At 33.2% G+C, this 72,089-nt stretch overlaps 2 protein-coding genes across 5 annotated transcripts; one reads left to right on the top strand and one right to left on the bottom strand.

Moving 5' to 3' along the window:
• Window positions 1-17,558: 17,558 nt before the first annotated feature.
• On the bottom strand, window positions 17,559-51,891 carry LOC132302708 (protein PHYLLO, chloroplastic). Of its 4 annotated transcripts, XM_059799632.1 has the most exons (28): window positions 51,659-51,891; window positions 51,372-51,563; window positions 50,960-51,174; window positions 48,890-49,007; window positions 48,518-48,634; window positions 47,573-47,674; window positions 46,722-46,781; window positions 46,508-46,576; window positions 43,308-43,412; window positions 43,044-43,238; window positions 42,494-42,592; window positions 38,784-39,350; window positions 36,050-36,274; window positions 33,087-33,386; window positions 30,750-30,817; window positions 29,062-29,220; window positions 26,859-26,984; window positions 26,626-26,757; window positions 26,415-26,532; window positions 24,590-24,745; window positions 24,179-24,421; window positions 23,823-23,990; window positions 23,418-23,561; window positions 22,335-22,808; window positions 20,804-21,103; window positions 20,529-20,686; window positions 20,329-20,436; window positions 17,559-18,218 (listed from the first exon to the last, which is right to left on the bottom strand). In XM_059799632.1, exons 1-28 carry the CDS (start codon window positions 51,836-51,838, stop codon window positions 17,942-17,944), a joined length of 5,175 nt encoding a protein of 1,724 aa, XP_059655615.1. In that variant the 5' UTR covers window positions 51,839-51,891; the 3' UTR covers window positions 17,559-17,941. The 4 variants fall into 4 exon arrangements, with proteins under 4 accessions (XP_059655615.1, XP_059655618.1, XP_059655617.1 ...); XM_059799635.1 differs by lacking the exons at window positions 50,960-51,174; window positions 51,372-51,563; window positions 51,659-51,891 and adding an exon at window positions 49,485-49,635; XM_059799633.1 differs by lacking the exons at window positions 17,559-18,218; window positions 20,329-20,436; window positions 20,529-20,686 and having other exon boundaries at window positions 20,905-21,057.
• Window positions 51,892-64,047: 12,156 nt separating this feature from the next.
• Window positions 64,048-64,901, top strand: LOC132305582 (basic leucine zipper 43-like). Its single transcript, XM_059803203.1, has one exon. The coding sequence runs from the start codon at window positions 64,127-64,129 to the stop codon at window positions 64,709-64,711; it is 585 nt and encodes a 194-aa protein (XP_059659186.1). The 5' UTR covers window positions 64,048-64,126; the 3' UTR covers window positions 64,712-64,901.
• The last annotated feature ends 7,188 nt before the right edge of the window (window positions 64,902-72,089 follow it).

Genomic DNA, 72,089 nt, shown 5'->3' with positions numbered 1-72,089 from the left:
TCCGTGAGGAACACTTTTTTAGGGCCTTGTCCCTTGTTTTTTCTCTTTTATGTGCAAAGATCTTTCAAAAATTTTGCATAGGGCAGAATTTGCCTAATTGCATCTAAGAGATGAAGATTTATGTTTACTTATTTAAACACCTCCATCATGTCACGGATTTTTCCTTCTTGCCTCCCAAAAGGTGAAGTCTCTCTCAAATCATATGAAAATAGAGATTTTGGCTCATAAGACTTTGTAACTTGAGACGATGAAAAAGCTTGAGAATTCTTATTAGAACCAATTTCATCCAAGGAAGTAAGAGTAGGATTAGAAACGGGACGGGTGCTAACCTTGGATTGCACCGGTTCACTATCTTCACTTGGTTTTTCATCCCTATTGTCAATTTGCTTGCCACTTCTCAAAGTAGTGATGGCTTGCACTTGTTATTAGGAAGGACACCCTGATGTAAAGTTTGCTTTCATAAAGTATTGGGCTTTTGGGTTTCTTTCGGGTTGACTAGGTAATTTACCAATCTCTCTTACATTCAATGCATTAACTATCATCCCGATTTGAGATTCAACCTTTGATATCGATTGAGAATGAGAATGGAACAAATTAGTGTTCATTTCCAAACTACCTAAAGCCACCAAAACCTTATCTTCAAATGTAGAATCACTAGGAAGTGCATGAGATTGATGAAAACCATTTTGAGATTTATAGACTTAAGGATGTGAAAAGTGGTTCATTCTTTGATGGTGAGAAGAAGATGAAACAAATCTTTGAGGACCTTCATTTCTTTTATGTGGTGGAACATATTGATTTTGAAAATTTTGAACTTGAAAGGAACTTGAATTTTCATCCCACCTCGGGACATAGACATTTGAATGAGGATGAGCAAATGTAGCATTGACTTGTTCAAAGTGTTCATCAAATACATGTCTATGGGGACAATTGGAAGTAGAATATAAAACACTAGAACATATCATGCAATGCTCACAAAAATGATAAGAGTGATGAAAATGGGCGATTTTTGACTTAATAAGAATTTATCAAGTTTTTGAGAAAGAGCTTTGACCTCGACTACAATTTCCATTGAACTTTCAATTTGACTGATTTTCAAATTTTCCCTTTTTTTTCATTAGAATCATGCTCCAACCAAGAAGTGTGATATTTATGCAAAGAATTTTCACTCATTTTTTCAAAAAGATGCCAAACATCATCTTCATGTTTTCCAAAAGATAAACCTCCACATGATGTATCAACTATGTCCTTATAAGTATCAGATAAGCTTTCATAGAAATATTGAACCACTTGCCATTTTGGAATGCCATGGTGTGGACATTTCCTTAGCAAGTTATTCAATCTTTCCCAAGCCTCATGCAAAAGTTCTCCTTCCCCGTGACAAAATTTTCTAATGGCGGTTCTCATTGAATTAGTCAAACTTATGGTGTAAAATTTTTTTAAAAATTCATTTTTCATTTGTATCTAAGAAGTTATTGAATTCACCCCTAAGTTATTGAACCAATGTTTCACTTTATTTTGAAGAGTGAAGGGGAAAAGAAGTAACCTAAGGACTTCCTCCGGAACATTCATGTATTTTACGGTGGAGCATATCTCAAGAAATTCCTCAAGAGGTTTATATGGTTCCTCATCATTTAAGCCATAGAAAAGTGGACACATTTGAATAGTCTAGAGCTTAATTTCATATTGATCGGCCCCAAAGTTAGGAAGCATGATACAAGTCGGTGCATGGTATTCATGGAGATTGTAATGATCACGAATGATCATTGGAGGAATTGGAGCTTTAATTCCGGGAGGAAATTGGTTGTGAGGGAGATGTTCCATGAAATGCGGGTCTAAGTGACCGAGATTACCCACTAGATTTTCCATTAGAATGCCTAAGATGAAGGATAAGGAAAGACCGCATGACACCGCAAGTAAAACACCAACTTAAATAATAAAATCAAGCACTTCTCCTCTGCAACAAATCAATCAACAAACCTCCACATACGATGATTCCATGCTCCCATGCTTTGAACAATATGCAAGAAAAATTAAATTGCCTCCACGCGGGCTCACGATTTATCTATGAAAGTAAAGACTTACCTCCACGCGGGCTCACGATTTAACTATAGATAGAGTTTAGAAAAGCTCATAAAAGGTCCTTAAGCAACTTCAAATGATTTTTCAATTTTTTCTTTCTTTGTCTTGCTTTGCTTTGTAATTTTTTTTATTATTTTTGAACTTTTTATGCTCTTGCTTAGCTTTGCTTGGCTTCTTTTGCTTCTTTGCTCTAGAGTCTTTTTGCTTCACCCCTTTTTACTCAACTCACCTAGTCAATGAAGAACAAACACAATAAGTAACCAAAATTAAATAAAAATGAAAATAAGATCAAAAGAGTACTAATTCCTAATTAATTTCCAAATACGACGGTGTCAATCCCCGGCAACGACGCCAAAACTTAGTGTCAACTCGAACCAAAGCATGCAAAAGTGTGTAGTGTGGCCAAATTTAAATTTAGAAAATGCCACTAACACTTCTAACTAAAAATATAGCTAAAGTGAGTAGGGATTGTCCCAAGGGAAAGGATGTATATTTGTGATGGAAACTAATGTCGGATTAGTAGGTCGAGTGATCAAAGATTGATTGGTGATTGATTAAATAAACTATAATGTAATTAAAGATTAATGCAAGTAAAAAGAGCAATCTAGAAAGTAGGGAAAATATATAGGAGAGAGGTTTTGGGGCTTAAAGTCACCACTAAGCTTCACTTCATCAAACACTAGCAATTGTACATTAATGGGGAAATTTAAATTGTAACTTGTGTGTATGTGACATCAATTGAAACTAAGCATGGATGGCAAATAAGTATAGATTGTCTAGCCAATTTTAATTAATAGCACAAGCTATCAAATGAGACCAATATCCATTCAATTAAACCATAATTAATGCATACACAAATATCTAGAGACAAGCACTCTTTGCATTCATAAGTATGAAAAATCAAGAAACAAGAATGGATTGCTCACCTACCTAAGAAATTAAAGCAATTAAACTACAACTAGGCTAGAGACATGAAATTAAACTAATTAAACTAGAGATGTGATACAATCCATCAAGAAAAAAGTGTGAACCATCAAATAAATCACAAAAGTGTTCCATTAAGCACCATGCCTTGACCATCACTAGATTAACATCATCAACACTCATAGACATGCATCAACTTCATTAAATCTAGAGATAAAAACATGAACATTAATTCTAGCATACATAGATATATGACTAGAGCCAAATGATCAATTGAAAGCATTAATTCATACAAATCAAGTAGAAATCATAAGATCTATATTTATTCATGATCAAAACATATATTACAACTAAAATCCCCAAAACTACACAAAAGCTAGGTTTGAGAAGCAAGCCTAAGGGCTATCTCTAGCCCCAAGAGAAGGATTTAACCACTCATTGTAGTGGGCATGGAACCCTCAAGGGCTAACTTGGAGGTTGGCATCATCATCTTCATCCTTGCTTTCTTCTCCAAAACCCTAGTTCTAGAGAGAGGAAAATTTCTATAATTGGTAATATCTCTATCTATCTTCTATGATACAATAATTGTTCAATAAATCAATTACATACTCCTTTAAGTAAGGACCAAGTCAGAATTACAGCCTCCAATTGGAGGAAATTCACAACTACACAAGTTAGGTAGAAATCGGCGCGCTCGGGGAATTAGACTGCTCGCTGCCAGCAACATTTTCGATCGATCGAGAATGTTCGATCGATCAAACACTTAGCTTCGATCGATCGAAGCTGACGTGGTTCGAAAATATCTTCTTTGGCCTTATCCGATTGGCTGAGCTGGCACCGCCTCATTTCGATCGATCGGGATTCCTCTTCGATCAATCGGGATTCCCCTTCGATCAATCGAGATTCCCCTTCGATCCATCGAAGTTCCACCGATTCATTTTTCTTGACTTCTTTCCAACTTTGCTCCTTAACTCCAAAACTGTGCTAAATGGCTCTTGTTAGCCTGTTTGAACTTTATTAACCTGAAATAGACAAAAACACAAATAAGTATCTAAAACATAAAAGTAAGATAGATGAATGGACTAAAATACCCTAGCTTAGGTGCTAAAATGCGTCACATTTGAGTACTCATCAATGATTGTTTTTTTTTTTTTTTACATGTGGTCATTTTTATCATTTTCAACGCTTTAAAACACGTTTCATTTTTTTTTACCAAAACGGTCATTTTCAGCATCTCAATATTTTATAACCATATTGGATTAATATCAACCTGATCATTCCATGATCTGATATTCTGTCTTATATATTGCTAAGTGTCAATGAGACTACCAAACTAGAATCTTTTGGTACCAGTCTCATACCTTCCTGTTGTTTTGGTGATATAGGATGTTAGTCCTCTGGGAGAGTTATTCCATAACTAAGAGATCGAAAATCTCCCTTAGAATCTTGCACAACAAAACTTAACAAGACTCTATACCATGAGAGAGTTATCATTCTTTTGCTATAATTCGCAAAAACTTGATCTCAGTTAGACTCTCCCAAAATCTTAATATTGAATTAATTGAACAACTTCGCCTTCACCGCTGATAATACTTACATTATCAATCATAGAGATTTAAGAAGATTATCACTTGATCCTTAATCTTCTAGTACACTCATGGTCCATTTCCTTTTTGATCAAAACTTGATCAAAAACCATTGTTCCATCAACAAAATGCTTACTAAAGTTCTTGAACTTATGCAACTAGCAAACAAGATGCTCTTAACTCTTTTCCATAATCAATGGGGGTTGATTTTAGATGTTATTATCTAGATGATTATACCATCTTAACATCTATCTACTATATCTCATAATTAAAGGAGAACTAATGGATAAAAGAATCCGAATACACTATAACAAATTGGCTAGGTGAGAATCACCAACTTTGAATGAAACATTTTTACATTTCTATCTATTCTTCTTTTCATTTTTGTAGACATTTTTGCATTAACTGATTTGAACCATGCAGATAACTCTACAAGATCCAGACCAATTTAGACTAAAAATTCTAACATTGATTACATAGGCTTTTTTCAATAAACCACATCTATCTTATAAACTCAAATTTGAGTCATAGACAACTTGATCTTCTTTTATGCTAAACTCAAATTCAAGTTATAGATGACTCACTCTCATCTGAGTCATATATGACTCAACTAGATGGAGATCTTTAAACTCAACCCTACCGAATTACGTTTGATTTGATTCCCACATCCTAGGATACGTAGGTAGCTTAGGCAACCCTAAGTTCAATAAGGTTCCCCTCCACTTCCACCATTCCTCAATCGGGACCATCTTCCCTCCACATCATCATCTTTTCATCATTTCCACCATCATACCATGTAAAGCTTTAGCATGAACCTCATCTTCACAATAAAATCATTTAATGGAAATGAAATTGAACATAAAGAATCGGTAATCGTATTTGGTACGGGCGTCTTGGGTGCCTAACCCCTTCCCCAAGCGTAACCAAACCCCCGAATCAAATCTGTAAGTTAAATAAACCAAACGGTAATAATCAGGGCTCCACATTCATCATTTCTTCATTTTAGGGGACCTAGCACACCAGAACTCAATGTTAGGTAGCAACTCCAAAAATATCTGAATGGCCCTATTACACACCACATTTCAATTTCACGGCCATAGCCTCGTCGCAATTTTAAAGTTCATGAGTTGTTTCTTCACACGACTGTTAGCCTCCATATGGGGGATAAGCTCGAGCGAGGTAAGAGAAAAATCTGGGCACGATAGCTGGCGACTCTGCTGGGGATAATGCCTTAAGCTGGAGTGAGTTTAAGCCATAAAAATTCTTTGTATTATCTTCTATTCCATTCCTTGTTTAACATGATTGTATCTCATTCATAAATATGGTTTTCAACATCTATTTCACGGTATAGCATTTACATTATGACTCTTATTACTGGTGTTTATCACCATTTTGCATGTGTTAGCTAAAAAATAAATGCTTTAAGAAAAATTCTCAAAAAAAAAAAAAAAAAAAAAAAAAAAAGAAAAAAAACACAACATTTCAATCTCTTTACATTCATGCTTTATAGATGTCATCATTTATACATTTATGTACAAAGCATGTTTGCCCCTCCTTCGTTTCACACACCTTACTTCATGTTGCACTACATACCTTTTTATTTTTCTTTTAACTCGGGAGATTGTAAAACAGGCGCCTAAAGTAAAAGTGTACGGGTGGGCCAAAAAAAACGCTATATGAAGATGAAGAATTCTCCTCCAGCCATTAGCCAAAAATGGATCCACTTTTCACTTCCTTGGGAAGAAGGGAAAGCAGTCGAAGGATTTAAGGCATTAGGAACTGAACCTTTTAGGATTACATTAGTCAGCCAAAGCGTCATCATGCATAGCCATTACATATCACAGAAGGAGAGGGATATTTTGTCCCTTTAATCCTAACCTATGTGTGTGTCCATATCTTATCCAAACATGTATTTCTTGTATGTGTCATGCATAAGAGATAAACCCTAGCAAAGACGACTCCCAAAGTAGTCTCACTTAGGAAAATTTACTGAGTCTAAGAGTCACCCTGACTCTAAGATGCCACTTCATGTAAACATAATGTCCAAGTCCCCATTGTACAAAAGGGATAAACCTTAAAATCCTTAAGGGACATTTTCCCATGTGTCTTGGTCTTTTCCCTTAACCGAGGCAATTTGCTCGAGAATTGTCCATTACCACCCCTAACTGGGGTTGTTTGTTAAACCACCAGAGTCCAAGAGTCGCCCATAGTCGGGGCACATTCCTAGACTCTACCCATCCAATGTCACCCTTAACCGGGGTACTTTCCCAAACTGTCATCCATCGTCCCCCTAATCGAAGTAGATCCTGGACCTCAGACCATATAATGTCACCCCCAGTCGGGGAACATTCTCAAACTCTATCTATCCACAGTCGCCCCTAACCAGGGCACTTACTAGACCTTTGGTTATCCATTGTCTTCCCTAATCGAGGTAGTTTGTCAAGCCCTAAGGTATCTGCCACAGTCGCCCCTAACCAGGGCACTTCCCAAACCTCCGACTATTCATTATCCCCCCAATTTGCATTTATAAAAATATACTAAATTCAAGAGAGATTATTTTCACTCATGTATTGACAAAAAAAAAAAAAAAACATGATTATCACTTTCTCATAAAAACCTAAAAATAAAAAAATAAACTTAATCATAATCTAAAAGATATGGTCAAATTTAAACAAGATATTCAATAAAGCATAGTCCATGGCCATATGATATCCTTAGGACCTAGTTAGGGGAGTCTGCAGCCATAGACCTAAGAGGAAGAAATCCTATAACATCAATAAGCACATACTTAACCAAGTCATCTTTCTTGATTCACACAGTTTTCATTTTCAACTTTTAAAAAGAATTTATAACTCCAATCTTTTTCTTATTAGGATAACTCTTAGCATGATCACATAATTTTTCTTCCTAGCATGAACCCTATTTCTAGCATAAGAACAATGAGCACAAAAATTAGAAAAAGTTTATCTTCTCTTCTGATAGCAATAATATTGGCTATGTCCACTCTTACCACAAAAAGTGCAAAACAACACAAAAGACACATACGACATATGAGCTTACAAAGAATTAACAGCCTTAGATTTATTTTTAGGCACATTAAAGTTATTGAGTTTCACAAAGACAGTTTTACCCTTATTTCTAGATGAAACCTGATTAAAACCTAAGCTAGTTTTATCATTTACATCATTGCCAGCATTAATCATCTTATCAAGTTCAATCTTCCCAAAAGTAAAAGTAATCAAATTTTCTTATGATTTTTTTAATTCAGTCTCAAGAAACCTTAATCTAGCTACAAGTGATTCTTTTGCAAAATTAACTTGACTTACCTCACCTTCTAGAAATTTTACCTTTCCTTGAAAATCATTGATGTTATTTATGCATTTTTCAATCTCCTTTTGATTCTGTCACTTTCCTTATTTAAAACATCTCTTTGATTTTCAACTTCTTCCAACTCTTTAGCTTGCTTATTGAAGTCTTTTCTATGTTGAAGAGATTTAACATACAATTCATTGAAGGTTTTGTCATAATTCTCATTTATTACCTTTGTATAGCAATCCTCATCATCTGATTTGCTATGTCCTCATCGCTTGAATCCGAGTCATCTATATCAGACAAACATGATTTTTTAGAAGTATCATTATTCATAATAGCAACAAAAGAAAAGTACTTATCATTATCATGAGAATTATCATTATTGGAATGAGAAGCTTCATTATCCTCAGAAACTGAAACTTTCATTACTTTTCCCTTATTTTTTTATCTTTGAACTCTTTCTTAGCGACAAAACTATTTTTAGGGCTTGAACAAACTGTTGATGTATGACCTCTACCACCATATATCCAATAAGAAAATTTAGTTTCTTTAGATTCTTCTTGTTTCCTTTTATCTTGTCTTTATCTTCCTCTAGATGAAGACTCTCTATTCCTAAACCTTAACTCTCTACTTTTCTTATTTGCATTGATCTTTTCAGTATTGATCAAATTTCTAAACCTCTTAGTGATGAAAGCAATCTCTTCATTAGACTCGCTATCTTACTTAACCAAAACTTGGAAGACTCATACTTTGAAGGTTTTAGGGCTAAGTCTTTAGGTTCTTGGGAAATTTCATAATACTTCATCTCATAGTTCTTGAAATAACTAACTATCTCATCAACTTTCGACTTTTCAACATCATGGGTAGCTTACAAAATTTCAACCTTGATTCTAAACCTATTAGGTCAAGACCTAAGAATTTTCTTATTTATCTTTTTTATCTTTTACTTTCTTCCCTAGGTTTCGAAGGCCAGACACAATATTGTTGAGTTTTAAGTAAAACTCGTAAAAAGTCTCATCCTCTTTCATTATAATATTTTCGAATTGCAGCACAAGAATCTCAATCTTAAAGGATTTAACTTCATTGGTACCCTCACGAGTGAGCTCAAGAATATCCCAAGCATCCTTAGTTGTGGAGCAATGAAAAATTCTACTCAACTCAATTTGAACTATAGCTTTAAAAATAGAGGACAAGGCTTTAGTGTTCCTTTCCTCAGCATTAGTTTCAGCTTGAGTGGATGTAGTAGACTCTTCCTTTTCAGTGCTAACACCTTGTAATGCGACTGTAGATTTTTTATAACCTTTTTCAATTACAGTCCAAACATTCGTACCTTGAGTCATAAGAAAAGCACGTTTGGTTTCCAAAAAACATAGTTATATCCATCACACAAAGGAGTACGTTGAATTGATCCACATTCCCTAATAGTGCTATTCATAACAAATTTTCAAATTAAATGCAAGTAAAGTAAATAGTACAGTAAGAGTGACACTAGGTATTTAGCGAGGAAACCTAGTTGGAGAAATCCTCCAACAATCGAAAAAATCTCGAAGATTATCATGCGGTCTTGAGTGAAATGATCCACTATATTTGAAGCAAAGTACAATGGACTTTGACTCAGGATCACACCCTTTCGCTCTTCCAAGAACCAATTATTGACCGTCTTCGGCTTTGTGACTCCCCCATCCAACAGCTCTTGACTTCAGGCTTACTCCCTTGACTCCTGTACAATGATTGTTGGTAGATCAAACAACACTCCGCGAATGCTTTGACCCCTTCAAAGTGTGATTGCTTCCACCATTTCTTCAAATAGGATTTTATTGATGATAAATAGAAGCTCTACTTTTTATAATGATATAAATGGATCTTTAATGATTCGGACTCCGATCAGATAGAGAACATCATCCTAAATCACTCTTGTACATAGTATGCATGCTCTCAATATGAAAAATAAACACTCAAAAAATTCTCACAAATTGGCTCTCTCAAATTTGTTATAATTTTATTCCAAAAGCCTTAGAAAATCATAGGTGAGAAAATGTGTTTATATAGATTTTTGAAGACCTAAAATAACATGGAAAACAAGTTTAATTCGTGCACAATTCTCTCACAAAAATCTAATTAAAAAAGGTAGCCTAATTGGAGTAGGGAAAAATTTTCAATTTTGTTACGGGGTGGCACAACCTGTTTTGTTTAGCGCAACTGGTTCCACTTTGGCAAATTCTAATCTTTCAAAAAAAAGCATCGGGACCAGTTGCGTAAAGCGCAACTGGTTTCATTTTGGTAGTGCAGTTTTGTAAAATAGAATTTTGAAATTTTTTAATAGTACCTTACTCCAAAACTCACCAAAGATGAAAATAAAGTGTCCTCACACACTTACCTTATCTATATTCTCATCGAATTAGAGTATGCTAACATGATCTCCAATACTTCAATTCTGCTTCCGAACTCAAGACTCAAAAATTAAACTAAAAGTAAAACTCAAGCAAACTTGTTTTGACACCGAATATTACCAATTACAAAGTTATATATCACAAAACGTACCATAGAAAGTAGAAAAAAGTTTGAAAAAAAAACATGAACTACAAAAAAAAAATTGCATAAAACCCCCTTATGCTAATTTTTGGAGCATGTCAAACCTCCATGTTTCAAAAATCAAGTAAATGGCTTCAAATTGAAGCTGTCCGGAGACCACTTTCAGTGGGTACAATTACTAATTCACCTCCACTAATTGATTTATTAAAAAAAGTTAAATAATTAAAATCAAATACGCAAAATACCAAGAGTGCCCTTGTTACCTTAATTTACCCACTATATGATAGAGTATAACTATATGTATGTATATATATATACTAGGCAAAGGCACGTACAATGCACGTGTTGAATATTTTTGTAGATAATGTGATAGAAATTTATAGAAAATAAAACGGTCAATTTGTGGTAGATTTTATAAAAATTATTTTATTTTTTTAATTATATTTTCTTTTATTAAAAAACTCATAATAAATAGATAAATAGGTAATATGTGTTAGAATTTTATAGAAACTCTTTTAAAAACTCTTTTTATGTCAATTAATAAATATTTTTTTTATATTAATAATTCTTGTCTAATTAGATTTCAATAAATAAAGAAATAGGTAATTTGTGTTAAAATTTTATAGAAACTCTTTTAAACCCTCTTTTTATATCAATTAATAAATAATTTTTTATATTAACAATAGTTGCCTAATTAGATTTCCTTTTATTAAAAAAAAACTCAAAAAAATAGATAAATATGTAATTTGTGGTAGAGTTTTTCTAGTTTAATTAGATTTTCTTTTATTAAAAAACTTATAATAAATAAATAAATAAGTAATTTGTCTTAGAGTTTAATAGACACTCTTTTAAAAACTATTTTTATATCAATTAATAAATATTTTAATATTAATAATTCTTGTCTAATTAGATTTCTTTTTATTAAAAAACTCATAATAAATAGGTAAATATGTAATTTGTGTTAGAGTTTTATAGAAACTCTTTCAAAACCTCTTTTTAGATCAATTAATAAATAATTTTTTATATTAATAATATTTGTCCAATTAGATTTCCTTTTATTAAAAACTCTTAATAATATATAAATAGGTAATTTGTATTAGAATTTTATAGAAACTCTTTAAACATTATATCTTTGTCTAGTGTGATAGAGTTTTATTGAAAATAAAATATGTAATTTGTGATAAAGTTTTATAAAAATTATTTTACTTTATTTAAATATATCATTGTTTAATTAGATTTAATTTTATTTAGAAACTCATAATAAAAGTTAATTTGTGGTAGAGTTTTAGAAAAATTATTTTATTTTATATATAAATTAATAAATATTTTTTATATTAACAAGTATTGTCTAATTAGATTTTCCATTATTAAAAAATTCATAATAATAAATAGATAAATAGGTTAATTTAAATTTTATTAGATAGATTTTAGAGTTTGGTAGAGTTTTTTTTTTTTTTTTTTTTTTTTTTTATAAAAACTCTTTTCATATCAATTAATAAATATTTTTTATATAAATAGATACTTAAATACTGAAATTCTTTGCACACTTAATAATAGTATTGATAAAAACTCTTTTTATATCAATTAATAAATATTTTTTTATATAAATAAATAAATACTGAAACACTTTAGATTTTCTTTTATTATTATGAATTTTTTAATAATAAACACTTTGGCAGAGCTTTCGTATTATACTCTGAAAAATAGATTTTGTTTTATTAAAAAATTCATAATAATAAATAGATAAATAGGTTAATTTTAATTTTAATTTTATTAGATAGATTTTAGAGTTTTAAAGATAGGTTTTTATTTGTTTATAAAAACTCTTTACATATCATTTAATAAATATTTTTTATATAAATAAATAAATACTAAATTACTGAAACTCCTTGCACGTTTAATAAAATTTGTTTATATAAATAAATAAATAAATATTAAAACTATTTAGCATAACTTCTATATTCTATATTTTATATATAGATAAATAAATACTGAAACTCTTTGGCAGAGCTTTTGTAATTCATGGTCTATGCCCTTCTGAATTCCTCTCTTTATATCAATTAATAAATATTTTATAATAAATAAATAAATATGTGTGTTAGAGTTTAATATAATTTCTTTTAAAAACTCATTTTATATCAATTAATAAATATTTTTTATTTTGATAATTATAGTCTAATTAGATTTCTTTTTTATTAAAAAAACTCATAATAAATAGATAAATAGGTGATTTGTGTTAGAGTTTTATAAAAACTCTTTGAAAACCTCTTTTTATATTAATTAATAAATAATTTTCTATAATCATAATATTTGTCTAATTAGATTTCATTTTATGAAAAACTCATAATAAAAGCTAATTTAAAAAATTTGATAATAATAAATAGATAAATAGGTTAATTTTTTTTTTTTTTTGTAAAAACTCTTTTCATATCATTTAATAAATATTTTTTAATATAAATAAATAAATACTGAAACTCTTTACACATCTAATAATAGTATCGATAAAAACTCTTTTTATATCAATTAATAAATATTTTTTAATAATAGTATAGATAAAAACTCTTTTTATATCAATTAATAAATAAATACTGAAACTCTTTGACAAGGTTTCGATATTTTACTCTGGAATTGAACTATTTTTTATATCAATTAATAAATATTTTTTATATATAAATACATAAATACTGAAACTCTTTGACAGAGCTTCTGTATTTTACTTTGGAATTCAACTCTTTTTTTATATCAATTAATAAATATTTTTTTATATAAATAAATAAATACTAAAACTCTTTGGTGGAGTTTTGTTTTTTATTCTGGATTTCTAAAACAAATAATTTTAAAGGAGGCATTATATAAAAAATTCCATATCTGTCGGCTGGGTTACATATTCATTGCAACAGGAAGATTAGGAGCTTTGGCGAAAGAGGGATTTGATCTATTCTAATTCAGAGTTCACGAGTTTAAAATAAAAAAAATAATTTATGATAAAATTACATTCATCTGATCCTGCTTAAATTTCGCAATAAACACGAAATTTACCTTTTGTCTAGAGGCCCCTACCCAAAATTCAGATTTGCCCTTGCCACAAGGCCCCTACCAAAGAGATTAGATTGGCAGACAACAGCAAACAAGTCTTCGTGTAACCATTATTGGTGATGGTGTAATAATTAATGGTAAGCTTTTGCAGGTTAGTTGGGCACGTGTGGGCCCACGAAAACCTATGGGTCCCTTTCCAGAAGCTAACAAGAGGGACCACTTTAAGCAAGTGGGTTCATGGTGGTCATGCCCTTGGTGGCCAATCAGATTTTCTTTTATTAAAAAATTTATAATAAATAAATAAATAAGTAATTTGTGTTAGAGTTTGATATAAACTCTTTTAAAAACTCTTTTTATATCACTTAATAAATATTTTTTATTTTAATAATTCTTGTCTAATTAGATTTACTTTTATTAAAAACTCATAATAAATAAATAGATAAATAGGTAATATGTGTTAAGAGTTTTTTAAAAACTCTTTTAAAACCTCTTTTTGTATCAGTTAATAAATAATTTTTTATATTAATAATACTTGTCTAATTAGGTTTCCTTTTATTAAAAACCTCATAATAAATAGATAAATAGGTAATTTGTGTTAGAGTTTTATAGAAACTCTTTAACTATATCTTTGTTGATAGAGTTTTATTGAAAATCAAATAGGGAATTTGTAATAGAGTTTTATAGAAATTATTTTATTTTCTTTAAATATATACTTGTCTAATTAGATTTAATTTTATTAAGAAACTCATAATAAAAGCTAATTTGTGGTAGAGTTTTATAAAAATTATTTTATTTTATATATCAATTAATAAATATTTTTTATATTAATAATTCTTGTCTAATTAGATTTTCTTATATTAAAATATTGATAATAATAAATAGATAAATAGGTTAATTTAAATTTTATTATGTAGATTTTAGTGTTTTATGGAGTTTTTTTCAAAAAAAAAAAAAAAAAAACTCGTTTCATATCATTTAATAAATATTTTTTTATATAACTAAATAAATACTAAAACTCTTTACACTCTTTTTATATCATTTAATAAATATTTTTTTATATAAATAAATAAATACTGAAACTCTTTACATATCTAATAATAATATAGATAAAAACTCTTTTTATATCAATTAATAAATATGTTTTTTTATAAATAAATAAATATTGAAATACTGAAACTCTTTGACAAAGCTTCTGTATTTTACTCTGGAATTCAACTCTTTTTATATCAATTAATAAATATTTTTTTATATAAATAAATAAATACTGGGAGAGTTTCTGTATTTTACTCTGAAATTCTGAATTTCTAGAATTCTCAATTTCTGTACCTCTTCTCCTCCCCCCATGCCTCTATTTATAGGCTTCTTGGATGAATAAGATGATGACATGTGTCATTTTCTGATAATGACATAATCATAACTGGGTCGAGGCGGTTATATTGTGATATAAAAAATAACTAAAAATAAGAGTTTTATATAGAATGTGACTGATTTTATTAGGTAATTTTTAGAGTTTTATAAAAACTATAATTATCCATAAAAAAATAACTAAAAATAAGAGTTTTATATAGAATGTGATTGATTTTATTAGGTAATTATTGATAGGGTTTTATTGAAAATCAAATATGTAATTTGTACTAGAGTTTTATAAAAATTATTTTATTTTCTTTAAATATATACTTGTCTAATTAGATTTAATTTTATTAAGAAACTCATAATAAAAGCTAATTTGTGGTAGAGTTTTATAAAAATTATTTTATTTTATATATCAATTAATAAATATTTTTTATATTAATAATTCTTGTCTAATTATATTTTGTTATATTAAAAAATTGATAATAATAAATAGATAAATATATTCATTTAAATTTTATTATGTAGATTTTAGTGTTTTATAAAAAAAAAAACTCTTTTCATATCATTTAATAAATATTTTTTTATATAAATAAATAAATATTGAAACTCTTTACACATCTAATAATAGAAAAAACTCTTTTTATATCAATTAATAAATATTTTTTTATATAAATAAATACTGAAACTCTTTGGGAGATCTTCTATATTTTACTCTGAAATTCTGAATTTTTCTAGAATTCTCAATTTCTGTACTCCTTCTCCTTCCTCCATGCCTCTATTTATAAGTTTCTTTGATGAATAAGATGATGACATGTGTCATTTTATGATAATGACATAATCATAATTGGGCAGGGCGGTTATATTGTGATATAAAAAATAATTAAAAATAAATGTTTTATATAGAATGTAATTGATTTTATTAGGAAATTTTTAGAGTTTTATAAAAACTATAATTATCCATAAAAAATAACTAAAAATAAGAGTTTTATATAGAATGTGATCGATTTTATTAGGTAATTTTTATAGAAATTATTTTTACAAAAACTATTTTTATATCAATTAATAAATATTATTTTATATAAATAAATAAATACTGAAATACTGAAACACTTTGCACATTTAATAATTGTATAGATAAAGTCATTGTAGGAAATGCTCGTCCATATCCGATGGGTAAACACGTCATGTAGAGGCATGGAGGATGTGCAATTTACTTATCTTTCATATACATTTAGCAAGCAGTATGTATCACAAATATTCATATTTTTGGTTTGTGACTTTCAAGTTCTCTGTCTACCGTATATGCAAAGAAACACATGAAACTATTGTTGTATAAACAATTCTTTTGAAACTTTTTTCAAACATTTTTGACAAAACTGTTTTGATCATATAACAGACTCAGTACTTTGTTTCCCATTATTCAACCACGAAATGAAAATAATCTCAAATTGGAATTGCATATATATATATATATATATATATATATATATATATATATATATATATATATATATATATATATATTGTATGCTAACAAAATTAACGCAGGAAGAACTACTTACCTCAAGAGTACTCCAACAAATAATGAACGCGAGTCTTTGAATGCTCCATCAACCATATATGTAGCAACAATGTAATTAGGCCAAAGACCAGAAAGTCTGCATCAGTGGTTTAATTCCAAAGTTTTATGTCGATGTGTGCCACTTATATATATCATTCACGGCCAAGACAACAAAGCGATTCAATGAATTAAAGCTGATTTAAATACTAAACCTTTGATGACTATATATATATATATATATGTGTGTGTGTGTGTGTGTGTGTGCAGCTTCGGTGGTTGCTTCAGACAGGTGATTCCATTATATATGTAAAATTAAGTTTAAATGTGACTTCCATAAATAAATAGTCATTGACGCGTGATTGACTTAAAATCATGATGATCAAATTAACTTCAATTTACAATTCCTGTGGTGGCCCACTAGCCCTTCTTCTTGGAAAATTCTCTGGTATCTCCAAAAAATTGAACATAAGTAGGGACTGAGGTGTAGTGGTATTGTCCGAATGGTAAAAAGGTGAGATCTAAAGTGCTCCCACCTATTGATCTTAGGTTTAATTTCTCCCTTCTCCAACTAACTACTAATCATTGAATTGAACATGAGACTTCTCCAACTAACTACTAATCATTGAATTGAACATGAGACCTGTAGGGACTGCCAAATGATAAAAAAGTCAGGCCTAAAGTACTCTCACCTATTAATCTTAGGTTGCTCGGTAATGGGCTATATCTCCACACAAGGGACGTCCGAGAATTGCTAGGCATTGTCGGTAGCAATACCCATGTGGTTAGACTTACCCTCCACTTATGGATTTCGGCATTAATTTCATGCCCATCTTGACTTTAGTTCGATGTCTCATATTGTTCAGCCATAATATACAATACACCACGTTTTGGAATTTGTGTGTTTGTGTGCCTAGAAAAGGATGTTTGTGATTCACTTTGTTTTGCCTTTGCAGAACATGGCTTTATTAGATGGCCAAAAACCAAGTATTACTCCGAAAATGCTCATTTGAAGGGTTGTGATAAATATGATACATCTGGGCAATTTCTTCAGCTGGCTTTGACCTACTAATATCCGAAAAACTGCAACTTTGAAACCTATGAATTAATACAAATGGGCACTAGGTAAGAAACACTCCAACTAGCCGCTACTGTTATGATGTAGCAATTCAATCTTTGCTAGAAAAAGAAACCTGGATTCCATAAACTTGGTTCGGATATTAGTCCGTGGGTAACAAGGTTTCTAATCGTCAATTCACACTGAAATATTTCAACATTGGCATCATAATGCCTAGTACAATATTGAAATCTGAGGAATTGTGGAAATTACAATGTGAGGTACATCATAAATGAGCAAAACCAAGACCTTGTAACAGCTTGTCCGGGTGTTAGACCGTACTTTTCTCCATCACATAAAATTTTCTGCTTCATTATGGATGAAGGAAACATCAGCTGCTAACATGATGGTAATGCATTTGATAAAAGGCTGTTGCCGGTTACGTGAATCGCATCAGCTGCATGTAGTGTGTATTACATGCTTCTTCTCAAATGAGAAAATCTAACATATTTCTGGGTTAGGGGTTAAACTCCGTACTCTACTCAAAAATTGTCTGACTGCACTGATAACAGGAAGAGGATTCTCTATATGGGCAGCGTGCCCACAGTGAGGGATTTCAACTATTTCACAGATCTTATTCTCCGGACCATCTCTGCTCCTCGTACCAACGCTGATCTCACAGAACATTTCTTGAGCAATCCTTTTAAACTTTTTGTCTCTCTCTCCAACGATGAGCAGGAGGGGTAGTTTGCAGTGCTTCAAGTCTTCCCACAATGACCTATCATTGTAAAGGTTAAAAAATAATAATAATAATAAAATAAAAATAAAAAATAAAAAACGAAGAAGAAGAAGAAGAGAAGGATCAATTAAAGTCAATTTTAGTAACTAGGGGGGATTTTTTGAAATTTTGAAGACATGTTCGTGACACAGACGAATTACTGAAATACACATTGACAACTCGTTAAAGCAGCCTTAGGGAGTGTTTAGGATCTAGAAGGCTCACGATGCACCAATAGTACAATTTTCGCTTGATACAATATTATGTTGTGGTACCATAAAGAAGGTTATGCAGAATGTAAATGAACGTTTCATTATTACAACCTCCAGAAATTTCTAATACTTTCGCTCCAGTGTCAGGGAATCCATTTATTGGCAACAACCAAATATGAACACCTTCTCAATTTCCAATACTAACATGCATGTGGACAGTTAGTTAGTTGAACAGCGATGGGTGGCCACAAAAAAGAGTTTCAATTCAACACAGACATATTGCGACAACCACAAAATCAAGTTCTGGACATAGGAAGGGATGGAAGTCTGAGAATACATTGTGCGCGCGTGTTATAGCAACTTATGTATATAAATAAAAGTGTAGAACTGTAAAGAGAAATAACAATGAAAAAAAAAAGAGACTGTAATTTTGCAATAGGTTCTGATTCTTCTGGAACAAAGGCATAATACACTTCCCATGTGCTCAAACTTATAATTAGTGGTGTATGGGTTCTGCGTCAATAACAAGCAAACAGCCAATTCTTGATAGGAAAATACTGAAGAGTGTCTTGCATAATGTCACTTTTATATTAAATTCTTGATACATGCAAATTGTAGGACTAGCAATATTTACCAAGAGCTTTGATAGTTGAATATCTGGAATCGTAATAAATAAAATAAAATAAAATGAATACTAGACTTCAATTTTATGATGCTGCATCTACACAGGAATCTAGAAGGGCTTCTGCCACAACTTTAATTTGACAACTCTAGGTCAGTCCAGCCCAAACCCAAGTGAACAACATATAAAGAATGCCAAAGAATGCACATCTGACCTGGTGAGCCTCGTATAAAAAATATTGATAAAAGAATTTCAAAACTCTTAACCAGTTATTAAGTACTGTGAGAGAACACGTGTAAGAGAAGGGGATGAAGTGTATTTCAAGCACATATCTTTCCTACTATTGCCTTGATAAGAAATTCGTGAGCTCTACGAAAAACTACGAACTAACATGGGACATTTATACATGTAGGAAACAAGAGAGATGGGCTGGGAACAGATACAACAAGAATAGGAGTTGACTTCGTATTTCTAATAGGTTGTGGTCCAATGTGATGAGTTAATAGTATTGTTATAAAGATGTTCAAACACAACGAATATTAAAGAAACTAAAATACAAGACGAAGCTTGAAAAGTACTCAAGGCTACGTAAAAGCCACATATATACACAATATAAATAAAGGTGTGCATGGACAAAAAATATATGCATAGATTCTTTCTTCTAGGTATATAATATAATACGAGTGAATGAGCCTCTTGAAATAGAATAATGGTTTTATTTTGCCCACAAACATCTTGTGTTTAGGACATTATAACAAATTAGCAACCAGTCACATTTTCCCTACATGCATCAATGAATAAAGCCAACAACATGGTGAACCAATTTTCAGAATTTCAACCTGTATCCAACCCGCTGAATCTTGTGGTGTGATGTACTGATGTGTGCACAGAGAAACTCTATTTCACGATGAAAATTACAAGGGGGGGAATAAAAACAACTCCAAGGGGTGGAATTGTTGGCCAAGTGCCCAAACTGACAAGGCAGAGGTCTTGGGTTCAATTCTCCTCCTTAAGGCTAGCCTCACAGGGGTTTCCTTGGATTAAATTGGTGTGTCGCATTGGAGCATGACATGGTCCATAGCCGAAGGACGGACAGAGTCCCACCCAAAAGGTAGGGACACACTCTAAACACAAGGATACCAACAACAATAACAATTGTAAAAATGAAAAAGTAAAATTCTCTCTCCCCTCCATCCACAAAGTGGATTTAACAAACAAACATCTGATTTTTACTTGAACAAGAAAATAGTAAAAATGAATAAGTAGATAAACTCACGGCTGCCTCCCAATACTTAAATCAGACAAGGATTTCGCAAGAGTGTTCACGTCATCATGCTGCAAGCGGCTTGCAACTATTTGTTTAAAATGGGGATGGCTTCTTAAGCTGCAAAAATGATGATTATTAATATAAGTTCACAAATATTAAGTATAACAAAAGCAAGAATGGAAAAGATTGATGGAAAGATCAACAAGTACCTATTCCATAGATCTCCTGCATACCAGGTGTCTAAGAAGAGTTCTAAACCATAGGCAATGAGGGAGCATGCTCTGGAATCGTCTTTAGCCCTACGGAATTTTCTTGCTCCTACATCCTTTAATCCAGGGCTTCCAGATATCATGACAGCTCCTTCAACCTTACATGACAATTATAAAATTTCCATTAATTATTGATAACAAATAAAGCTCAAGCTCAAAAAAAAAAAAAGAGAAAGAGAAAGAAAGAAAGATATTAAAACACTCGATAAATATACCTTATCACTGCATCTTAAAGCCATGTACAGTATGATCCTTGCTCCCATTGAGTATCCAACCAGCGTAACTCTTCCCGGAGTGATGCAATGAATCATCTTGCATAATATATCTGAAACTACCTCAATTGACAAACTTGGTTCTTGTACTGATTCCTTACCAGCATGATTTTGCATCTCTGATTTTCCGTGGCCAGGAAGGTCAATCGCAATGCATCTTGCGTATCCTGAGATGGCCTTCATGATGGGAATCCAGTCTTCGCCAGTTCCAAGAAACCCATGAAGAAACACAATTACATTATTCTGCAGAACCGCAGTCATGGAAGAGCAAGATTATAACAAAGGAGCATAAATTCAAGTAGCTCGATTTTTCAGTCATTCAAAGAAATAGGCATTGGCAGAACCAGAAATTTAATTTAGTAGGGGAAAATGTCAAGGTATATATATAATTTTTACCAAAATAAAATTATGAAAACTTATACATGTATTGATTCTATTGATACTATTTTTATCCAATAAATTTATGATTGTTCTTGACTAATTTTCATATTTTGAATGTTACACGATAATTTCTTTTGAAATATGAAATACTCTCAGTAAAACCATTGTAGTTTTAATTTTTTGAAAAACCAATTCACAAAAAAAAAAAAAAAAAAAAATCCTATTGATGTTAACAAAATGCTTATCCTTTTATTTGTACCCAAAAATGAAAGAACACTTATACGATTTCCTCTTCTCATTTCCGTCTTTGAGAAAGAGTAAGTGGCTAAAAGGGAGATATTGATGAGTAATGCGGATAAATTAAAGTATACGTGAGTTGTGAGTAAGTGATGTGCAAAGAGGCTTTACGAGAGAAAAATAACAATAAAACGAAGGACTGCAGGAACATGACTAAAGGCCTTTTCTTTTTTCTTTCGAGAAATTTTGAAGTGGGGGCATTTTTACAATTTTGAAAAATTATGAACATAAGTAAAATATAACAAAAGTTGAGTGGGGGCAATTGCCCCACACGACCCTATGTGGCTCCGCCACTGGCAATGGGCACTGAAAATTCGAGCTTACTTCAACAAGCAAACGGAACCGTACAGAAGTTTTTCAACTGCATTTGCTACATATAGAAAATGTAGACACATATATATAAGTGGAGACTCATATGATGCTCCGTGTCTCAAAATCAAGATGCCACATGTAAATTGGCTTACTCAAACAATTAGACTAATGGAATGTTTTACTTTCTTTTCATAAAGAACAAACAGGAAAATATATATATATACATACACATATAAATATATGAACAGATGCATGGAAAAAATTTAAGAGCAATTATACATTGTTGCTGATAAAAATTTACTGATTAATAAAAAAATATAAATAAGTTAAAAAATTCAACGACAATACCAAAAATCAGAAGTATGTACCTACTGCCATTCAATAATAGAATAATCGGGGATGGTTTGGCAAATTGGATGGTGGGGAACTTCTATAAACACAAAATAATAGAAGTTTGTGTATATTGAACAATTTTATCACTTACATCAATACTTGGTCCAATCTCTTGCACATTGACAGAAAAGGAGAAACCATTGGAAGCAACTTTTAACTGGTATTTATGAACTTGTTCTCCAGTAACAGTTCGAAGGATGGCATTTGCATTGCGGTTCAGTTGAAATTTCCTCAAGAGTTTATCAGCATCAAGAACAGATGCTTCAACGAAGCCACCATGGGGACTACGACTAATATTTAGAGGTTCAGTGGTTAAGTCTTCCTTAAGCCACCTGTAAGTTCCAAGACCATGTGCTATAGGTGGATAGGAACCCTGTTCCTTATTCATGATCCTACATATATCAGTGTTCTGGAGCTCAAGAAAAGTTGAGAATTGAATATAAGTTGACAAACTTAGCCCACTTTCAAATGCAGCACTGACAACAGCCATCTTCCCCTGCTGCTGGGCCCATCGTGCAATTAGTGCAGCATTTTCAAAGCCACCGACAACACTTGGTTTGATAACCTGAAAGGAACAATTTAACCAACCAGTTAGGTTAATTCCAACTAATTATTAGCAGAAGACCTTAAAGCTCTATTAACAAATTCAAAAGAATGAAACAATGATGTCACAAGACAAAGTTGAGCTTGAGATTAAAGCCACAGAAGCTTAATTTTTCAGCAAAAATAACAATATCGGTAATAATATTAATAGTAATAAGAACAATTGAAATTCTAGGCATCCCATAACGACAAAACTACAGACTGCTATCATACTATAAGGGAGTTAAGTTATAATGGGTTGAATTGTTGTACTATCAAATTCTATCTTGTCCTGATATGCAAGAAACAAAGCCCATAGTTAGCACTCTAGTCTCCACAACAAGTGAATAATCTAAAAGAAATCTCCAACGAGAAGACTGATGGGAAACTTTTGCTTGCATTTCTGGCCATGTATTTGGGCTAATTTCTGGTCTAGAAAATGTTTTAGATGGGGCTCAAACCCTACAAATTGGTACTAAAAAGCATACCTACCCAACAAGATCTGTACTACAAGAAGAATTGTTAATCACCAGACCAAACCACACATTATGTTCCCTGATAAAATAAAAAATGGAAGTGCACTTCTACTTACAACAGCAACTATTCCAGAGTGTGTGAACTTTGCAAGCATTTCATACGGGTTTTCTTGAATGTTGTCAATAGTTTCGTCCAGTGCTACAGGTAAGCCAGTATCTTCACAGAAGTTAATTATATCATCTTCAACCTCAACAGGTTCCTGAAATAACAGAGTTATATGAGACAGTAACTTAATGAGAAATCCATGAAAATTATTGACTACTGTTTAAATAAAAAAACAGTTAAGGAACATTAACCTCAATTAACAGGACAACAAAAATGAACAGCTCATCTAGCATTATGTAACTTTCCACCGAAATAATTCCAATAATCACTAAACAGTTCGTATCAGAAGAATCTGTAAACAATTAAACATTACAAGAGGTAGAATAGGAATATCCATCAATTTCCATGAGTATACCTCAATATACTGCAGGTCACAGTTTCTAACAGAAGAGCCAAATTGAATAGCTTCTTCATACGTCCACTTCTGATTTGCATCCACGCGGAGTTTAATATGGTGACCTACCTTCTTTCTTACTTCTTGTATAACCATAGCATCTTCAATGGGATCTTCACGGCGTGCTACCTGTTAATACAAAATTTGTTAGTTAGCCACCTAAGATTTCATAAATCTGTGCCTTTTGGATCATTGTTTGAACTAATTGTGTGAACCAGAATTAATTACATTACGTATTTTCAGATATAATACTGACTTGTAAAACTACAGAGGAGAGAATTATTTCCAAAAATATGATCTAGGATAAATGTTCTCACTTTTAGCTTTAGTGTAGTAAACCCTTCTTCAACAAGTTTGGCGGCAACAAAGGCTACCTCACTGGGAGACCCATTTGAATCAATAAGGGCACAAATCTGAACATTTAATGATCTTTCAGAAACTTCTTCTTTAACTGACAGGGGATGAAGTACATCCAATAAACTGGAACCGCAGCTTGCTGCTATGGCATTGAGGATGGCCATTTCTAGACCACATCTGACACTAGGGAAGATTGAACCTGGCTATATTTCAAAGAATTAACTTAACATTTTAAATTTTCACTCCATTACAAGCAAAATTGAGAAGATACAAGAAGTACCAAATTTTTCCTTTTCCTCATTTTTTACTGGGTAATGTAAAAGCTAGGTATATTGATATCATATTTGAGGATTGAAGATGCATGGACCTACCAAGATTCCTAAGCTATTCCATAACCATGAAGAAAATGAACTCTTTAGCTGAGTAAGTGAGTAACTAATCTTAGCTCCGTCAATTATATGAATAAAAAAACGAAGTTGCTGTTCAACATCAAACAGAGTCTCTTTCTGGATCTCAAGAGGTGCAACCTGTTCAAGATATGGAAAGAACAATTTTATCAATTATTTATATATACAAAAAAGAAAAGAATGTAGAAGAAAGATAAACATAATGTAATGATCAGAAAAGAAACTAAGGAAACAACGGGAAGGAAGTGACAAGAAATACAAAAGAATATGGGAAGCAAAAAGCAGTGGTTGACAAATTATTTTGACAAACACCATATGAATTGTTTGGTAGTGCACAAGTAATATATAATATTTTCTTCCTTCCAGGTAGGAGAGAATTCAAATGGCATGCCTTCTATTACCAGTTACCACACTGATGTATATGAAAATCCCTCCTTCCATCTCTCTCATTTAAATGAGGAAGTTCAGTGTGCAAAGGACTATAGTCACATGTCATCCCAAAAGACGAAGCATTTGCCTGTTATGAAACTAGGGAAATCCACTATTCTAACAAAAGTAAAACTCACAAGTCACATTGGAAAAGAACCCTGTGAATCACAATATACAAGCCACCTTCAACTGAATAAGTGGCTGACAATCATATTGACAAATGACTACGGAAAGAAATTTGTTATAATAAAATTTCATAATCAAGTCAGTGTTCTCAGCATGTACTCCAAATGATGAATAAAAACACCATCTGGCTCTGCAACTGCCTATTTCAAAGGCTTTTCATTCTTGTCTGACCTCATTATTGTACAAGGAGCTCTATACTAGAATGAGAGAATAAAACCTTTAGAATGCAGAGCTAGGGGTTTAAATAAGAGCATTCAATGGGAGTACTATTAGAAACCTTTAGAATGCAGAGCCTTGGTAATCTCAGAAGATCAATATATCTATAGAAACAATGGTAGTACTCTTAGAATAAATAAGAGCATTTCAACACATAAAGTACAACATTTCTTCTGTTATACTTAAATGTCACATTAAAATTGCATTGAATTGAGCACCATAATCTCTCATTAGGGTTTCCAATTCAAAACACAAAAGGATATTAACTTTTGAACTCCCACATCAATGGAGATCAAAATATTTTAATCATAACAAAAAATATATACTATTTTCTTTTTCTTGTGAGATACAGCCCAAAATCATATCAAGTGTGTTCCTGCAGATCCTGAACTGATTGCATATCATGAGCTTATCTTGCTTCTTATATCATGCCAAAAAACTTCTAGTCATATGACTCAACAATGTAAGATACTTTTTTTTTATATATAGGTGACACTGTAAGACACACTTGAAAAGGCTTAAGATACAAGATAAGACTTTAAATTGGGCTAAAAATCCTCTTGATCCATCAGTAGACAACTGAATTTAATAAAAACCATGAAAGCCAAATCATTGATAGATTTATGGCATGTAAATTGTGTGTAATCTACTTATTTTACAATGCAAGGTGAAAACTCCAAACTCGGATTACTTGGATTTTTCCATCAGAATATATGATACAACTCACTCAACAAATTCTATGATTACACTCTAATTAAAGGCATTACAATTTGAAACTTAATGGTAAACAGATGCATATCAACAAAACAGAAAATCACTAGACATCGATTTTGCTGGTTATTACAATCTACAAGTAGAGAACCTCCATTTTCTTTTCTTTTTTTTTCCTCTCAGCAACAAAGAATACAAGTAAATTGGGGGGGGGGGGGGGGGGGGGGGTCATCAATCCTGTACTAACCTCACCAAACCCAACATTTCCATCTTCAAGAATCAGAGTTATAATGAAACCTTCTTTATAGAACCCCGTAGAGTCACAATTGACAGAAGTAGAAGTGGGTGGAGCACAGAGTTGAATTCTGTCGCAACAACAATTTGAATATTAAATATTTCTTGAATCTAGCAATATGATTATGAGATCTATAAAACATAACCCATGATACTAAACTTACCTATAAAAAGAGTACTCCATCTTACAAATTTTGCAAAAAGGGAACCCATATAGGATAGAATCTGCAGTTGAAAGCCTTGAAAGGATGCTCAGAGCATGATCTGCTGCTTGACATGCAAATTTTCTCAAATAACTGAGAATTGGGAGACGAGGTGTTACCATGTTAGTGAACAAGGTAGGTGAAAAGATGTTAACCTAGAAGTGATGTTTCAAGAAGCAACTGAAACTGACTACCTGTGGAAGGTGGCATTGGCTTCAATGCAGCTCTCAACTTCTATGACACAATCAACTTCTTCCTGTTGAGATGTGAATAAAGCATGATGGAGTTCCTTTTTTGTCTGTGCATGTACATGCCTCACACTGTACATTAAGAATTTTTTTAATCAAAGAAGAAACTATCAATTCAATATGGTAGCAAACGGTGAGAAAATGAGAATGATGAACTATGTATATAAATTCACTAACTCCACTTGCTTAGTTGACAATTTTGCAAATCAACTTGCCATTCCCGGAATTATTAGAGCAAAACTAAGAGAATAAAATACCAGGCTATGACTAACAACGTTGATGAATATGTTAGATTGTTTGCTTTCAACAAATCAACTTCAATCCAGATTAAAAATGGTACAATCAAGACTGTTCATGTTAATGAAACAATGAAGTCTTTCCATTTTTTTTTTCTGAGTTAATTTTCTGAAAGAACTCCCCTTTCTTTTTTTGCTTCTTTTTTAGTGCTGTTTGTTATTTCTTTAATTCTAATAAAAGAAATACAATGCAACGTTTGAAACAACTAGTCCTAGAAGAGAACATTTAACTTGAGCATTCATTGGCATTTCTTGACTTAAACAGAACTATTCCTCCCTGATGGGTGCTAATTTAATAAATTCATGGAGCAAGCAAGATGCCTCTGATGAATTAGCACGCTTAGGTATCCAAATCATAAAAATCTTATTGGGTTTAAGAACATTTATAATAAATTAATATACTAGGTACAGTACTGAGACAAGTATGAAAGTGTTCCCCTCATTCATAAAATGTCATCAAAACTAATAACAAATAATCTCCTGAAGTAGATATCATCTTCAAAATCAAATCCTACAAAAAATATGACTGACAATAGAAGGACTTTGACAAAACCTCTGCAAGGCCCAAAGAATCTGATGTCAACTAAGCATTGAAAATATAAGAAGTGGGAATGAGGTTCTTAGAATGGTGGCATCTCATATTCTCATTACACTGACAAGGTCGTAAAATCCACAATCATTCTAATTGAAACTACGCTACTAACCTTATGATGCTAATGTGAAATTGAATAAATAACATAAGAAAATTGTAATCACAAATTGGATCTGCATGAGCTATTTGTTGCTTAATTTAAAATTTGTTCTCTACAATGCTAAATAAATTTGAAAAGTTGAGTGAAAGAACTAGATATCTAAGAGAGAAATAGAAACTAATTCTCATACAGACGGAAATGTCTTGTAAAAATGACAAATTACAGCATCCATTATCAAAAAATTCCATGTGTAGCAAAAATGTTGTGAGTGATAAGAAATTAAGGACCAGAAACAAAAATGGGATACTTCCACTGTGGCTTGTGCTGAAATTTCCAAGGAATTCAATTAACATTAATACCACACACCATAATGAAGTTAACAATGCATCCTTAGCATTAGGAAAAATGGCTCTAAGGAATAATAACAAAATAGAACATTATAACAGGAGAATACTTCTGCAGTCTCGACTCCCAATGCAATGTCACCAAACAGATTTTTTAAGTAAAGTGCATTATGGCCCAGGTTTTTCTTTATCTAGATTTGGAAAATATTCAATCTTCGTTAGTTGAGTATGTGGCTAGAATACGAAATAGAAAAAACAGAAATCGGAATCAATAAGCAACCAGTCCTGTTTATTGCATATTCTAGAGGAGCCAGCCAATTAGAATGTTTAGAGATGATATATAAATAGAGGAGCCAGCCAATTAGCATGTCTCTCTCATTTCCTCATTCCTTCTGTTTATGCACCACGTACTCTTAGCCTTAAAAGTTTAAACGAAATTGTCTTGAACAAATTCTAAACTAATTTGTAAATATAATTTTAACTAAAATAAACTATTATTTCCTATACTTGGCAGTTTACATAAGGGATCATGGCCTGATAAATAACTCATAGGTCTCAGTCTAGATATGATATCGTAGTCCAAAAATGGAAAGTTTTTACACCATGTCAACTTCTATGGGTTTACATGAGATTGCATTCATTTCACTATTGAATATAAATATTTTATAGTAGTAGTGCATAACTAATATTGGAAAGCAAGAAGCTTAGCGGAAAAATATGAACAGTAACATTATACTTTAACTGATGACTAATGATTATTAAGCTGAAAAGAACCAAATATATTATAGATATAATAAACACATGTTCAGAATCTTACCCATGTGCTCCACATAAGTTCTGGACTGAAACAGTATGAGACGTGTAGAAATACTGATTCAATATTCTTTGTTCAATTCTATCTGCAATGGGAAGGAGACTGAAGATTGCACCACCATGATTGTTTATCACAATTATTGTCATTGGTTTCCGCAATATCCTTCAAACAAAACACATTATATAAAACAGTTGAAGAGAAGGTGTGTCATGCACCTTCTGTTATTGAACGAATGTACAGAACACTGCAAAACAGTCTTCATGTAAATTATAGAAATCAGAAATGGAAATCATGCGGCTAATATTATAATTGACTACCTATACCATGTATGACAAGGAAGCTAAGAATTTACAGTAATTATGCATGATTGAAATCATGCTAATCCGGCTATGAAAAGAATCTCAAAAAGAATGCAAAACAATTCAAGAACTACAATTTTTCTCTGTACTCTTTCTTTTCCTTTTACTATTTTTTTGGTGGTGGTGGGATGGGTTGTTGTGGGGGGGTGGGTGTGGGGGGGAGGGACCAACAGAATGTCTGAGTTCAAGGTTGTTATTTAGATTTTTTTAATTTTATTTTTTTCCCTTAATCATTTGGTTAAATTATGAAGATTATTAAGTATACCTACAATCAATTTGGTTATTTCATATACAAAAAACTTCTCTTCGTACAAGAGGGAAATAAGTTCAAAATAAAAATGGTATACAATAAAATGATATACTTTTGCTTGAAAAGTGAAAAATGTTTTTAAAAGAAAGGGCAAGGTCAAGCAGTAGAAAATAAAGAAAATGGCCAATGGCCCTGATCACAAAATGTTAGCTAAAATAAGAGGCCCACTGAATATTTAACAACAAACAACATAAAAGGCCTAAAGCCAGTGCTAGTGTCCTGTGAGGTGCTGGGAGGGGAATCAGGCCTCAGCATTATTTTGCATAAAGTGGCCCCTTTCACACTCGAATCCACGTTCTTACACTTAACAAACCAAACTTTTACCATTACACCAAACAAAAACCCCTTCACAACAAAGAGTATATGTACCAAAACTATTACTTGTTTTTTGAATGCATTTTTGCTAGATCTACGTGGATGTGGTTTGCAGCTGTTTTCAATTGGAATTGGACTATCAGTTCTCTTGCTGAGTTGCTGCAATGGAGTGAACAAAAATCTGAATCATCTAAAGTATTTGCTATGTTGTTCGCTACATCCATTTGCAGTTTGGAGAGAAAGAAATCTCAGAATGCACCAAGATTATAGGAGAGAGGCTGAGGAGGTTTCTAGGACTGGTTTTTGAGATTATGGGTATGGTTTCCATTAATTCTCTTGAAAATCTTTGCCATCACATTTCTTAAGGTTGTTTTGTCTTAGTTTAAGACTCATTTTTTGTCTTGTATTTCTTTGTTTCCAAGTGTATTGGAAAGGGTCTTTTTCAGTATTCTTTTCCTAGTTATAATCAGTGGGGGTATGCCTCCACTTTTCCATTGTACTGAAGGCTTATTTTTGTTAATGGAAATCATCACATTTATGAAAAATAAAAAATAAAATAAATAAATAAGGTTCTGTTTGCCAAGGCTATGTCTTTGTGCCTCAATGCATCAGTCCATGTAAGTATGCATATGAAGTTTCAAACTAAAAATATACCCACAGAAGCAATATAATGACCAAAAATGACAAAAAACAGACGGGATTTATACCTTTGTTTCAGAAGTGCCAATCCATTCGTATCATGTAAGAAAGAAACATCTCCAATCACACAAAGTACCTAAACAAAATCATAAAAGTACAAACCAGTGCAATGTCATCAAAAACTATGAACATTATTACGAAACATCAACTCTCTAAAGGAAAACAGCAGTCAGTTTAAAATTGGAAGAAATTCATTCATTGTTCTCAATAGAAGAAAGCTGATTACTCCAAATAGATATGAAAACCACATTGTCAAAAACTCTAACAGAAAATCAGATGAAATTTACAAGCCACAAACAAGTTACCAAATGTACATTAAGGAGAGTTATGGATTCCAAATTCAATATCAGTAATTTACTAATAAAGAAGTTCTTTTATGTCAATTCCACATTTCACTTCCATCACAAAATCAATGGCAACCTACCATCCATACAATCCATACTGTATATTTTGATCAATACTGCAATCCTATTGAACTCCTATGATGACATCTCTCTACTTCAGTTGTGACTCAAGCAGTTCTAGTGATTTTCTCCTTTTTCACAAAATAAAAATAGACCCAATTACTATAAGCTATTATGTTCACATCCTTGTCACAAAACATTAAGTGCAGTTCTAGTTAACTTAATATTCATTTTGAGGGAACTACTACCATATAAATTATTAAATCCTACTAAAACTAAAACAATTGATCAGATAAAAAAACTTTCAATATTTTCTTTCACTAAAATCAAAGATTGAGACTTGTTCCTTAGATAACATAAACTGAAGCCTTGAAAGTTTGAACCATGCTTAGTGTTGAAAGGGATTGGTTCTAATGGATATTTAAACTGAAAGATTGCTTAAAGATTAGTTCAATTTTCAATTCTGTGACCTATTTGGCTATATTCCTTTGATGGTTTATTGATAGCAAAGAATAGACTTAATCAAATTCAGAGGAGTTTTCTGAATTGGATGTAAAATAAGTTAAGTTTCACTGATGGAACATACAGCAGATTTTTGATGAAGCGGTTGGAAGAAACAAATAGTGAAAGCATGTTAAATGATGAAGAGGAGTACAGACATGTGGATCCAGAAACTTATGGTTGGTCCCTTCACACTTACCCAGCAGACTAAATTTCTCTCTAACCTGAGGACATTAATATATGACCATCCGAGAGAGCACGAAAAGGTTACGCAGCCCTTTAGTAAATTAGTCATGTTACAATTACTTTTGCGTTAGTTACTCAGTTTATTATTTATTTATTTTTGATAAGTAAAAAATGGAATAGTAATATTAGGGTCTTAGTCTTTCTAAAAGTCATGTGTTGAGATAGTGCTCTTTACTCCTATATAAATATTGCTAAAACCCATTGTACGAGCACCCTCCTCTCATTTTGTTATGAAGAGATCTTATTCAGTTCTACGGAAACCCTATAACTCTTTATATTTCCGTTTCCCATTCAAATGATAGTGCTCTACAGATGGTCCTACTTTATGTGCCAAGAAGTTATCAAAGTTAAAGCCTGTTTAAACAACATCATTGTCTTAATGTCCAAAAAAGTAAAAAAAAGAAATAAACTAGATTTATAGAGACCTATATCAGGAAATTCGGAAATATGTTCACCAACAACTTTTAGTAATATAACTTCAAACAAGAGATCTAAGTTAGATTTAAAATCAATTTGAAATAATAATAATAACTACTTGAAACTTATGATCAAAGTGGAATACCCACGTATCGAGAATCTTTGTTAAGATCTAAGGTTAGATATTGTAGATTTTGTTGTCTTGGAGGTCAAATATATAGTTATGCAGTCTTTCTGTAGCAGCTCAATGGCTCAATCCCAAAAGTAATACTACGGTATTAGAAAAAAAAAAATGGAAAACCAGCTTAAATGAGCTTAAATAATTACATATGTATATAACTGTCAGTTCTAATAGGACCGTCACCTTTTTCCTATACTGACTCAAGATCAAAACCGTTACATAATGACCAGTAAGTTACAGAACAGCCACTTGTATCAATGTCACATAGACATAGTTTACTGTCAACAAAGTACTCCAGTATTAAGTAAAGAGCCCTGGTGTCTGAGATAAGATGCAGGAGATATGGCCAATCATATTTCTAGTGTTTGATGCGATAAGAATTACAGAAGATTAACCATGTTATGCTGATTTCCTACATGTATCTTAAACACCAGGTATTAAATTTACCGGGCAAAAACCAATTCTTCTACTAATAAAGTACTAAACCTTTTTTTTTTTTCACAGAGAAGCATGATAAAGTCAGACTTTTAGAAACAAGAGAACCAGCAACTAACAATAAAAACTAACATAAAACAGTTAATCTAATAAGTACTCACTCGTTTGTTGCATCCTACTGAAAAACCAACAGCTGTGCTCAGCAAACCATCAATACCACTAGCTCCCCTATTCCCAGCCACCAGCATCCCTTTACATGGTAACTGTGAGCTTAACATTGTGGCACTACTAGGAGTAGATTTTGACCAGTTACATCCATACATGTCCGCATCACGTATTGCCATGCTGTTCCCAACAAAAATAGCAGTCTCAGAGCAAAGTGCTTCTGGAACTATATGCGCAACATAAGGTTCAGTCAAGGAGTATTGTGAATGAATTAGAAATGATATCTCCCAGGCAACCTACAAAATAGGAAAAGAGAAGTTACAAAAGAATGCTAAGAGAGAAAGTGCACAATATATGAATTGAAACCCTTTTTTTCTTGGAAGGTCAATTCAAACCCTTTACTCAAGAAAAATATCCAAAAATCAATATGGGTCTGAAACCGTCATAATAACAACCTGGAATTTAACTTTATTTTAAAAACACCCAATTAAATAAACCAACACAAAATGCAAGAGACGCCCTCTACTTAATAAATCTGATAGGGATCACGATGGGCCCAGACCCACGTGCCACAGTAGACTTGCACCTATGCCAACATAGGTGCAAGAGACAGATCTAGGGTTATCTTCTTTATCTTAGGGGTATTTCAAAAGAGACAGATTTAGGGTTATCTTCCTTGTCTTGGGGGTATTTCATGTCTTCTTTGTTTAATGGATTGGAATTAGATTAGTTTTCCATTTTATTTGTAGTAGTTATCTATATTTTTAGAATTATTTATTATTTATTTTGAGTTTTCCTATATATATTAGGCATCTGTGTAATGAGTTTATCATTGATATAATGGAATTGATAAACTACAAACACGTTTAACAATTCTATATTCTGCTTTCTTTCTTCTTCCCTATTTTCACCTATTCTTCTTTTTCTTCTTCTCTTCTCTTCTTTTCTTTAAATTTTTCTTCTCTTCTTCTCTTCTTCTCTCCTACATCAATTGGTATGAAAAATCATCTTTTCAACAATGGAGACAATTATGCTTCTTGTACTGGAATAAAGAAAAAAAATAAATAATAATGGAGCTCCTTCACGTTCTTCTAACTAGTGTCAAAAGACAAAATGTTGAGGCAAGATCAAGTGTTGAGGCGGAGTAAATAAGGTTGCTATAAAAGTTGCTAGTAATCTGGTGTTTCATGAGGGGACGAACATATTGAGGCAGATTTACATTATTGTGAGGGACTTAGTGATGAATAAAAAGATAGTCAATTCTATGTTCAATTAAGAGCTCAATTGAGAGAGATTATTACAAAGGCAATGCTTCTCTTCCTTTTTTCTCTTTTACAGCCATAATGCTCCCAATTGAGATGAACTGAACTTTAGATTTTCCAACAAGTGAGATCCACAATATGCGGCTAATAATCTTAGGACATCCATTTGTTCTAGACTCGTTAAAATATGTTAGCCAGTAAGTTTGCTAGCAATGAATAACAAGAATTATGACATGTGGAGATGCTTTTTAAGTTATATACTTATATGTGTCAACTGTCAAGTAGTTCACTCGCGAACCATAATGCTTTATAGGCTGCATGCACAGAAGTGATTCGTATTGTAGATAATAATTATAGGGTAAACACTGACCTCTCCTGAGGTTTGGACAAATTACATATGGAAAGAGCATTTGGCCTTCTATTACTTTGACCTCCCCTAAAAGTGTGAAATGCCTTTCATACCCTTATCGAATTTAATAATAGCTTAATAAAATAAAAATTTGTCAAACCAAAAGACTCTATTACCCTTTTATTTATTTATTTTCCCGTCTTGTAAAACACTATATCTTCTTCTTTTTTTTCCTAGTTGGGACTCACACACGCTGCCTCCACTGAGATTCGAATCCCTGACCTCCCTTTGGGAAGTAGGAGCCTTGTACCGCTAGGCCACAGGCCTGTTGGTTAAAAATAAAAAACACTATATTACCTACCTAATTTTTTATTTTTTTTATAAAAATAAAAAATAAAGAAAGAAACCTAATCAAACCCTAAGAAGAAACCTAATCAAATGCCATTAACCAAAAAAGAAATTTTGATTTTGCAAAATTCAATAATATAAAATTGGTATGAAAATTGATACTTTGCATTTCAATGGCATTTCATGGTATTTTTGTCATTTCATGTCAAAATATAAGGTTATTGAGGTCTTTTAATACAAGCAAAAGGCAACTTAGTCATTTTTGAATTTTTTATATCAACACGAGTGTCGTTGAGCACACACACCAAATCTCAAGAGAGGTCAAAGTAAAAAAGGTCAAACACTCTACCTGTGTGTAATTTGCCCAAACCTCAAGGGACTTCAGTGTAATTTACCCATAATTATATAATGACCACAACCAACTCATTAGTAGTTATATAAATATATTAATTTTAGGTAAGTGTTCTATGTGAAGATGTTTATCAACTAATGTTATTTTTTGATAAATAATAATGAATTAAAAAAGGCGTTCAAAAGGGGAAAGCGGTTTGTCTACTAATGTTGGAATTGATGAAGTGATCTTCTAGAGGTATCTGTAGCATCTACTCGAAATTATGTGAATCCACTTGATATCAACAGCATCGAACCTACTCAGTTTCTAATTGAGACCAAACAAAAAGGAAAAACTAAAATAAATAAAAAGACTTATTCCAGTCTTACAGCATCAACCAAATTTGATACCAGTCAAATTAGGATTTTCATTGTTTATTGGAGCTTTTTATAGCTGCACATTGAATGTTTGATCAGGCTTGGGTTGGCCTCAATCAAACAAACCAGACTTTGTGTTGGAACTCCGTCAAAATCTCCCCCAGATTTACCAAAATGGAAAATCAGGTTCATGTTAACATAGAGAAAAAATGAGGCTGGGTGGAAGAAGAGCATAGAATCATCAAAATAACAGTAGATACTAGGGAAAGCATCATATATGGAGAAGATATACCATCATATCCAAAGCTCGTAGAACATTACTCCATCTGCTGTCGATAGGTGGTATTACAGCTTTAAGTAAACAGTCAGTAAACTGAGTGATGGTACTCTGGATCCTATGAGTTACGATGTGTGAAGGATCATGACGATTTGGATGCTTGTCAACCATTATATATGAGAATGGAAAGCATTCTTCCAGCATCTGAGAAATTCGCTTGCTTGTTATCCTGCTCCCAATCTATTATAATGCAACATTTGAAGGTTATTGATAACATTTAAAGTATATATTACAAGACCAGCCAATTAAAAGGTGAACTAGATAGCAAGTCAAATGTTCTGGTTCAGTTACAAAGATTGCATTCCTAATCATATATAAAACCTAACCTTGAGACAGATGATTGGAAGAATTGAACCTTCCACGTCCTATATATAATTAACCGTCTAACGAATGGGGCTCCACCTCAGCTCCATTAAAAATTTAGTTTTGATATTTAAATTTTACAATCCATACCAGGTCAACCAAGTAACTGTGATTGAAGTGGCTGACTTTGATTTGGCAGCAGAAACAGGTCAAAAGTCCAATCTGGTTCTGAGAAGTATGGTTAAACAGTAATAGTAATATAAAGAGCATGAACCACCAAAAACTACTTATATTTACTCAACTTTCCAAGTGAAAGGTTGAGGGTTCAAGACCGAGGGAAAATTGTGGGTGTGGGTGTGGGTGTGGGTGTGGGTGTGGGTGTGTCATACTTGCCTTAAAAATAAAATAAAAAAAAGAAGTCAGGATGCTATTATTTAGGACAGAAGTTTCCACAGAGTGATGTCATGCCCATCAATCACTAATACTTTTAGAATGTTTAGATGTTACAATCCAAAACCTAAAAAATTTCTTCTCAATTACAAGGAAACAAAATGAGATGATACAAAGATAATTAACTGTCAAAACTGAGTTATTGTTATCCTTTCGTTTATGCTGTGTCATCTTCATCTCTTTACTCAACCCAACTAGTGAAATCCTAGGTAATAAAAATAAATGAAAAAATTAAAAGAACAGATCAAAGCCAAACCTCTTTCCAAATCGAACTAAAGTGTATGAAATGCATCCATATCAAAAGGCACTAAGCCATTGAACCATAGTCTTGTTCTCACATTTCTATTTCATTGTAGTAAGAAGTGAATTAAAATGACATTGATATATGAACTTAGCTTCACAGATCTAAATCAAAATAAAAGAAATTGGTTCAAATATCATAACTTTCTTAAAAAATTTGAAATATCTATCTAATAGCTTATACTTACTACAGAAAAGGTGTGGGGCATAAACTTTATCTCTTTATTATCAAATTTGAAACTTAACTAAATACTTAAACAGATCACCTGGTTTCCCAAATATATCCTATATGCAAGCATAAAAAATCAGACCAAGATTCATTTGAATAGTGCCTCTTAACAATCACTATGACCTTATTACATTTGAACAAGATAGCTCAATATTTGAAGTGCGTGTTAGATTTCTGAATGAAGTTCTCCCGTATTCATGCACTTTGAAATGCTTATTTTGAAGACCTGAAATTTTTTGTCAGGATGAGATTTTAACATAATTACTGAGAAGTTTATTCAGTCAGGAATGGCACTTAACCAGAAACACTTTGCAAAAGCAAGGAAAAAACATTTGGGAATTTAAGGGAAATGTTTCAGAAATGCAGGAATTGCTTCAGAAAATATGAAAACAGAATGTGCCAAATATGCACACAAAATGCTTTCATAAAACAGTTCGAGGAAGTACTGAGCAACTGATTAGCAAATGATTTGATGAGTTAAATAAATATGTTGTATCCTCTTTGAGAGCATAGGCTTTTAGGTAGCTGATTGTCCATATGGTATCAGGGCAGGCAAGGTTTCTTGCTCAAATCTTACCACCTACTTGATAGTTATAATACATACAAGTGTTTGGACAAACATTGAAGGGCATGTTGATGAGTTAAAATAATTTAACACTTTTTTGATAGCTTAAACTTGTAGAGCAGCTAATTGTTAAAACAGTCCATTCGTAATTAAGTCTTGGTTTCTTTTTATGTTCCTATAGATAGCATTAATTATTTCTCTAAAATTTTTATAATGGTATTTGGAGGAATTTTTAAAAAATCCCATTATTTGTGTGAAACTTTCTGATAAGCGTCCCCAGGTCTTCGGTTTCAAGTCCAAGTTGTTTTTGCACTTCATGTCTTTGTTCTTGCTCCAGTTATCCATGTTATTTCTTGCTTCCACCAACCATTTTGGTCTCAACGAATTTAAAGCACCAGTTAACCATATCATGAACATTATGAACTACACAACTTAAAGTGGACCTCTTAGTATCACATTTTTTTTCCAAATTGGTTATCTATGCCACCTTTTAGGTGGGGAAAAAATCTATCACCCAATAAAAATAAATAAATAAAAATGTAGGGTTTTGGGAGGGGTCCAAAGTTTTTTGCACGAAGTGTCTGTCCCATACTCAAACCTGCATTCTCACACTTGGCAGCCAAAGCTTTTATCGATATACCAGTTAGCCTCTTTATGTTACCATTTAGGTCCACCGAAAAAAGAATGAAAGAATTCAGTGTTCTAATTAATTTTGTGGCTGTTACAAACAAACTAAAAAAAAATATTTGAGCAGATCAACCATGACGTTTCCTTTTCCCTAATAATAGCATAGTATAACAACAACAACAATAATAATAATAACAGCATAGAAAAAGGTGTACCTGAACAATCACATCAGGTTGGGCCCAACTCCTGACAGAATTTGAGAGTAGAAAATGATCGAGATGATCAACAAATAAAAAGTTCTCTTCAATTTCCGAAAACGAAGCAAAGTACTTCCTCAGACTTAAGCCTGACAAGATGTCAGCTACAACTGGCCATGAAAGGTGTTTAGCCAGGAGAAGAGCTGCCCATATGTCATCCTCTGTATGGATTGCACCAATAAGTAAAAGCCCTCGATTCGCCTCTTGAATCACTTTTAGAACCTCTGCCATTTGACATTGAGAATCATCACATGTATATGAATGTTGCAATCGGAGATAATTCGTAAATGGTTCAGCACTTGACATCCAAAAGTCTAGTCCTTTTAAACAGCTCAACATCCATTTTCTTGGACTATTGTCTAATGGATCCCTAAAAGGACAGTTGATATGAACAGGACCATAAGGTGAAGAGGTTGCCCAATATACAGCAGAGTCAATTGTTGTAAGTACCATCCGGGCAGGAATATCAACAGTGGGTGCAGGTAGACCATAAAAGAACCTCACAAATGAACCAAAATGGTTGACCTAAATTACAAATTTCAAAGAAGTGATTCGCTGGAACACAAAATTAATTTCAGTAACTCACAATTATATCTACTTTAACACATAGTGGCACCATTTTAAAACCAGACTGTTCAGAGCATGCCAAAAGAAAGAGGGCAAACTGGGAATTTCATAACATGTTAGAACCACATGTAATCAAGTGTTCGATTAAGTGAAATCCAAGTTCCCTTATTTCAGTGGATCAATTTTATTAATGATCTATTACATTTTAGAAATCAAGGGTATCTTTGGTAATTTAACATTTCAAGCATGGGCTACATTGGAGGTCTATGGGTCTAATTTACTCGGTCTAATCATTTTATTAGATCCATAAGTTTTATTTTCAATATTTCAAAAATAGTTTTACTAGTTCAAGTTTGAAGTTTCTATTTTTATAGTCCTAATCCTCCTTGAAGGAAGAGAATTCCATAAGCTAATCTTTTATATCAATGGAGATATGAGCTCCAACAATTGAAATTGCGCAACCCATCAAGGATAAAGACTTGGGGATTCCAGGTGAGATTATTAGAATCTTCTCCTCTTTGATTCTCTGTGATTAGGTGAGATTATTAAAATCTTCTCCTCTTATTACATTTGGCCCTTCATTTCTTAATTTTATAAACCACAACTAGAGATGACCAAAACCAGATGCAGACCATATTTGCAGGTTGGTTCTACAAATTAGTAAATTACTTGAAAAATAAGAGCAACATCACTCAGGGCCAACAATGAGAAACAACTCTTCTACTCAGGAGAGTTGCATTTGATGGGTAGTGTGGAGCCTGATAGTTACTGTACACCAAGGCCCAACTCCGCGGATCCAACTTTTTTGGGGGTTATTTTGGTAATTTCCGCACTTGTTATGTTGCCCTAGTGCAAGGGTATTTATGCATTCGGAACTCTCTGTATCCACTGCTGTTTTTAATCATCATAGTGAAATCCCTGCAACCCTTGGATATAGCCCTGAATTTTGGGTAAACCAAGTAAAATCTATATGTTCTTGTTGTATGTGTGTTTGATCTCTTTCTTGTGTTTTCTGTTTGATTTCGTAACACGTTTAATTTGGAGGAAAAAGCACCCAAAAAAATTAAAGAAATAAAGAAAGATAGAAAGAAAAAAAAAAAACAAAACAAAACAAACAAAAAATTAGCAATCTAAAACTACCTACTTTTGGATTCTTATTTGTATTTGTAAATAACTTGTTGATAAAAATACCCAGACGAAATTTAGCACAACACACCAATGACATTATATTAAAAGAATCAAGATGCGTAAAAAACCTAAACACCAACTGACGATCACTAACCTTATTAGGACCTAGTGTTAGCAAATTTTCCTTAGTGTGTAGTTTTAATTTTTTAGGTTATTTTCAAAAGTTAGTTTAGTTAGTTAGAGTTAGAACTTACCTCCGATTCATGGATTTTAAAGACCAAATGAAATTGGAGATTAAGAAATAATGATGGTAAATTCCCCTCTTAAATTACTAACCTTCCTTCTATAGCCAGTTGTAGCAGAGACCTTTTAAGGTCTACAATAAAACTACCTTAACTACAGCTAGATTTCCTAAACAGCCGTCAGTTATATCTTAAATTCCTTCATTACCAAAACAGCAGACAGAAGTTCAGAAAAATTGTTGACCAAAATAACAGGTCCAAATCTAGCACACAACACCAATGACATTCAATGGAAAGAAGAAAGATTGTAAATACCCTAAAGTTCTAATAACCTTGTTAGGTTATTAGGACCTAGTGTTGGGAAAATTTTGTGATAGAAGCCGCAGCTTGTAATTTTAGTTCTCCTTGGTTTATTTTCAAAGTTTAGTCTAGTTAGTTAGGGTTGAAATTTAGCTTGGAGTGGTGGAATCTGAAGATAGAATTTGAAGGTTACTAACTCACATTTTATGGCCAGTTGTAGCCAAAACCTTTTATGATTTTAGCTGACACCTCTTGAATTAGCAACTCACCTTTTATGGCTAGCGGGAGCTACCCATTTTGTGTTATAATTGATAAATTTAAAAAAAGTGATTACAGGTAGTTGAGATTTTACAAGACCTATTCAGCCCTCTCTAGGTCTAGAATACATTCATACCGTAGGTTGATTTTCCTCCCTTCAAACCTAACTCAAAACTTCAAGCACAATTAGACGACAAAAATACCTATTTATAGAGCAACCAATAATTGGAAGCCTATTTTTGCCCCCACTCCAGTAGGCATTTGAGCCCCCATCAAAGTAATATAACATCAAGGTGGCATAGAAGGATTTAGGAGTGCACCTATCCCAGTGCAATCCCCAAATATAATATCACACAAAAAGTTCAATGTTCTATTGAGGACACTAGTTACAAGTAATTACTGGAGCAATATCGTCATTACAACACAATTTATAGTTTAGAACTTCAATGGAAAGTTTATTGTTTGAAGATGCACAAAATATAAATTCACACTTATGTTTCTTTTTTATGCTTGGAATTACAGTCTTAAGTCTGACATAAATTTCTCAACGAAATCCTAATGCTAAAGGCTAAAGTCCAAATCCTAGACCCTATAAACAGAAAATGTCAAAAAACCTAATCATAGAAGACGATGACCCGAAATTTTAAAATTTGAACCAAAATCCTTAATCTTAAAAGTTTAAACCAAAAATTTTAAAATATAAAGCTACGAAATATGTGAAGATTATATAATATCAGCAAGGGTTATCTAGGTTTTTTAATTTAGGATTGTTAATCACATACACCTGGCATGTCAAACAGCTTATTCACAATGCAATTCGCAATATTCATAAGAACTTTAGTGGACTTTGTCTTGTTTTTTAGAATTACTTAACAATGTCATGACAGCTAAAAATGATCATTAGATTCAAAATTCATCATATATTAGCAGTTTAAATCTTAATGTGAACCTTTTACTCATATGGTACCCATTAAATACCAAATTTTCTCTCAATGTTTTTTAATTAGTACTCATTTAAATTAACCATAAAGGAATTCAGTAAATTTCTAAGTAATAAATCAAATCTGAAGCAACGTTTGCCTCAAAATGCAAATCATTCTATCCTATAGTACAGTATAATATACCAAATAACTAGTGTAATTGTAACTTACAATGACATAAAAATCAATGTACCTGATTAATTGTTTGGTTTGCTCCAGTATCATGTAGCTCTGGAGGACGATCTGCTGTAAGTAAAAGAAGTGGAACAAAATCTTGACTAGCCTCGACAACCTGTACATTACCACTTAACAGTAATTGCAATGACTGATCAAAACTGAGCAAAATATGTCGTAAGCAAGTTTGGATTATCCACGAATATAATTTCGAAGGAGAAATAAAATGCGAAAGGGAGGAGCAAGTTTCCTCAAAGAGACGAGACTAGAGAACAAACTAAGATTAATGGCGTATAGGAAAGCAAAAGTATAAGCGGAATGAGACAAGGTTACCACAGTAACTGATAATCAGACCCGGTTTAATGTTAAAAATTATATATATGTATATATATATATATATATACATATACAAATATATATTTATATTGATCAAACTAAAACTTGGATTTAGGTCTAGCTACGCCTAAAAGAGATGTATAAAGATGGCATAAAAATTATCCAAAGAGTTCACAGGTTTTAAACTTCCATTTGCAGGTAAGAAATAAATCTGGATTAAAAACAAAACTCACAGCAGGAAGAAGATTTGAAACTGCAGTGCCTGATGATGTTATGACTATTGCTGGCTTATGAGAACCTCTTGCGTAACCAACGGCATGATATGCAAGTGAACGCTCATCAAAGCACACAATACAAGTTGTAAGGGGATGGCTAGAAGCAGCAATGGCAAGAGGAGATGATCTAGATCCTGGAGCTACACAAAAATACTAGATGAAGAATAAATCAGATGCATGTACATCAAAGAGATAAAATGGAACATCAACACTTAATCTCACCGTCAGACCAAGTCGAGAGCATTCTTCAACTATAAGTGACGCCCACAAAGTATTGATGTTGGCACTGTCTCGCACAGAGTAACTCATATCATTGGCATCATCCAGCTGATAGCAGAAAAGAGATGAAGTAAAAATGCCTAACCCAATTTTTTTCCATTCTAAAATAATATACAAAAATCACCAGAGGCCAGAAGCAACTAGAAGGCACTCATAATAAGGACTTTCATAGGAAGCGGCAATCTTTTAAGGAGGGGCAGGGCAGGTTAAAGAAGAAACCATTTTCCTTGTCAACCATTAAAATTTAACTAATCATGAAACCACAGGTACACAAAAAGCAGCAGTTTGGTAAAAATATAATCAATTATGAAGGATTTGTTACAGATGATTAGAAGAGAATTGCTTGAACTACTTGTAAGTTATTTCAACAATATTTGCATACTGTGTGGCAAGTCCTGAATCTGTCAGGACCTGCCCCACACTCTGCAGATATTGTCCGCTTTGCACCCTCTTGGTACTCTCAGATTTAAAACACGTCTACACGTATAGAAGGCATCCCCCTTATAAATGCCAGCAACTTCTCCCCCCACCCCCCCAAGGCAATGTGGGACGTCACACTATTACCTAATCACTCCATTTGTTCACCTCTATCCAAAATGGCTACTGGTCTAGGGGAAACATGGGCAATCAAATTCAAAACCATCCTATAAATTTGGAATTAAAATCCTAAAAGAACTAATAATTAACATAGAGAAGAAATAGAGGATTAAACTTTGTCTTTATCCTAGATTCACAAACTGTCTCAAACCAAATTAAATGTGAGTAAACGCAATCACAACCAGTAAATAAAGCCATAGTTGATTATACAAAACCAACACACAAAAATCAGACCAAAAGTATTTAGATCCAAGATATTCAATCCAAAATTTTATACCCAGCCGGGCAAGCCATGCCTTCAACCTCGAAAATCTGGAAATCTGCAAAGGTTAATTTGGCTTCAGTTGACAGACCTCTTTGCTCACGGTGTAAAGGAGCAGGTATTGTACCAATCATATTATCACATCCTTGAGAGAAAAAATCAATGATCTAGTTGCGTCACTCCTTCAAAGTATCTTCTGAGTTTTGACTTCTAGGATCACCTAAATGGAGATCAAATTAGTGTGTGCTAACAAAGAAGGCAATATTCCACTGTCATTTGATAGAGGTCGCCATCTCCCTCTGTGTTGGGTGGTGTAGCCAAGGAATCCACCCTAGTAAGCTCTGCGCATTAACCGCCGACAGTGGACTGACCGACACGAACGCAAGTTTTAAGTACAAAGCTGAAGCCCTCCCTAACACCAATTGGTTTTAGGAGAAATGGTGGAAGCTGGGACCAACAAGTGGTATCAGAGCCAAGGTCCCGTGTTCAAGTCGCCAAGGGTGGTTCCTTGGAGGGAGGATTGTTCGCTGGTGTAGCCAAGGAATCCACCCTAGTAAGGTCTGCAGACTAGCCGCTAACAGTGGAGTGACCGCCATGAACAGAAGTTTAAGTACAAAGCTGAAGCCCTCCTTAACACCAATTGGTTTTATGAGAAATGATGGAAGCTGGGACCAACACCTCTTTTTATGACTTCATTAGACCGGTTCTTAGTGCAATGATTCCCAGCTTAATTTGCTTTACTTTACCATTTTCTGTTTTTTTTCCTTGTTCTTTTCTCTTTGTTATCTGAGAGATGACTTCCACCACTTCTAAAGATTTACCTTCATCCCCATTTACAATTTTTCATCTTTGATAAAATAATATATATTTACATAAATAAATACAGGCAAAGGTTACTAATATAAGAAAAGCTTTAAGTTCTGATCAAGTATCGAAGATAACAATGGTTAATGATTGACCACTGTATGGGTAGACTACAACTTAAGTTCAATAATTTGACTCCTTATTGAGCTAAAGCAGGTCCTCACCCATCTACTCACAATGAAAGCAACTGCAGAGGATTCTTGGAGGTTACACGAATAACATTTTATAACTTTGATGTCAAATAATAGTAAAAAGAAGGATTACCAAACCATATAGGTCCCAGTGATTTCTCTTGAATTGTAATAGAAGAGATACATGATTTCTCTAGACTCTTAGAGTTATATTAGAAGATGTACACTTTTTATAAAAGGTTTTACTTGTCCTTGGGAAGAAAAAGACAAATCAAATAATGATTCCTAAAAAAATTTAAGCAATTTTGCTTAAGCTGTTGTGGTAGAATGGAAAGGTACTGGCATTGCATCTAAAAAGAAGGTGTGGAGTTAAGGAGATGATTTTTATTGCTAACAATCAAAAAAAATATCCATTTCATTATTCATAGAATTCATTTGTACATACGAGCAGAAATAAGCGTGATCATGACAGAAAGTGTGGATTTCGATGTAATAAGTGAAAAATATAATTATATACTGCATTTAGAATACTCTTGATGAGTGTTGAAGCCTAACCAATATAAAAAAGGGTGGGTACAGCTGTTGATGGACAAACTATGAAATCGTTAGAATATATCAATGAACCAATGATTGGGTAATAACTATGCAGTGAAGCAAAAAAAACATGTCCTCTAATTAGATGGACAAGGGACTAGATGAGAACAGAAAGGCAATATGCCACCTTCTCATGAACTTAACTAAAGGCAACCAAATAATTTTGCAAACATTATGAACACAAGACCCACAGGAACCATGTGAGGAAAACATAGCATACCATCCACAAAAGGAGCCAACTTGGACAATAATTTTAAGGGCTAAAGCACCCAAATTTAGAACAGATCTTAAAGATCCATAGGTAATAAAGGGAAAATCAATTCAAATAAAGGACATATCAAAGATGTGCAAAGTTTCTCCATGCTCTTCGAAGTGAGTTGTGTAATTCAAGAAGAACAGTGCCATGCACAAAGGAGAAATAGTGTGCAAAAACTTGACCATTTTTATATAGCAAATAAGGGAAAATGCATTATACCTGTTGGTAGTGCTTTTGCTACGAGAAATTGTAACTATGATTGCTGCTCATACAGACTTTCTTTGCTACATATAGCAATGGTGCTAAAGAGAATGCACACAGGAATGCTATTAAGAACATAAATTTGCTATGTAGTCTAATCCTAATATCATGTAGTTATATTAAGAAAAACATATCAGAATATATAATCTTTAGGTTACTAACATAAGAATTTCCATACCATGCTATTGGCAATAGCCATTGTAGGCGAAAGCCTGACAAAGAACTGACAGGAAATTGAAGCCTCTTTCTACAGGAAAAGCAGGCATTATCAACAGTCAGCTTTCAAAGAATTTCACATCAAGCTTTCGCAAAACTCATAAGGAGCTCCATATTAAAGAGAAACTAGAAGTTAAATTTTTGAAGGATGAATTATTACCAGGATAAGGCAATACCAGTTTGAAAGAGTCAGCCTCAAGGTCCCTTCCACCCAGTGAGAAAGCATTAATACACACCTACAAAATCATGCCGCTCAATGACAGAACATGAAAGAGTGAACACATAAATGAACTGATATTCCTAACAAAATTCCAACTAGTCTCAAATTTCAGGAGCTCTCAAATGCATTACAGTAGTATCGTTGGATTAAGTCTTCCAACCACTATAAAACATCCAATTTGAAAGTCAATTTAGTGCCGAACCAGACAACAGTATATAACAAGTGAATGTGGCGCCGACCCTGCAAACAACAAATTAACATCATCATCATCCTTACCTTAATCCCATATGAACAGAGTCGGCCACATGAATTCTCTTTCTCCATTCTTTTCTATTACATATCATCTCACTTATTACTCAACTTTTTAAAATCATTTCTAATAATTTCATCCCATGTTAAATTTGGTCACCCTCTATCTCTTACATTCTATGCAAATTAGTCTTCATCTTCTTACTGGTGCATCTATAGGTCCTCTGTGTCTATGTCCATACTACCCAAGTCTATTTTCTCTTATCTAGTCACAAATGAACGACAATCCTAATTTTTCCCTCACACTTTCATTAGTGACCCTATCTCTTCTAGTCACTTCAACTCAATTCCGTTACATGAATGTGAGATACAAAGGCAAATTTACCAAAATGAAGTTATAAAGCAACCTAATCAAACTATGGCTATTGTAAGGATAAGAAAAGTATGAAATATTCAAAGAAAAAAAACAGACAAAAGAGGTGAAAGAAATCCAGGCAACCAAAAAGAATTTGGACATATAAATCACTTTAGAGTACGAGTTTAAGAGTTGATTTATACCATTTGGGACTTTTCATCCTCTACTACATTGAACTTTTTGAGAGCAGATCTGATGCACTTATTGTGGCACTTCTCTGTGTTGTTCCAAAAATTACGCTTAACCTGAGAAGAAAAGGTACGGTATGACGAGTGCACAAAACAACTACATTACATGGACTCAGGTAAATATGTCTCAACATTACCTTATCAAATCCAAGGAACATGAAGAAACGAGAAACATGAAGTGAACTTTATGTAAAATTACATAATAATTTGAATTACTGAATTTATGGCAATCGAAGTGTCGAGACACATATCTCATAGCCATATCTAATAGGTACTTTGCGCATTTTTTGAAAGTCCACATTAACATAGCAGAACAAAAGAGAAATTAAAAATACCATAGCCACATCTTTGAATATAAAATTAAATCAATTAAATAGGATAAAATTACAGAATACACAGTTTTGTTTGCTTTATTTTCTTTTTTCTGGAATTTCTGTAGCTTAGAGACAAAAATATATAAAAATAAAGAACAAAAAAGAGTATGGGCGGGAAAAGATTAAAACTTCGCTTCCAGAATACATTTGGATCACCCATAATGTTTACACATTTAGCAGAACTTTAAAGACATTTGAACATTCTTCGTATAGAATTGTCAGAATCCAAATATTAGCTTGAAAAAACAAATTTTAGAGATAAGACAAGGAATTCTTGCAACTAAAAATATTGGCAATTATTCAAACAATACAAAATGTTCCCAGCAGATCGAATATATAACAATTTTGAGGCGAATGTTGATTTGCCCCCTATTTTTTCTTTATATTCCAAAAAATTTAATTCAGGACAAATACTGCATTCTGAAATACCAGAATCTCCAGTCTCATATCCTATATGATATGCAAACCAAAGAGAAAAATTGGAAAGCAAGACATTGGCAGGTAAGAAATTAGAACCTCGAAGTACCTGGGAGAGAGATATATGGTAAGATTCAACGGCACTTTCAAACGTACAGAGGGAAGAGTCAATCCATGCCAGTGTTGCAGCTAAAATAGAAATATCTTCAAACTCATCTAACTCAATCTGTCAAAATAATATTTTCGTTTCAAAAGTATACACATGTGCAGTGCATGTCTCCAGTAAAGCATAAAGACAAGCTAAAACGAAACTCAACAAAGCCTTACACCACAACTCCTTGCTTAAAAAAAATCATACATACCAAAAAGAACAGCAAAACCATTAAATCAACTAATCAACACAGGATGATCATAAACATGGAATGGAAGAAGCAAACACAACAAAGGGCAAGAATAAACATGAAAAAAAATGCAAGTTTACCTGAGGAATAAAAAGGAAATATGAACCAGTTTCGTGCTTCATGGAAGATGACTTTGTGTCAAAAATAATATCCATAAAACCATAAGCCATTACAAGAGTTAAATCAACTGAGAGATATCTGCAGAAAAACCATAGAAACATTTTTTAGCTAATTTGCACAAAATCATAAACCGTGTTAAAGTAAAAGATGAAGATCCTACCATGTTCATGGTACACACCTTCCAATAGGTTTATATATTCATTTAGCTTGGAGTAATAAAGCAGCATTCTAGCACACAAGCCCATATCCACAGTAATTGGATTGTAAATTGGGTTCAGTGTATCATAAATATTGCACTTTCAACATAATACAATCCTCAATGCATGGACAACAAAAGATACATTTGAAAAGAGATAATGGCTTCAGCTTTTAGATCTTATTAGGAAACTTTGTCAAAAGCATTCCCTTTGACCACTACTTAACATTGCCTAGCACTACAAGTATTGTGGGTGCAGGATTTCGTTTGAGTCCCCTAAAAAACTTGAAAGAGGATATTGTCAGTGCTATGGCCCATATATTCATATGAAATTGCTGTTTCGAAACTTGAAAATCTACCTTCTGGTTGTGATTTGTAATTTAATTTTGTGAGAGAGTATCCTTCTAGCACATTCCTGCAGCTGTTCCAAACATTTGAAAATGTTGGCCTTCAAGTAAGCAAGTTCAGAATCCAAGGGTAAAGAACATTGATCATTACGAAACGGAAGAGGTTCCAATAAGACCTAACATCAAAGCCCTTATACGCCATCCATGAAGCTGGATGCATAAACTATGGAGAAAAAAGAGATCGGACACAAGAGTGGAAGTGCTGCAGTGGAAAATGCAAAGACAATTTAAGTTGGAGCACAGATAGTATATGCAGACTGTCCAGGCAACATCAGACAATATAGCCTAACCAAGCCTCATATACGTATCAATGTACCTGAGTATATATACTGGGGAGCAAGAGGAGAAGTAACAGCAAGAGCAGAAATTCAGGAGTGGAAGACTCAAAAATATCCCAAGCTTCGGTATGCCTCCAAACCATGCATATAAATGCATCAACACACACACACAACTAAGAAAGCACATAGGAAGTGGTACAAAACTGGAACTCTGTCAACTCAACTTAGTGCTAAAGAAGAATGGATAATTAATAAAGAATCATATTGTAACCGTATGCTTTGATAGTCGGTGTACGCAAAGACCGAATTACACCTAGATGGAGGATGGTTAGGTCTTTGAAATCTATTGAACCACTTTTAACAGAAATTTTAAATTTAAACTCGTTTTAGCCAATTGTCAAATTTCAACAAACACGCTAAGCAAGTGAAAATAAATAGAGTGCAGAAATATAATGCATGAAACGTTTACATACATGAACACCAATTTTTAGCGTCACAAAGTCAAATGCATCGCAATTAACATATAGAAGTAACAATAGTCAAATGCATCGCAATTAAGATAACAATACAAGACAGCCTGTCTGCTGTTTATATAAATCTAGCTAAGGCCTCCACTACTCATGACATGCATGCAACTCAGCGTCACAAAGCTTTGCTGCAACAAATCACAGTTTACCATATAATAATACCATTTCACTAATGCACTCCATCTAAGGCCATACTTCAGCTTATTAATAAGTTGTAATAACATCTTGCACAATTTGAAAACTCATGTCCTTTATGATTCTCTCTTCCTCCTTGCAACCCTTTACGCATAAACCACATAAAACCTTCTAAAATTTCAATCCATGTCCCTCATTATGCATGATCGAATCATCTCAGCCAATTTAATTAAATCTGATTCTTATCCCTTACTTATGTCACCCACACCTCTTTTATCTACACACTCATGTCTGATTCAACCTTTCTTGTGAGATATAGATTCTAGATATAGTAAAAAAAATTTAAACATCATAAAGAATTTAAATCACATTGCAAACAATAGACAAATTTAATCCATCCCTCATGAAAGCTTATATATTGACCATTCCCGCCAAAAACAGTTAGTATCAAAATAGTAAGCCACAAACAGAATGGGATGAAACTAGCCTTTTAGATGAACTCAAATCTTCTAAAGCACGAGAAGACCCCTGAAAGTACGCCGCAGCTCCAATTCCAAAAATGCCACGGGTTCCATTCAAATAAAGAGATCTAAGTGTTGGGATTTCCTTCTCCTTTGAAAGAAAAAAATGTGGAAACACTCCCGATGATTCAGGTTGACAACAAAACCAATTCAAAGCTTTTGCACTAGGGGGCACAGCAACCTGCAAATTCACAATCCGATTGCATAACTCGCCAAAAACCAAGATAGATAAACGGTAATTCATTATGCCACTGTGGCACTAACTAACCATTTCAGTGAGAACAAACAACAAATATACATACACAATGCACTTCCGAACTTCAACATTTTAACCCAATTCAATTCTTTCTTAACAAATGCGAAACTGTCGATATATACCTGAAACCGATACATTCCACTGGCAGAACGAGGAGGATTCAGCTTCAACTCCTCAACAGCCTCCGTAATCTTTCCAATTCCGTGGTGGAGCGTCAATGCCGGAGGCAGAGTACGCGTAATGCAGGTCTCCATTAATAATTCAGCTTCCTCAACTTCCAAAAACCTACCCTCTTCCATCGAACCTTGAACAACCTATCACAAAATCGAACCACACAACCAGCAAAAAGTCAAATAAAACGCACAGACACATAGATATATAAGTCTTAGTGTAATATGAAACACAAAACCTGGAAATTAGGGTTTGGACGGCATAGAAGAGGCATGGAACGATGGAGAGGTCTGAGGGAGTGGGTGTTGGAGACTGTGATGGTTCTGCGAGGGAATGAGATGTTGGGGTGCATTTGAAGGATTGGAAATAGAGGAGAGAGAGTTTGGGTGTGTAATATATGGGATTTCAGCATTTTCATTGAACGTTTTGAGAGGGAAAGAAGTAGGTGCTTGAAGTGGGCTTTGAAAGGGGTTTTGTAGAATTGTAGTGCATGGATAAGGCGATGGCTCGTCGTTTAAGATGTGTGTCTGTCGATTGGATCTTGACCGTCCATTTGTTAGTTTTGGACGTTAGCTCCTAAGTAGCGAGTAGGGATTACTGCTTCGAAAAGGATCCTTGTCCCAACGAGTAGATACTAAGTGTGCTAGTAATATTTATTAGGTGTCCCAACCTCATGTTATAAGTGTACCAAACAAATGATACCTAACATATTATTGCCTAATCAACAATTTATTAGTCGGTGTGATAACCTCTTCTTTTTTTTCTTTTTTCTTTTTTTTTGTGAGATAATGCATTGTCATTAGGTGGGTACAATATTGATATGGTGCGTGTGCGGGGCATACTAACGACTTGATATGTCCAACTAATAAAAATTATCTTAGCAATTAGTTAAAAGTGGTTTTAAAAAATAGATGGGAACAATTTCATAAAATGATATATTTTCATTCGTTAAGCATGCTAATAACTTGATATGTCTACGCACTAAAATATAATAAATCTCAAATAAAATGTTTGAGTAATGATAAAATATGGATCATATGGGAATAAAAATAATAATAAATTATATATATATATATATATATATATATATATATAATTAATTTTTTGTCAAATTTTTAAAATATTATGAATCTAAATTTAATCATTCGTTTGACAAAAAATAAAATAAGTATCCCTAATTATATATTTTGAACTTTTCTTAACAATTATTATATTATAATATTATTATTAAAAATGTTACATTTTAAGTTCAAAACTTGTTAAAATGTATTTTGAAGTATCTAAAAAGTATCGAATATATGGTCAAAATATCTGAAAAGTATCGGATACGTGATTGAAATATGTGAGAAGTATGAATAAGTGTTAAAACTTTAATAATATAATTTAATATTATGAATAAATTTAAAAAGTATTAGACAGTGTTAATATATTCGGATACGTAATTGAAGTAAACAAGCCCAACGTACATGTCTTAGGGAGCTATGTGTTGAGTTTTTTTACCATAGGCCAATTGGGCTAAAGCCATTTGGGCTAAAAGAAAGAGTCCGAAAGTATTCTTTCATCTTATGGCCTAATTGCTGTCTGAGGACAGAGACTCCTTATAAAAAAATGGGCATTGTTCTGTCAGTCCATGTCTTTTGTGTGCAGAAACAATGTTTAAGCCCCGGATCACCTTTACTTTGGTGCCCTTATACTGGTCCGTTTAGTATACGTTTTGTTTATATTGTTTTTATTTTTTGATTGCTACAGTGTTGATTTTGGCAACAAAAATATGTTTAATGCGACCTTATTTTATTTTACGTAGTGTTAAAACACTTCGTGAACATTGGCCAAAACGAAAACACCAAAAAGTTATTTTTTCTTATTTTAACAACTATTCATAACCCAAAACCATATTTTGCATGCTTTTGTTTTCGACATTTTCATAATAAAACATCGTTCCCAAACGTGCTTCCTATTTTTTTTTCAAAACACTCATATAGCGAAAATACTGTTTCTGTTTTTACAAAAAAACAAAACGCTTCAAATAAAGCGCATGCCAAACGGACCCTTAAACAATACGGTGGCGATCGAACTTATTCTCTCATCAGCTACCAAATAACTTTAAAGGGAGGGGCTTTCGAAACCAGCTTTTAACAGGTTGATTCTTGCATCAAAAGTGTACCGAACAAAAACACTATACTGATGCAACCTCTATCCAGAAGAAATTAAGTCATTGATTCCATTAGACGCAGAATGCCTACCCTTAAGAGTGTTGCCGATTCCCCTACTATTCGGTGGGTTTTGTCAGAATGGGACATTCCTCTATATGTTACTCTATCACTTAATTCTGTTCTTGCAGCTGTTTTGTATATTTTTGCTCTGTATATGCATGCTGCCATATATATATATATATATATATATATATATATATATATATATATATATTATAATTAAAGGTAAGCTTTCTATAGATCAGCAAAGACTAGCTGTAATGAGTCAACTGACACTAATATGAACAGCTAATGTGACGAATCAGCTGGCTAGGTTGGTCTGAATGGTTGAAGGAACAAAAAGGACTAACATGACTAGCTTGAACATAGACTTTCCGGAGTCAATCTGTAATATAAAAATATTTTTCTCTTGGCTCCTCGAGTGACACTAATAATGTTCAACCGTATATAATAATCTGTTTAATACATTTTGGCGCGTTACATATGACTAGTGATTCAAAAAAGATCAAGCATCATGCAATCTGCTAACGACACGTTATGCATGTCTGGATTGAGTGGGAATCAAACCAGTCGAGAAAATAAGTATGCAAACACAGTTGAATTACTGTCAAGTTCTGATTATGATGATGATGACAGTGATCAAATGAATTTGAGTGTATAATTTAGAAAACTAGTACTACATTTGACCTGTTCTTCAAAAGTTTAAACAGTTCAAATTACGAATTTGTTTGAATTACATCACTCAGCAATATAAATGGCCGATTTGTACGATCACAGAATTGAGAGAGATGTATCAGAGGACATGTATGAGAAAATAAGTTGTCCTATTCGTTAATGGGGACGCCCCGGCATGCCATTATTGTCCCCAGAGTCCAGATTCAATCAAAGAAGCACTCATTGCCACTCGAGACCTTATAATGGCTTTGGCCCTAATGAGTGGCTTCAATTTACCCTCTGCATTGTGGACTTGTTTGTTCCGAAATGATATTTTTTATTTTCCGAAGACAGGTTGTGGAAGTGAGGAACCGAAATTCAAAAGTCTATTTGCTGAAATGCATGCCTGAATCATTTTTCACACCCAATTCAGTCAACAGAAAAAAGTATTATCCGGAGAACGGTTTCCACAAATTCTCCCACTATTTTCTGTTTGGGGCATAGGAAAATAAGTGGCAGGTTGAATTTCAAAATTGTCTAACAAGAGGAAAATAGTAACATTTCTCATTATCATGGGAAAATGTGACTTTCTTGAAATAACATTACTTAGTCATACACCCATTTAATGATTACATCTCATAATTTGCAATACCCAAATTTGTAGCAGAAACAAAGTCACAATATAGAGTCTATTTTTTTTTTTTTTTTTTATTTATTTTTAAGACCTCACTTGTAGAAGATGATTGTCATAGGTACATGAAGAGGAAGGTTTTTGGATGATGATGATCCTTGGTTGATGAAGAGGTTTACTATTTGGTGCAGAAAAACATAAAAGGACAAGGTGCAAAGAGAACAACGTACATAGAATTATTATAGCTGTCGCGGTGTTGAAAAAAAAAAAGGGCTAGCCAAGTGAATGAGGCTTCTGTCATTGCAGAGTCTGAAAAAGGCCAGATACACGTAGCCATATCTTCTTGTAGTTTCGGTGCTACATAAGGTCATATTTGATTTGAACTAAACCTCAGTATAATTATTTCAAATGCTTCTTGTAGTTTCGGTGCTACATAAGGTTTTGAACTAAACTTCAGTATAATTATTTCAACTGCTTCAAACTCTAGATTAGTGTTTCATTAGGTAATGAATTTACATGAAAATGAAGGTTTGGGTGATTATGATCCTAGGTTGATGAAGAGGTTTACTAAATAGTGCAAAAAAACATAAGACGACAAGGCAAAGAGAACAACAGAGAATTATTATAGATGTCTTGGTGCTAAAAAAAAGGGTTATTCCATTGAATGAGACTTCCGTCATTGCAGAGTCTGAGAAAGGTCAGATACACACAGTCATATCTTCATGTCGTTTTGGTGTTACATGAGGTCACATTTGATTTGAACTAAACCTCAGTATAATCATTTCAAATGCTTAAAACTCTGTATAATCATTTCAAATGCTTAAAACTCTAGGTTAGTGTTTCATGAGGTAATGAATTTATTTGAAAAGAAAGGTTTTTGGATGATTATGATCCTATAGGTTGATGAAGTGGTTTACCATATGGTGCAGAAAAGCATAAGAGGACAAGGCACAGAGAACATCAGAGAATTATTATAGATGTGTGGGTGTTGAAAAAAAACAAGGGGTTAGCTAAGTGAATGAGACTTTCGTCATTACAGAGTCTGAGAAAGGTCATATACACGCGGTCATAATCTTCATGTCATTTTGGTGCTACATGAGGTCATATTTGATCTGAATTAACCTCGGTATAATCATCATTGCAAATGAATTTACTAATGACTTCCCCCAGAAAAAAAAATTACTAGTGGATTGAGAGCTCTGAAACCGACACGTATACACTACTTTTTTAGGTGTGGTTAACTCAAAGATATTGACAATAAGCATTTCCATGTAATGACAGTATTAAGTATATGGTTATCTTGTATTTGATATCATATCATAGAATTGACAAGTTTGGTAAGTAGAATTCTTGTGGTTCTAATTACTTGGAGAGTCCTCTTAATCACTCTTAGCTATAAGAAATCAAAGTAATGTATTAATTAATATGATTAGCTCTCACAAACCTTCTTGATCTCCATGTAAACTCAAAACCCATCCAATTAGAGAAACAGCTTTATTGGCTCAAAACCTAATTAATGAAGTAATTAATCAATATTGATGAATTACCACACACACACACACACAATATTGACTTTAGGATGGTACGTACTAGGTACCTTATATGATTCTGACTAATCGTCTCACTGAAAAATATCAGATCAAGAGTGAATGGCTTCTCTGGTGACAAATGGATGGTAGTTATAGATTCGAAATTTAACGCGTGATTACAAGTATTTATACATATTATATATATATATATATATATATATATATATATATATATATATGGACTGTATGTGACCATGGAAATGAAAATAATTGATGGATAGACAATTCCCATTCCTTTGAAACACTTAAACAATTTTTAATATTCATATTGTTGGTATGGTGGATTAAGGCCTCATCAAACCTACGTTGGCATGAATAACATGCTGGCAAGTTAATAATAATATTTAACAAGTATATATTATTCTAAAACGCACCATACACCATTATTATTATCAGACAAATTGCACACCATATACTACAATGCCATGAGAGGATTGAAAATTGTACAGTTACTGTCACAGCAATAAACAAAAAGAATATATATATATATATATATATATATATAAATATATAAAACTGAGTAGAAGAAGAATTAAAGATGGTGAAGAGAGAATGGAAGAAGAAGATGAGCTTATCCTCTTTGAACCAATCACAATGTGATGACCTCAGGAGTGAAAAGAAAGGGAGGGAAAGAAAGTTGGGGGGGTTGTTTGAGTGGGAGGAAAGTGGGAGGGACAAAAGAAGACGTGGTACAAGTGATGCTTCCAAAAGAAATTAGAAATTGTTAGTGTCCATGATAGAAGCTTTAAAGGGCTTGAAATTAAGAGGACATTGCTGTGGCGACTAGTGGTGTCATGGAATTTTCGTGAGAGGGATGTGGAGCCGCGACACGTGTAACGAGGTGAAAGGAGCAACTTGAATATTCCAATAACATTACCATTTTATAAATATTTTATCTGGTAATGAACTAGGGAAATTTTCATTATTTATATATTATCTTTAGCATGCTTTCAAGGAAAAGAGTTGTTTATATATACTATGGTTATGATACAAGACCAAACATGAAATGCATTGTATTTAATCTGTATGATTATAGTACTTGAGACGGAGGAAGAAAATGATATTTAATTTGCATAGAGACTATGGAACTCTTCCCCAATAATTGGTAACAAGTGATGATGCATGTGCATCTAAACTAATGTTACAGTGAATCAAGCAATAGTTACGAAACATAACAAAAATTAAATACATTATATAAAGAATATAAAAATTTATACATAGTTTGGCAAAGGTATATCTACTTTGCAGATTCAGCGAATGTTTTCACTGTATGTAAAATTAGAGATTATAAGTTTTAGTCCCTCGCTCTTTCTCTTTACGATTTTAGTGTCTCTTGATAATCACACTCCAAACTCTAAACACCCTTATATATTAAATTATAAAAAAGTATTAATTAGAGTTTACAACCCACGAATAAAAATGAGTCAAAAGATTTTACACCAAATTTAAGTCACAACAATACAAATAACTATATACGTGTGTGGTTTTTAAAATAAGAGGAGATATGTTGCACGGGGTTCCATTCACTTATAAAGTGCTTTTGAGAGTGAGAAGATATCATCTAATCTCATGACCACCTCATAACTTTCTTCTACACTAAGAATAGCAGCCGTTAAATGTCATCCAACTGTAAATAAGTTAATTATCAAAAAGAAAAAAAAAAGAAATTTAAATCGCAACAATCACATCCAAATTTTCGACGATTATTATGATTATTATGTTTGGTGTTGGTAAATTTTTTTTACTAATTAAGAAGAGATTATTACCCTCTGAAAATAATTAAATTATTATATAAAATCAGATGTCGTGAGTATATCATTGATCATTATTTTATATATATAATGGGATAATCCAGAGTTGGAGCAATAAAATTAAGTCTTATATAGGAGCAATGATATTCTATCTGAAAATTAAAAAAATAAAATTAAGTGTTTTGACACGCTACAAACAAAATTTCTATACCAATGGCCCAAAACCTAAAAAGAAAAGAAATATATATATATATATACCAAATCCTGTATTTAATTATATATAGTAATTATGGCATAATTATAAACACAGTAAACCAATTTCTTTTGAAAATCATATATATATATATATATATATATATATATATATATATATATATATATATAGCCATGTTAATTAATGTATAGTACTTGTATAACATACATACAATGCTTACTGAAACTTATATTGCATCAAAGAGACTAAAAGAACCATGACTCTAGTTTTCTTTTTGACAGTTGTCCAACTTTCACAGAAGTGTACCATATCAGCCAAAGAATTTATAGAAATATATATAGACAAATCAAGAACATATAATGTACAATGTGTGCGTGGGACAGAGAGAGAGAGAAAGCAAGCTAGGGGTGGTGGGGTTAGGCCATGGACTTTGAATTGACGGGCTGTGCAATTGGGTGGCAGGGTGGTGCACAAGGCTTCCCACGCGCGCTTGTCACAAAGGACCCCACTGTGGGGGTTTTGTGTGTGTTTTATACATATTATATGTGTGTGTGTGTGTGTGTGTGTGTTTGTGTGACTATAATCTATATGTAATGATGGATGCATACATTATATATATAGAGACTCCATCGAAGGATTGTTAGGTAGTAAATGGGAAGCCGTTAAATCGAGTCCCCCTCCGTACACGACACTTTCGTCACTTCTACGGTTACCAGTCCGATCATCCCTCCTACTCTGTTTCTTGCCGGCTCCAACAATTACTCACTATGGAGTATGTGTATATTTATACAACTGTATATAGAAATCACCATATATTAAAGGAAAAGCATATACTCCATATATACTAGAGCATTAGTTTAGCCTTGAATGGTGTGGTGAGCCACTGTTCCTACCTCTATAAGATGTTATATTTGGTAAAAGCATATACTATATATTTTTATATATATATATATAACTATTAGTTTAGTCATGAATACTGTCTCTATGTTTTTTTTTTTTTACACGCCATTGATTTTTACCATTTGGAGAAATTGCATGAACCTTCTTATTTATTTAATCTTAATTCATTCTTATCCACTCGTCTTTAGAGTTTAGAGTTACTTTTGTGGTGCTGAATAACCAAACCATAGAATATATATGCATACATATATATATATATATATATATATATATATATAAGTTTAGAGTTAGTTTTGTGGTGGTAAATAACCAAACCATATATATATATATATAAACAAAAGAAGGTGGATGTATATCTGCGGCTGCAAGTAGCTGCCTCTGAGATTTGCCTCTACTTTTCAATCCAACCTCAATAGATTCTTTTATTATTTATCTTGTCATAATCAATTTGTTAGTGGGCCTCAAGGTGCAAAAAGCAGCAATATTAAAAAAAAAAAAAATTAAACATAATAGTAAGGCCACAATACACCTAATCTATTTAATTAAAATATACAGAAATGTTATTGAGACTACACCTTACTACACACACACACAGGTATATGCACAGAACACTATTTATAATTTTTTTTTTCGGAAGTTATTTATTTATAATTTTATGGACACTATACCTTTCATTTGATTGATTCCCCTATATATCATGATTTATATTCATTGGGTGAAATATGAGTTTTACATTCAACCCTTCATATTTTAACATCAACTGAAACAATAGTGAGATAGTCCGAACCCCTTGGGTAGACTCCAATTGATAGAAACTTGAGAAGCATCAAGTTTTGAGAGGGTGTGTGAGTTAAAAAAAAAAAAAAACATTGGGTATTACTCGAGGAGGCGGGCCTTTTAGCCAACGCCTAAAATGTAGGCTATAATGAGCTTGGACGCCTAAGGAGTTTAATCTCATCCCGAATCATGTCTCTATTTAGGCGTGTCGTGTTAGTCTTATTGTGAGCATTAAATGCATTCCGTTCTTCAACAACGGTCGTGGTTGGGAGAAAAAAATTGATATATTTGACTGACTCTTTTTTATCGACTACATAACAGACCTTATGTGAGAATTAGTAATTAAAATAGGCACCTAAAAAAGAGTTTTATTGCTTTTAAAAGATGACAAGAGTCTTTGCTGGAGTACAAAAACCGATCCATTTTTATAGCATTACTCTTGAGAGAAGTAATGATTCTTCTCAGAACATTAAATGTGATTGTAAGTGTCTCATCGAGGCACATATGTAACCCACCATTCCTTCGACTAGGCCTACGCTTAACGCTAAGCATGTTCCAACTCTTTATCCTCCAATCCAAAAATATTCTAAATGTCCCAAGAAGTTGTGAATGCTAAAGATGATCCTACCTCCATCTTGTTTTCCTTCTCCAACTTCTGACTTGTATTACCACGTACCATCCTGACTTTTTGCTAGACTTGAATTTTTCTAGTGACACATCCAGATTTTAGTTTCTTGCTTTGTTGACTTTTTAACGTATGCGCTATTGTATCTTGTCACTTAATTTTATATAAGCTATTTTGACTTTTCAAACGTGTCACGTACTTGACATTAAACGACACCTACAATATAAATTTGACGTCTTGGAATTGAAATTTAAAAAACATTAATTTAATTTCATATCATCCAACAGCTTATATGCTACTCGTATGGTGAGAATAAATAACTAGCTTTTCACCGCACCAAACTTCTCCAAATAGAGAGAAGCCAAGTCCTCCGAGAGTTGAGAGTACTTGTTTTATTTCATTATTAGATTGGAATTTAGTTCTGAGTCCACTCTGCTTTATTTTATCGTGTATTTTTTTCCTTTGTGAAGCAAATTAAGGTTCAGTTTTCATTTTACTTGTATCCATGTATATAAAATTCCTTCTTAGATCACCAAGCACCAAAGTTTATAGAAAATATGTCACACCAAACTGCTCCATTTGCCAAATCTGCATACAGACAAATTAAGGAAGACATTAGACATGGATTGATAAGAATGTTGTCAGAAATGTTGGCCAAGTACATAAAGTTGGATGGCGAACATTGGTTGCAAGTGGAGAAACTACTTGAAATAGAATGATTAAAACTATATGATGCAAAAAAAAAACAAAAACCAAAAACAATGGATGCAAGTAGAGAAATTATTTGAAATTGAAAGATTGAAACTATTGTTGGTAGCGGTATTCGGTCCTTATGTTTTAAAGATTTGAATCTTAATAAAGATATGTATGTATGAATATTAACTAAAAAAAAAATTAATTGAAGTTGTGTGTGTGTTAAGTGAGGAGAATTTTTAATCCATGAAATTGATAAAAATAAAAAGGGTAAAAAAAAAAAAAAAAATTCCCTGAACTATAGGGGTTTTGCAGAAAACCCCCATAAACTATAATTTTGTTGTAATTTACCCCATGACGTCATCTTTCGGTACCAGAAAAAGAGAAAGACCCATTTACCCTTATCAAATTTTGCGTTGTTTTAACTTATACCCTTCTTACTTTTTTTTATTATTATTATTTTTTTTCCTACCAAAAGATGTGTTCACCAAATACATCCTAAACCAGAGAGCGGAGAGAGAGAGAGAAGAGACCAAAGATGATGGCGGCCTCAGATGATGGCGACTTGTGCACGGAGGGCTCGGCGATGATGAGAGCTCGTGGAGAGCTCAGTTGACTCGGCCATGAAGAAGAAGCTAGGCTGCAAATGGAGACAACGACGATCTTAAGAGGGCTCGGCGGCGAACTATGGAGAACAGCGGTATGCTCGGCTATGGACGGCTATGGATGGTTCGGCTATGGGCATTAAACCAGAAAATTAACGCCGGCGAGGTGGGGATCCCAACACCGCAACCACCCATCACCAATACTGCGACGGTGCATGGGTCCACCTTCCATGGCCGTTTTGACATTCTCTCTCTGCGATGGTGTTCCCCAATACGCTAATCTTCGATCTACGGTGAAGATGGGTCGTCTCACCCATGACGGCGAAGTTGACGATTAGGGTTTCGAGGCAAGGAGTACCGTCGGTATTGATGAATAGCTCTTAGGGTTTGACTGGAACCAATACGGTTGTGGAAGAGGTCGGCAATGGTGATGGGCTGGCTGTGACGGAGCTATGGCAGAAGAGACCCACCAATCCCAGTATCAAATTCCTTTGCTTCTTGTTCTGTAAATGGGTTTTGATTTTTTGATTTTTTTGATTTTGATTTTTTTTATTGTTGTTCTGTAAATCCAAATAGATCGATGAAGGAAGAACAGTGAATTAGTTAGGACTTGTTTGGGTGTTTCATGGGCATTATAGTCTTTTAAATTTGATAAGGGTTGTATGGTCATTTACATAAATTTGGCCTCTCACTTGCAAAGAAATTGATCGGCCGATTGCCGGATTGGATAAAGTGCAACAAACTGAATAGTTTAAGGGGGGTTTTTTGCTTATTTTGAAATTTCGGGGGGTTTTTTGCTCATTGGGGTATAGTTTAGGGAGGTTTAATTCACTTTACCCAAATAAAAATACATAAATACCCTTATTATTACCTTTGTCCAAAAACTAGTAGGATTTATTTTTTATTTTTTATTTTTTATTTTTTTCCAATCAATTGCAGAGATATTCTAATACTTCCCTTGGAAGTGAAAAAGGAGAAGGGTTACCTTTGTTTATATATATATATATATATATAAAAATTTGAGGACGGACCATGATAATATTTTTTCTATGCGACATGTTAAACTATGGGTTCGAAACTCTCTTTTAATATATATATATATATATATATATATATATATATATATATATTTATTATGCGCGTTACGGTGTGTCTACCTATAAATTTGTTGTTCGGTGTGTCTACCTATAAATTTGTTGTTATTGTGAAAACAAGATTAAAAAAATATGTTTCAACAAAACGGACAAACGAAAAAATAAGCCAATCAATGGAACATATAAAAACAGAGGACAAAGCCAACTAGGTCACTAACAAGCAGGTCACAGAAGAGTTCAGATTCAGTGGAGGAATTACCTTTTGCCAAGTTCACTTCAGAAACCACCTCTAAAAAAAAATACATGAGATGCCTAAATTCAGGTACATGATGTTTACTATTTTACATAATAAAACTCTGGTGGGTCCATCTTATTCCAAATTTTAAGTGCCCTTTGAGTCATCAAAATTATTATTAATAAGAAGTCATCAAAAATTCCATTTCTATTTCATAATTTTACTATAGAATAACCCACATTTCGTCATCAATCATAAGGTGTTTTGGCTGAGAGAATTTATTATGATTCTAAAATTGACTAATGCCTCCTCACATCACAAACTTCTTCCGTCACCTGTAAGCATTATATTTCATATTCAATGATTATACAAAACCAAAATTATCCATAAATGCATGGACATGCATTTCATAATCAAATACATAATATTGTCATGTTACATCAACTCAACATGGCATCATCAGTTGTTTGGGTCACATAGATACAGCTCTAATCACCATATGCATACATTATAATCATTATATGCATACATAACATACACATTTGAAGTTCTATTCCTATGGATGTTTTAAGTTCTGCTGTCGTATGCCCCTGAATACTATTAATATGGCCCACTTTCATGGCCTTCTCCTCCTATAAAACCCCTCTACTCTGTCATTCCCTACCATCTCTATATTCTCTGCAAATCATATCTTCAAGTATCAAATCTCATATATTTATTCGGCCATGCTTCCAGCTGAGGTCGCCGGAATCCACTATCTAGTTCCCGAACCTCCATCCCCATTTCCTACTAACTTGGGTATGATGCAAAACAACATACCATTACTCCACTACAATGGATTCTTAACCAACTATCCGAATTCTCAAGCCTCTCCTGTCAACGAGTTCACTCCGCAGTCGTGCATCAGCAGTAACTCGACTTCTGATGAAGCAGAGGAGCACCAACTAAGCGTCCTTCATGAAAGGAAGCAGAGGAGAATGATTTCGAACCGAGAATCTGCTCGTAGGTCGCGGATGCGGAAACAGAAGCACCTGGACGAGCTCTGGTCGCAGGTGGTCAGGTTGCGAACAGAGAATCACGACCTCATAGACAAGCTGCACCACGTGTCTGAGCGCCATGACAGGGTTCTTCAAGAGAATGCACGGCTCAAGGAAGAAGCTTCTGACCTTCGCCAATTGCTCGCTGACTTCCAAATTGGTAGTCCGTACTATGCCTTAAGAGATCTGGAGGAGGTTACCTGCAACACAGCTCATCTCAGGGCTGAATCTTCGAACCACTCCATCAATACTTCCACAAATCTGCTCCATTGAGAGAGGGGCTGTCCTTCACAGTTAGGTTCTTCACCCCTTCCGTTCAGTACGGATGTTAAATGAAAATTCATATTTTCCTTCACTGAATCTGTATGTGATCACAGTTTGGATGTAAAACGATAATTTATAATTTCCTTCACTGAAGTTGTATGCGATCAAAAACAGACTATCGAATAACATCTTTTAGCAATTTCTGTTCCAACTCAGCTAATTAGTTGTATACAATAAAACTCGAATATACCTGTTTCCAGCTCCTCTTGCAGCATAATTACCCAGCATCTTGTGGAGCAAAATATGTGAAAATGAAACCACCAAATCAAAGACTCCATCATGACTTTTTTCCAATGATAATAGTCAGAAGCACACCAGCTTCAATCACGGAGTAGTCACCTGAGGAGTGGTGGGTCAGAAAAAGGAACATGAAAAATTCTCTGAGAAAAGTAAATAGTAAATCTGGTGATACAAAATTTAAAGATTCACTGTTAAACAAGGAAGTAATATTTTTGTCCGATGTACCATAACAAGTTCAAAATCAAGTAAAATTTTGAGTGGGTGGCCCCAAAGGGAACAAGACTCCAGTAACTCTGAAGAAAGTCCCCTTGACAGTCCTGTGTTGCACACAATAACACAGGCAATGGGACAAATGGTGGTGGAGGTGCTGGTGGTAGTGGCTCATAATAGAAAGATCTACCATAAGAAGCAAAACATTTGAAAAGGCAACCCACTAAAAACAAGCTACTGTTTTTAGCTTTTTGTGACGATGTGAGGAATTTCAAAAACCTCTCTAAGTTTCACCCCAGCTTGTGTTGCCTTCATCATTTTGGACTATACCTGGCTAAGAATATGGTTCAAGTGTGCAGTGTGCTCATCTTCATTTCACATTGCCATATGGTATTGCATTAGCAATTCTCTCTCTCTCTCTCTCTCTCTTCCTTTTTTGCATCTTTCACTTTAACTATTCCTGCAAATTTCATTTGACAGTATCCGCTTTATCACATTTTAACCAGATGCAGACAAAGTTCAACCTAATGTTGTTTAATGAGGTGTATTCAAGTACATGGTACTCCATGCATTAGTATTTGCATAATACAAGATGGATGAGAGCTATATGAAAAAACTATTTTTCACAAGATTAAGGCTGTGAAGAGAGACCTCTGATGACAAGGGCCATGAGATCTCTTATTGATCGTTGGATATAGAGATTTATTAAAAGATTCATTAGACTTTTCATCGATCTCAAAAACTGTCTAAATCCGGTGATTAATAGAGCTAGCTCATGGCTTTTGTCATGAGAGGGCTCTCTTGATAACCTTACACTTTTCACAAAGTGGTCTCACTTTCTCATTAAAACAAAATGGGCACTTAATTATGGATGACTATCATGAAGACGAAAAAACAATTCTTGTACAAATAACGCAGTAGATAGTTTCCAAAAGCATTGTCCATATCTTATTTTATACTAAATAAAGTTCAAAGAAGCCACTTTTCTTCATTTTGATAAGTTATAGAAATAATTTACATGTCAACAAAGTATGAATCTTCTTATCCTCAAAATACAGTTGCAGTGAATGTAGTCAAACATTTACAATCTGTTTCTGATACACAACTTATCCACTTGTCCCTACCACCAAGCTCAACATCAACTATTGCATTTTATTGTTCGTCCACAAAGAATTTATATAGAAGGCCCACTAATAATTGATTATAATGAGATTCAATTTGTTCAAGGCAATATAAAAAGGTTGTTTGTGATATAATTCCTCCGGCCATCATTCTATCTCGTGTTGAAAGACATTTTCTAATAGGCAATCCGAGAATAAAACGTTGCTTTAAGAAGAAATACCTTAACCTGACCATGTCAAGCAAGTCAAGTAAAATCAGGGAGTACTCCATTTAAGGCTCACCAAGTGTATGTAACCCACAGAAACTGCCCGTTTGGAGAGTCTAAAAGAATCTATTCTCTCATTCCTAATGAGAAACCAAGCACTGTTGTTTAAACTCAGTTAGTACATTAAAATTATCAACAACGGCACCTCAAAATAATTAACAAGACCTGCATCAAATATCACTTGAATACCATATAACCAATAATGGTGCCCTTATAATAGTAGAAAAATATGATAATGTATGACTAAACATACATGACCTTCTATTTTTATATCAATGGATATTAGACAATAAATCCAACTCAACAAGCCATAAAAGTAAATTATTTATTGCAACTACAAGAAATCCTATTTCTCCATTCAAACCTAAATGAAGTGCTATCTTATTTTTTATTTTTTATTTTTTTTGAAAAAATATGAAGTGCTATCTTATGTTAAAGCATAGGCTACTGCATTGTTTTCAGTGAGTGCTCAATTTGACCTTTCTCTTGACCTGGTGAGACCTTCAACCTGAATCAAATCACTCATTACTTTTGTAAGCAATCCTTGTTGCAAATGAGCAACACTTTTAAAACGACTTTAACATAATTTTATCCTTAATTGGCCCTTGCCAACAATTAATCTTCTTCTTCTTCTACTTTTTTCTTTTTACTATAATCTTTTTTTATTTTTTTGCGGGTTTCGACAAATAGCTCACACACACACTTTTTGCCCATACATGGACTTGAATCCGTAGTATGTAAGGTTATACCACCAAGATACAACCCTTGGTGTACTATATAGCATAGGATTCTCAGTAAACATCTATAGTAAATTTTTTTTTGGCTGCAATCAAATGAGTTTGTTCATATATTGGCTTTAGCAGAATCAATTTTCAGAAGCTAATTATTTAACGAAAAAAATAATTAAAAAAGAAAAACAGCAGCTAATTTTCTAGTCATGTTGCTCTGTTGTTGCAATGATATTGTTCTGGTTGTACTGTATAGCATATCATGGTATGCTCTATAAGTTTGAACACAGGTTGGGAAATATTTTTTAAAACCCTAGATTCTAAATAAAGCACAAAAGAACTGGAATCCCAACAAGCTATGAATATGTCATGCATATATAAATGTGTATATAATATATATATATATATATATATATATACCTAAGCTTTCATGACAAAAACAAAAGGATTTAAATGAAGTAAATAGAGAAAAGATGAATGTTCAAGTAATTGAGGATTAAAAATGTCACCTTCAAATTCTTCAGTGAGAATCGCAGATGAAATTGGAGAGGAAGAAGGCACTTTTCAGATGATTCTGATTTCAGAGGTCACGCCGAAAGAGGAGGTGGGCAATGGGCTGTTGCTTGGGCCGATGCATTAATAAGAATGATTTACAGGCCCAACACTTTGGCTGAAGAGTTGGGCCTCTGTAGCATTGTTTATGGATCGTACATTAATAGGTGAATTTGGTGAAATGCTGCTGGGTTTGGATTTCAAATTAAAACCTTTTTTTATTATTATTTTAAAATTTATTTTTAATATTATTATTTTAGTTGTTGAACATCTAGAGAGAGGCTTGAAATTAGAGGTTCTTGTCCTTTGTCAGATTCTAATAGGGAAGGTAAATATGTAATAATATTCAACACTTAGATTTTGGGTCAGGATAAGCACACGTTACAACTGCTATGCTATATAGTTATTGTAACGGGTGTATAGCATAGCAGACTATCAGTTGTAAAGGGTGCTTATAATATACCATGGCATGGTCTAGACGTTGGCCCAACACACTTGATACATTCTCATTTTGAAAACAACACTTTTAAATTATATGAGATTTTATGGACATTTTTCTTAGTTAATTTGGAATTAAAGTTTTGTGTAAAAATTTGAAAGTAATATATATATTTTTTCATTGACAAAAAATTCACTTATACACATATTTTTATCCACATTCGGGTTGAACCCCTCTCTCCCTACCTTTTTGAGGATGGGATCCCATTTGACTACTGTTTATTTGGACGTAATATATTTTTAAAAAATATTTTTTTTTATTTTCTGGTGTTTAGTTGTCGTAAAATATTTACGAAGAAAAAAATATTAAAATATAACAAAAATAACTTATCTAACAATTTTCGGCAAGTTATTTTACATGTCTCACCCGATGGATTCAACTTTAACCTCGACGTAGACCTTTACCAAACACCAACAAAGTAAAAATAAAAGAATATTGTGATGACCCTGTGGGCGGGTGTGCCATGGGCGGGTTCGAGACACTGACAGGCTACCACACTAGCGAGCTACAGGTGCACAATCTCATATCGCCTGAGAAAGGGAAAGGTAAAGTGCTTATATATAAGTGTATCATCTTCAATTGGTATGAGGCCTTTTAGGGTAAAGCCCAAGAGCAAAACCGTGCGAGCTTAGGCCCAAAGCAAACAATATCATACCATGTGGTAGAATGGGTTGTTACAAATGGTATCAAAGCCTGACCCAGCCAAAAGTGTGTCGACAGGGACGTCAGGCCTCAAGAGGAGTGGATTGTGATGACCCTGTGGGCGAGTGTGAGATACTGACAGACTACAACACTAACGAGTTACGGGTACACAATCCCACATCGCCTGGGTAAGAAAAAGGTGAAGTGCTTATATATGGGTGTGTCACTCCAATTGGTATGAGGCATTTTGGGATAAAGCCTAAGAGCAAAACCGCGCGGGCTCAGGCTTAAAGCGGATAATATCATACCATGTGGTGGAGTGGGTCGTTACAAATGGTATCAGAGCTTGACCTAGCCGAAAGTGTGCCGACGGGGACGTCGGGCCTCCAAGGGGGTGGATTGTGATAATCCTGTGGGCGGGTGCAAAACCGTATGGGTTCAGGCTCAAGGCAAACAATATCATACCATGTGTTGGAGTAGGTTGTTACAAATGGTATCAGAGCCTAACCTAGCCAGAAGTATGCAGACGGGGACGTCGGGCCTCCAAGGGGGGTGGATTGTGATGACCCTGTGGACGGGTATGCCATCGGCAGGTGCGAGACACTGAAAGGCTACCACTTTGGCGAGTTACAGGTGCACAATCCCATATCGTCCGAGAAAGGGAAAGGTAAAGTGCTTATATATAAATGTGTCATCTCCAATTGATATGAGGCCTTTTGGAGTAAAGCCCAAGAACAAAATCGTACGGGCTCAGGTCCAAAGCGAACAATATCATACTATGTGGTGGAGTAGGTCGTTACAAATATTATATTTGAAAAATAAAAATATTTTCAAAAAGATTATTTTACATCGAAACAAACGGACCTCAAATGTACTTCGGTGGAAGTAAGTTTCAAATACTAATTTCTTTGGATCTTTCACCAAATTTGAATAAACCTACTATTTTTTTTTTCTCTAGTTTTTGCTTAATTACGGTTGAGTTTGATCAAAATTTTAGTAAATTTCAGCCAACCTTTTTTTATATTAATATTTGTTTAAAAAATGCCCAAGTTTTGAATCTAAAAGTTGGTTGAATTTACCCTTGTAATGACTTTGCCGTTGCATTTTTCTATCCAAAATTCCTAGTCAAATTCAAACTCAACTCTGAATTTTGAATGTCATCACTCTTGAAAACATAGTCCACGGTGCGCGTATTGAATCAAGTTCACACCACAAAATTGGTGTATTTTTTTATTTGTGATTATTTTCGACAACTTAAAAGTGCTTTTATCTTTAAAAGAAAAAAAAAATTATATTTACATATTCATAACCATTGAAAGTGCTTTGTTATCAATGGTTAGCTCAGTAAGAGCTTTTTGGTGAAGCTAAAATTTGTTCACATATTTGGTAACCATTAAAACATTAAAAGTACTTGTAATAGTTATCAATTTTAACTCACTAGAGTTTTTCGAATGAAGCTCAAATTTAATTAATTTTAAAAAGTAGTAAAATGTTTTATGAAAGTTTTGTAGGTAGGTTACTAGGTTGTTTTTGCAGTGAAAGTATTTTATTTATAAAATATTACTCATTTTTACTCATTTTCTTTGCTTATCATTGGTACGAAAATACTAGATTTCTATGGCGAGTTCTTCATCAAAAGTAGAAGTGAAGAGTATCTCATTGTATAAGGTATGGATGTTTACGAAGTAGATCAGAAAAACATTTCTTAAGGGCTCGTTTATTAACGCTTTTACTTTCTTACTTTCACTTTCTCGAAAAGTAAAATCATGATTTTGATTTCTTTGAGATGAAACAGAAAGTAAAATTATGTTTCGTAAATTACAAGTTACTTTTGAAATTTGAAAGCAAAATACAAAAAGTGTGTTTAGTAAACTGCTGTCTACTTTTGAAATTTGAAAGCAAAACACAGAAAGTGTGTTTAGTAAAAAATAATAAATGTCTGTTTTTGCTTTTGGTTCTTAAATTGGGCAAATATCAAATATCAGAAAACAACATACCACGGCCATATTATGATCCAAAGAAGCCTGGGCAAAGTGCTCTGTTTTGAAAACAATGTACGTATGAACACTGCAAGCCCCCAAAATGGTGATTTCCTCCAACAGGTAATTCATATGACTAAATCAAACAACTAATTTGTTAAGATGCAAAATCAACCTATATAAAGAGAGAAATGATTTGAAGTAGGCAATACACTATAATCTATAATGTAATATTGATTGAACTTTTTTTTATTTTTTTATTGGGGAGTTGTCTAATATATGATCCATTTCACTTTTACATGCAGGAAATTACTGGACTTTTTATGAAAAATTGCATGTTACACTATGCAGCCTACAGGAATATATACCCATTGTGGGCTTTGGCATAATACCGAAAACGGGTTCCATTGCAATCAAAGAGTTATAGCTACATAACTGATGCCTAATTAGATTGAATTCATGTAATAAAGGAATATTATGTATAATTAATTGTTGTAGTAGTAGTAGTGTGTGTTATGAATGTATCTCATCTCTGTTGTTTCTTCCACAGGGACAGGGTCAATACCAGTTTGTTCATGTAAATCTATTAAATGTGGGGAAAGGCTCAAATGCCTTTAAGTAATGAGGCATTTCCCCTGTAATAAAGTTGAAATAAGTTTTATATCATTTGAACTATTAGTATTGTCTCTCTCTCTCTAAGCCACACCTAAGATTTGAACTACTAGTACTGTCTCTCTCTCTCTCTAAGCCACACCTAAGATCATGTTAACGACAGTCATGTAAATCTATTTCTGTTTTTGCTTTTGGTTCTTGAATTGGGCAAATATCAAATATCAGAAAACAACATACCACGGCCATATTATGATCCAAAGAAGCCTGGGTTGATTATATTAGTATAGTAACAAGTGAAACACAACTCTAATTTTTTGGCCCAGCATACACATAATATCGAAAACATGCAAATTATAACATGAATTCAAATGGCATTTAGATACAAAATTAATCCAAATAAAAGTAACAATATTCCAATATCCAAATAGAAAATTAATCCAAAGTGACAATATTACAATATCCAAATAGAAAATTAATC

This window comes from Cornus florida, unplaced genomic scaffold (assembly GCF_030987335.1).
Source record: "Cornus florida cultivar Cherokee Brave unplaced genomic scaffold, ASM3098733v1 CherokeeBrave_3.0.0_Hap2_Chr04, whole genome shotgun sequence".
Taxonomy (NCBI): domain Eukaryota; kingdom Viridiplantae; phylum Streptophyta; class Magnoliopsida; order Cornales; family Cornaceae; genus Cornus; species Cornus florida.
This window is presented reverse-complemented; position numbering and strand designations above follow the sequence as displayed.

Excerpts from the sequence above, each read along its gene's own strand:
- LOC132302708 (XM_059799632.1), bottom strand. The coding sequence starts at position 51,838 with ATGAAAATGCTGAAATCCCATATATTACACACCCAAACTCTCTCTCCT. Across the intron at positions 29,221-30,749 it reads TTGGCACTTCTGAAACAAAG|GATATTGCGGAAACCAATGA; the intron begins GTATAAATCCCG and ends TTTTGTTTGAAG. Across the intron at positions 26,758-26,858 it reads GCCAATGCCACCTTCCACAG|TTATTTGAGAAAATTTGCAT; the intron begins GTAGTCAGTTTC and ends CCCAATTCTCAG.
- LOC132305582 (XM_059803203.1), top strand. The coding sequence starts at position 64,127 with ATGCTTCCAGCTGAGGTCGCCGGAATCCACTATCTAGTTCCCGAACCT.